The sequence below is a fragment of the Athene noctua genome, chromosome 6 (genome assembly GCF_965140245.1).
Source record: "Athene noctua chromosome 6, bAthNoc1.hap1.1, whole genome shotgun sequence".
NCBI classification, from domain to species: Eukaryota; Metazoa; Chordata; class Aves; order Strigiformes; family Strigidae; genus Athene; species Athene noctua.
The window spans coordinates 53025163-53095659 of NC_134042.1; the positions used below are offsets into that span (position 1 = coordinate 53025163).

Below are 70497 nucleotides of genomic sequence, written 5' to 3' on the forward strand. Positions count from 1 at the left end.
CTTAGAAAAGAATGAATGTCTGAGAGCTGTATAATTACTGTCATTCAGAAGCATGAGCACAGATGCAGCAGTGGATATTGCAACCTGAAATAATTCCAGAGGACTACATGATTTCCAATAGAACTGGAAAAGGGGGTTGCCATGTCGTTAATCAACAGTGAAATGTCTGCATCAAGGCAGATGACAGCAGCGTGTTGACGTCCTCCTCATCTCACTCATTTTTCACTGTCTGGTGGCCAGGGAAGGTCCCTTTTAGGAGCCTGTTGAACAACCCTCATCCAATGGCTTGTGTCAGCACTGAGCCGGCCACCTCACGTCTTGTGTACACAAGATAATTTATGGAAGAAAATTACTGCAAAACATGGTAACTTAAAAGGTGGTCCACAATTCAAAGATCCATTTTTTTTCCCCACTGGCCTCAAAACTCCCCATGTATCTTGGCTGGGAGGGTGCAGCCCCCTACCTCGGTTTGGGCAGGTCCCTTTGCAGCCCCCCCAGACACCCACAGCTGAGAGCTCTTGCCCTGGACCCCAAGGCAGCTCCTCAGGTGTCTGCAGCTTCCTTGCACTGTAGGGAAGGTCAGCGCCACCTCTCCTAAAGAATGTTGTCACGGGCTGAAGAGGATGACCTGACCAGGAAGATTTTCAATCCCCCGAGCCCTCACCTTAGTGCCCCTGGGGGGAGTCTGCCCTTTGCTGGAGCTTCCGTGCACTGTCTGCTGGGCAGCACCATTTGTCACGGGCACGGAGGCACGGGGACAGGTTCTGCTCCGGCAGAGTAACGGGGAGTGAGAACCTCTCGGGTGCTCCTTCTGGCTCTAACTCACCCCCTGACATTTATGGGTACCTGTGAACTGGCAGGAACTGCCTGCAAAAGTGGACACGAGATGGGGACTGTCGGCAGAGTGGAAGAAGAGGGGGCGCACCTCTAAGACGGGGCTCTGGTCAGCACCCACCCTGCGGCATAGGACTGCACAGCGGGGCCTTCTGCTCTGGACCGATGACCAGCGCCTCATCGCCAACGCTTGCCCCCGGTGCCGAACCGGCACACGGGGAGGTCTCGTCTCTGGTGGCAGTGGCTGTGGTTAACTCGCTGACACGTGCCCTGAGCACAGAGCCCGCTGCAGCTCGTCCCTGAGCGCGGAGCCCACTGCAGCTCGTCCCCCAGTGCAGCTCATCCCCCGGTGCAGCGTGGGGCACAGGTGAGGGCTCCACACGGCGCCGTGGCTGTTGGACCAGGGCTGGTGCAGCCCCCGTGGCACTGGGACCCCATGTCCCGCCGAGGCAGAGCACCCCACGCCGCCCGGAGACCCCCACTCAGCCATGGGTGCTCCACTGGGACCCCGGCCTGAGCTGCCAGAGGTGCAAGGAAAGGGGCAGGACTCATTTATGAGCTCTTGTCCCTGTGTCTTCTCACCTTTAACCCAATTCTGGCAATTTCTTTTCTGTTATGTTGGGGGTTTTTTTCACCATAGAACTGCTGAAATACCTCTAAAAAAATGAAAACTGTTCTGACCTCTTGGTTTCAATCTTCATCAGCGCAGGTGAAGGAGTGACTCCTGCCTGGTGTCACTAAGCTATAGCTGTGCTTCTGCTGAAGCAATTTTTGCTCAAAGTGCCACTTGCAATGCGATGGCAGTGTGGGAACGCACCAGTTAGGTCACTGGGAATCATTTCTACGCTCCCAAATTGTGTACCCACTTGGTGAAATAACATTTTTTGATTATTTAGAAACTTGTACTCATCACTAAGGTTAAAAGACAGCTTCCCTTCCCTTCCACTTACCTTGGTCGGGCTCTGGGGACACAGACTGCTGCTCGCTCCCTGCAGGCGAGGCCAAGAGTGATGGGTGCCCATTCCAAGGGAGGTGGCAGCAGGCAGCTGGAATTCCAGTAGAGGGACTCAAGGCAGTTCCTTGCTTCGACCTCCCAGCATACTCAGTCCATTCTTGCTGGGCACAAGCCCACGGCAAAGGCTTCCTAGTGGCAAGCTGGGTGGTGCTGAAGCCTCTCGGTTCCGGGCTGGGGGATCTCAGGATGAGCTGGTCCCACACCAAAGCAGGAGATGCACATGGGCACTGTCACGCACCGTGACACAGAGCGGCTGCAGCTCGGCTGCAAGGCTGCGCCAGGAGCAACCAGCGGCAGATCTTGTAAGATGAACTCTCAGAACTGGAGAGGGCAGGCTCATATTTACCAGCATCGCAGTAATTAGGACTCAGCGGGTTCTTTGGCTATTTGCTTTCCGCACACACGCTAAACAGCCCGCAGCCACTGGCACTGGATGTGTGAACAAAATGGAGAGGGTTTCAGATCTCTGGGAAAACGCCTCTGGAAATCCCACGGCTGGGGCAGCATTCAGGAGGCTGACCTGCAGCTCACACAGCTCCTGCACGGTCCACGTCCCCTCCCTCCCTGGGGAGCTGACTCCTTGCTGCCCCAGGACCTGGCCACCCCAGGGCAGAGGGACAACGTGGAAGTGAAGCCTGGAAACGCTTCTGTAGTCTCATACAGGGGATTAAAAGCAAACAGAAAACCACAAAACCAAACAAAAACCCCCCAAACAAAAAAAGACAGCATAATTTGTTTGCAGTGTTGATTAAACCCAGTGGTGTCTAATCCTAAGGATGCACCTCAGCACCCACAGCCAGTGCCGGGCTCCGTGCCTGCTTCGGCATTAGACTTGTCCCCCGGCACGCGGGTTTGTGAGACGGGCACTGCCAGCAGCGCCGGAGGGAGCGTCACTGCTCGTGGCACCAGAGATCTGGCCCTTGGGGCTGGGGCAACGCCGCTTTGCTGGGACAGTCTGAGCCCGCCTCTACAATGGTTAAAAGACATGGTTAAGCTAGGGTGAAGCCTTGTTCTCCCAGTGCGGTGAGGCCAGGGCCACGCTGGAAGGTTGTTCTGCAGTCAGGGCACAGCCCCTCGCTCCCTCAAGCACAGTGCGAGGGCACCGGGGCCGCGGGATAAGGGAACCCCGGGCACAGCAGCACAAGGCTGCTCGCTGGGTTTCAGGGTCTCAGTGCAGGGCCAATATCAAATAATGTTTGCATTAGACATGGGAAATGGAGATTCAAATCCCCACCGCAAATCTAGTCCCATCTGAGTTTCCTGCTTCCCAGGAACTGATCCTCTACAGGCTGCTTTAGGGTTTAATTTGTCTCTGAACAGAAAATTTTTTCTTCAATTAATTTTTTCCCCACTGGAAAAAAGAACAAGAAAACAAAAGCAAGAAACAACAAAACCAAGAAACAACAAAACCAGAACAAGACCATGACAAATGTGTGTATTTCTGTGAAAACAAGGTTTAATCAGAAGATTCCCGCCAGCTCTCCCTGGTGCCTCCCAGCACTGCAAGAGCCGAGCGCACGCTGCGGCAGTGAGGCCTGGCAGGCTGCAATGCCCGGGACTTTCTCATTGAAGATGCCCTGGAAGAGCAGGAAGATGCAGCCCATCATCACCATCGCTTGGGCTGCGCACAGCCCCTGAGCTCCCCGGGAGGCTGCTGGGCAGCGGGTGTTGCATCCCCACCTGCCTTTCGGGACCACTGAACTGCCAGCAGCTCCTTGGTGCCTGTGGATGTTTTCCTGACCTTTCTCAACCTATTAGGAAAATCACCTTCCAACAGGATCCATTTGTTCACTCTGGTGAGCACCAGTGGCGGTGCTGAGTGGTGACAGGCCCACAGAGTCCCCAACACCCATCAGAGCCTCCACCCAGAGAGGAACGCCCCGCGCCCCGGCTGGGCAGAAGATACTGGTGCACCAAGTGCCAGCTGGTGCAGCACCCACCAGGAGCTCAGAAAATGTTGTTTGTGGGCCTGAATTTCCTTCAGTTTTATCAGCTGAGATGATTTGCACGATTCTTCAGTGAGTGTGCAAGTTCTGGGTCTGTAGATCAGGTTGGTTTTGCTTGTCAATAGATGATACTCTTCGAAACTCTTCATGGATGGAATGCTGCTAAGCTCTCCTAGGTAAAGCAGCCTGTCGCTGGTCCAGCAGGATTATTCATGCCTGTGCACAGCCGCCATGCTCCACTCCACAGACCTCCCAGGGTTTTCTTCCAAAATTTGACTCACAACTTTGGCAAATTTGGCCACAATGAAAGCTGGATTTCTAAGATTGAGCTGACAGGTGGAACTTACCTTGACAATTAATTAAAAGGATATAGAAAGGAATCAGCAAGGGAAAAGCAGCTCTGCTATGTGCATGAAAGCTTGAAATTGGAGCCATTGAATGAGGGTAATAACACGATATTAATGTGAACGAAACCCTGAGAGCTGATACGGTCTGTGCAGCAAGTTTGGAGCGTGTTGGTTTAAAAAGGGTTTCGGCAGCTGCACAGCCTAACGCGGGCGTTGAGTGGAAGCGGCAGCCTCTCGGTTCTTCCCGTAACTCACACTCCGCAGGCACGGATTCACTCTGCCCGGCTGTTTCGCAGACCTGAGTGTCATCTGCTTGCTCTCAGAAAGGTCAGTTGTCCTGTAATTTCACCAGGGAATCACCAGGGTCTGCAATAGAAGAGGCGATGAGGTGGGGACTCAATTTCCACTAAACATTTTATTGAAAAGTAGTTTATCTGGGGCTCATCTTCTTCCAGAATTCAAACCCCAATTACACTATACAGTAAGGAAAGGGAAGAGCAATAAGTGCTGTTATAATCCGCATAAAATCCAGGCTATGCACAGCACCAGAAAGATCCCTGGTCACACTTTGTGAGAATAAAAGCAACAAGTCCAACTCCTGATCAAAAATCAATTATTTTTTTTCCCCTTGGAGTCTCCAGGTGGCACGGCATTCCTGTGCACTGGGTGAACCACAGACCCTTTACCCCCAAGGTCTGTGGGGCCAGACCAGCACTGAGTTTTCTGCACATGCAGAAGCCGTTGGGTGCTGGTCCCCATCGGCGGGGCTGGTGTCCCCATCACCGACACCTTGGGGTGAGCCTGGGCTGCTGCTCCCAGCTCTGCAGCCACCAGAGGAGGAGAGGGAGCCTGAGGGGTGAGGGTCCTGCTGGGGCTCCAGCTCTCCTCCCACGGGCTGCCCTGTCCTGGGGAGATGCTCCTGTCTCTGCTGGTGTGGGCGAACCGTGGGCCAGTTGCCCGGGCCGAGGTCCATCAGGTGCAGAGAGTGGCAGAAGCCACCAGTGGGCCCAGTCCCCAGCGTGGGGCACAGCCGGGCCTGGGCAACTCCAGCTCCCGCCCTTCGCACAGCCAGTCCCGCCGATCACGAATAGTCACTGGCTCTATCTGTTCTTCGGAAGTTATGCTAAGGCTGGTTGAATCGCTGTGGGTTTCGTAGAAGCTATAATTATATCTGTAAGCCATATGGGATTCTTGATGAGGAAGAAAATTAAAAAAACACAAAACCCCTTGGTGTTGCTTGAGACGCGAGGCGTGACGGGAAGAGCTGCCATTGTGCTGGGCTGGCGGCAGGGCCGAGGGGGCTGGTGCGGCCCTGGGGGGTGCAGCCCCAGGCGTGCCCCCGACTGTCCCCCCGGGTGTCCCCCTGGCTGTCCCCCATCCCAAACGGTCCTGTCAGGGCTGACGCTGCACGGGAGCGAGCGGCACGTCAGCGCCCGGTGCTGGGCCCGTCTCACGGCACCACCAGCACAAGGTGCTGCAGGAGCTGGTGGTGCCGTAACCCACCACAGCCCAGTGTCCCCACAGTGGGCAGGAGCAGGCAGGGTGCTCCCTCCCCGCTCAGAACACTCACCCAGCGCCAAGGGGCAGAGCCGGGTGGCTCTCCCACAGTGCCTGTGGGCTGGGCTGAGGCCAGGCACAGCCCAGTGTGCAGGTAACCCCTGCCATCACCCGCCGCGCTGCTGCTGGGCACACGGAGCACGGGTGGCATGGGTGGCATGGGTGGCACGGGGCCCTTCCACCCGGGAAAGCTGCACTACACACCAAGGAGCATGCCTGCTGCCAGGCAAAACCCTCCAGATCAACCAACATGGCCACGCCATCGTAGTAAAACATTTATTTGTTCAGGTGATATAAGCTACCATGTGTACAGTTTGTGAACTCACCACTGGCGACACTTAACATGACTCGGGACTGCAGCTGTTGCCACCAGATTTCTCATCATAATTTTTAGTTTTATAAAAAACCTTGGACACCAGAAAAAGGTATTTAGACTTAACATGGTAGATGGGAGATGGGCAATTTGTGAACGGGAGAAGAAAGTTTATCCGACGCAGCCAACCTCGACGGCCTCTTGGCTGAGGCTGCAGCGTCAAGGAAAGGTTTCGGTGGGGTGAGCATGGTGCAGCACGTCAATCTTCGGAGAGCTGGAATCGTATTGATTTCTGCCGAGTAAGAACATCGGTGGCAACGTTTTCGGGGAGCAGAGGAGGGCAGGCGTCCTGCGGATCAGCCCCGGCTTCTGCGCAAAGAGACAAAACAGAGACAGTGAGGGGACCAGGAGCAGGATCCAGCCCTTCCCCGCGGCCGAAGCTGACCTGCCGCAGGGCAGGAGGCACCGGGACGTGCTCGGCGGGGCCAGCCTGGGCTCGGCACTGCTCCGACAGCCCTGGGACCTGCCGCAAGAGCCGCGCCACAACGGGAGCAGCAGCAGAGCCCGTCAGCCCGGCATCCCTCCGGCCCGGGTGCTGCCAGCACTGCGGGCTGGGGCCCAGGCCAGGGAGGCTGAAGGGTTAACGGCACACAGCGTCGCCAGCTCCGGAGCCAGCAGGGATGCTGCTGCTGAAGGGAAAATCAAACCAATATACAAACCCTCCCCAAAGACCAAAACGGAACCAGTACAGCTCACTGCTGCAGAATCAGAGAATTTTCCAGTCTCTGGATTTGCTTCTGCCCTCGCTGAGGCCAAGTTTGTTGTCACAGCAGGGATTTTAACTCCTTGCATAGTTTCAGGGGTTTGCACAGAACCGAAAACACCAGAACGGAGCAGCAGCAGGGCACGAGTCCAGCACTCGCCTTCATAAGCTTTGCATGCAAGAGAAAACAACGCTGTGGCGAGAACGTGCAGATGTGTAATCGTCCTGCCCCGAGCTCCCGCATGGTTCCCATCCAGCCCTGGCATAACGCCCGCGGGGCAGGTGCTTCTCCCCAGGAGCACTCACCCACTGCCCCGCTGTGCCTGGGCTCTCCCTACCACCCCGCCACAGCTTCACTTACCTTGGGGAACACAGAGCTGCCGCTGCCGTACACCAAAACAAACTAGACACCACCCTTCAAATTCATCCTCGGGCTGCTGCAGGTCACGGCTCCCGCCTGCCTACAGACTGGCCAAGGCTGGGGTCTGGCGGGGGGTCCCTGTGTGCCCCCGCCATGGGCTGTCTGGTGCTGACACTCCCCGAGGGCCTCCCGGTGAAACCAAGGAGGGGCCAGGGCCACAACTCTTACTGGTTTTCCTCATTTCCCTCTGCCAGCGGAAATTTCCCCTGTGGAGACTGCCCAGAGAACACCGCGGGCGTCTCCAGAGGAGCAGCCTGGCACGCAGACAGCGCTGGCAGTCCGGCAGGAGAACCAGCGTGGTGCCAAGCCAGGCACACCGACTTGGTCTCAGCTTCCAGATTTGTGACAGGAACACTCTCTAAAGTGCAGTGCTTGAAACGACCTGAGGGACAAAGCTCGTCCCAGCCTAACAAAAACAGGAGCTTATTTCTGCTCATTTTCATGCGGTGTTTCCGACGCGGGGTCTCTGCAGCCAGCGATGTGCCATGTCTGCTCTTTTCCCTTTTTAGTTTCCTTCCTTCCAAGCTAAGCTTCCTTCTTTCTACAGCAGCAGCCTTCACGCCTGGCTCTTGTGCATAAATCCATTATATTAAAAGTCTACAGTCAGCAAGACCAGTGAAACTTGCCTTTTGTCTCACTCGCGGGTGCAGGTGCTTCAGCCCCACAAACGTGCACACTTTTGTCTTGTGGATGCCTGTACCGCCATGAGAGCAAGGCCACGGCCACATTCAAACCGTAGAAGCCAGCACAGGGTGCGTATATTCTCACTGACAGAGCTGATTTAATTTGGCATTCCACGCCCAACGCCAGGTGCCTGCCTGCAGCCCGCACAAAGGACCAACATCACCGCTGCCCGCGTGGGGCTGGTGCCGGCCAGAGCCCTCGGTGGGCGCCTGACACCTGGAGGGACGATGCAGCCGGGGGGCCGTGGGGCAGCGGGGGGGCAGCAGCATGGGAGGACCTGCCGAGGGAAGCCCCGGCTGGGCAGGGGTGCTGCAGCAGGTTACACACCCACCATGGGCCCCATCCAGGCCCAGACGCCCCAAAACACATTTGGAAAGAGAAAACGAGGGATCCGTGCTTTCCGCAAGCAGGACCCTAATGACTTCGCCACAGTTTGCTTCCTTTAAAGCAGAACTTTGACCAACATAACAGATAGTTCCTGTGTTACCAGGGGAAAGCACTGCGTGATTCCGTGGCTGTTGCTGTTGCTGCTTTAGCAGAGCGACAGCACAGCCCTGGCTGCAGCGGCACCCTGGCCTGGGACAGTGAGTGCTCTGGAGCTCTGGCAATGCCAGCGGACGGTTCCGCTCTGCGAGTGATGCCTCCAGGACTCCAGATCCTCTCCATCAATAGGAGGAGAAGCGATATAAGTGATAGGGGCTGCAACCGCTACTTCCGCTGGCTGAGTCCATTACTAGGGGAAGAACCACGCTCCCTCTGTGCACAGGGCACCGCCGTGGCTCTGGGCACGGCTTCGTGGTGGCACGGGACGGGCCATGCAGCGCCTGGGCAAGGGCTGTTGGCCTGCGGCTTGGCGCGGCTCTGCCAGCTCGGGATGCTCCGCGCCGGGTGTCCACCCGGCTCAGCAACCACACTCGGGTGCCTCAGGCCTTCCTCAGAGAAGCTCCGTGCGGTGCCAGAGCAGCGGCCAGCGGGGCTCTCACACTCCCCGGGAGGCAGGAGCATCCCTGCGCTGTGGGCACCACACACCAGACCCCGGCCGCTTTGCAGCCTGTGGGGACGGGCCAAGCTGGCAGCACCTCGGCAGGACCCCCTGGGGCAGGCAGCGTGTCCCCCCGCAGCAGGACAGGCAGCGGGGCCGCCAGGCCCTTCCCAGCAGCCGCGTCCCCTCTCCCGGGCACAGGGCCCGCGGCCGTGGCTTTGCGGGTCACTCCTCGTCACCGTGGGGTGCGTGGGGCCGGCTGGCAAACGCACGGGAAGGCGCTGGCAGAAATAAAGCCACATTGGCACCCAGAGCGGAGCAGGACCATGTATTCACCGTAAGGAACAGCCCAGAACACAAGCGGAAAGGCAGCACAGGAAACAACCAGCACAACAAACTCTTCACCCACCAAAGCCCTGCTTCTCCATCCAAACATTGCTTGTGGCAGCCCTCTTTAACACGACACGTTTGCTCTGAGAGAAGGATTAGGAAAGGTGTAAGGGGAAGCACGTGCCAGCAGTTTTAATGAGAAAACAAATTTCTGAAGTAGTTTCTCCTCCAGTGCTCGCGCAAAAAGCCGCCACCTCACGGCTAAAGCCCCGCTCGCTGTTTTCGAGGGGCAGTGCCCGTGGGGCAGGCCGGGCCCCCCGGTTCAAGTCTCTGCAAACTCCCATCCGCAGCCTGGGGTGAAGCCCCACGGACAGACCGAACCCCCCAACACCCCCGGGGCTGCCCAGGGGCCGGCACCCACCACCCCCACGGGGGATGCTCCCCTCCGGTGCACTGAACCCCGCTCCCAGGTCCGAACACCGGGAAGTGCTGCAGCTCCGCACTGACCCACCAACGCTGCTCTGGGCAAGGAGCATCTCAGCACTTCTGCCTCAAACTGTTAGCAACCTCTGGCTGTGCAGAACAGAAAGGACAGAGAATTTCCTCCCTCTTAAGAATTCCCACACTTTGACTGAATCAAGCCTGAGTAAAGCGAGATGTCCTGCCGCAGGGTTACTCCAGGGGAAAGGGCAGGTTTCATGCCCGGCGCGTTCCCAAGGGCCACTCCTCTGCCCAGGAGGCAAAGCTGCACCAGAGGACCCGCAGCTGCCCAGCTCCAACCGCTCCTACGCCATTAGCAGAGAATTAAATCAAACGCAGGGACAGATGCTCCTCCTAAGCTGCTTATACAGATGCACTGCGGACTGAACACTCGGCTTCAGAGTTTAGAAAATTACTCCTTTGAGTAAAAATTAAAAAAATATAAAAATAAACGTCCCTAAACCACAAGAAGCTATTCATATTTTAGCACTTTCACAAAACATTAGACACATTTACATCCAATTTTAGACAGCATATAAAGCATTTTCATTTGATGTTTTTAAAATACACAATTAAAACCAACACCTCAGCAGAAAACCTTTAAAGCTCTCTCCACACCCAAGCTGTCTGCAGAGAGCAGCCCCTCGCCGGGGCACGGAGGGACTCCTTATTCCCACGCCTGACCCTGTCAGACTACCAGATCTTGGACACATCCATCACTGCCTCTGACCATGCGCTATTTTAATAGCTACTTTCTGTGTGTACAGCCCCTTGAGAAGATCATGGACTTCCAGAGAAATCTAAGGAGGGATTTTTTTTTTTAACTTTTCCAGCAGGAAGCGGGCATTCTATTTTTGAGGCTTCGTTTCCTTTTTGGTCTCTGCATTTCCCAAGGAAAGTAAAAGGGCTTTCTAAAAAAGAAACAGCCTTTTCTTTTTATGTGCTTTACACCACCCCCACCCGGATTCTGTTCTTCCAGGACAAGCAGTAAAACCGCCGACAGCAGCCCACAAAGACTGAGCAGTGGGGCTCCCCCACGGCCCCCAGCCGCAGGCCCTCGGAGGCAGAGACCCGGGGGCTGCCAGGGGACGCTCCTCTCCACAACCCGCTGCCCTGGCTGGAGCCAGCATGTCCGCAGGCACCGCCTGGATCCCATCACACTCAACAAGCACACAGGGTGTAAAATTTAACTATTCTGTCACTCTGATGGCCACAAAGCCCATCTCAAACCTATTATTTGTCATCTGAGAATGCACTAATGTTGCAGAGTTAAGCTGTCTCTAATTGGAACATGATGACCATGTGAGTTTAATTAATATTAGACTTTTCTTCAGAACGAGCAGAGCAGCAGACACTCGCCTGCCATCCTCACCACACAGGGTTTTCAGCTGCTCTCACCTACTGCCATATGTTTATGTCCTTACGGAGCGGCCTGAAATTATTCTGTCCCCCGGCACTGCAGTCAGTCAGCAGGGTGAGGACAGACCAGCCTCCAGCCCCTGCGTTCTGCACGGGGACAGGAGAGAACTGGCACGAGCCGCAGAGTTCTCAGGAAATACGCCCGAAGGGTCCAGGGAAGAAGGAGATGACCATGGCCATCCCGATCGGCCAGCGGTGAGCAGGGACGGACCCACCCGCACACCGGCTCCCGCCCCGGCGCAGCGGCGCTGAGGGGAAGGGACCCCCAGCGCTGGCTGCCGGGGCGGGGGCAGCTCCGAGGCAGAGCACCCGACCGAGGCTGGCAGGGCTCGGGAGCGACGGGCTCCGCGTCGGTGCCGAGCGGCAACGCTCGTCCAGTGTTGGCACCGGGCACAGCCGACGCTGAGCAGCCCTGGGCTCGCGGCTGGGACGGGGCCGAGGAGGGTGCGTGGCCACCGTGACCCCACGCCGCGGCATGGGGGTGCCGAGGGCCTCCCGGGTGCCGCCCCACCAGCACCCAGCCCCGTGAGCCGGACCCCGGCGGGAGGAGAGGGACCCCTCACCGGCACCTTCCTCCTCCTCCCGGCCCCCGCGGGCACGGCTCCCGGGCGGGCAGTCACCGCGAGGCTGGCTGGTGTACGGAGTGAATATTTTATTTTACACAACATAACAACACAGCGCTGTTATTTCTGTACAGCATCTGCCTAAAAACAAAGGCAACACCATTGTCACGGAAAAGAAATATACAGTCTGACCGTTTTAAAAAATATCATTTTACTGATTGATCCAGAAGTGGTTATTTGTTAGCTTGGAGGAAATTTCATTTCCTTTATAAAAGGCTTTTTCTGTGAAAACTCTCTCTTTTGTTTTCTGCTACTGCAGAACCAGGAAGCCAGTCCTAGAGTAGGGAAGGCACTGGTGCTGTTTCATGCTTTTTTTCACCCCTTAATCTTTTTTTTCCTTTTTTTTTTTTAATCTCTGAATGTTGCCTTCGGTTTTGATATTAACTAAAACCAAATGAAAACTAAACAAAACCCTGTGTGCACTGGGTGGCTTATACAGAACCCCGCATCAACAAGCCATTAATCAGCGAGACAGCAGTGGACTTCCAAATCCAATTCCCCAGGAGAGGGGGGTTGTTTCACACAACGTTTGGTGTTTTGTTTTTCATTAAAATAAAAATTAAAATTAAAAAAAAAGAAAAGAAAAAAAAAGCAGGTCACACAGTGCTTTCCAATATCCACTCAGAACTGGAGAAAGTTGCTTTCCGGCTATCCACACCAGAGCTGTCTGACTGGACCAGCATCCCGTTCATGGAGATGCTCCTTTTGGACCGCAATCCGCCGGTGCCCCGGGCGCTGCCGGGCCCGCGGGGCTCCGTCAGCTCCCCGCCCAGCGAGAGCCGGCGCTTGGCTCGGGATGTGTCAGCTGGCAAAGTGAGGAACTTACTTGGCTTTGATTGTGCTCTTTTGTACGTGGGGGCCCCTTTGACAGAGTCGGGGGGACGGCTAGCTAACTGCAGGGCAGTGGAGTTATTTCTGTTAGTGTTTTGGGACTCAATGCTGCTGACAGCTTCACTCTGCGGCTCGCTGCTTGGCTTTGGCCCCGGCTTTCGCTTCGGCTTCTGCGAGACAGAAGCACTGGAAGTCCAGGCGGGAGGCAAAGCGGAGGTAGTGGTGGCCGAGTCCTGGCTGGAGCCAGTCTCTGGCGACTGCGTCGCACCGTCGCTGGCAGCCTTGCAGCACTGGACGCCCTCTTCGTGCCCGACAGCCTGCTTGGACATCGACTGCGACAGCACCCCGCTGCAGCCCTGGATCTGAGCCCCGTTCGTCTGCGAGTACACGTTGCTGACCTTGGTGGCCTTCTGCTGCCCGTTGTTGTTACACACCTTGTAGCGGATCATGAGGATTATGATGAACACGAGCACGGAGGCCACGATGATCCCACCGATGATGATAATCATGGTCCCGCCCAGGAACTGGGACTGCATGAAGTGGCAGCGCACGTAATCCTGCTCGGTGGTGAACTGCGTGCAGCCCACCACCCTGGTGGCTGTGAGCGAGGTGATCCCATCGTCGTAGATGGCCAGGACGCACAGGTCGTACACAGTCCCAGCCGCCAGGTTGTTGACCAGGAAGGTTTTGCTTGTGGGAGGTATCATTCTAGGGGAGAAGGAAATCAGCGTGAGCCAACCCAGCGGACCCACAGGCACCTCCCCATGCCCGCCGCAGCCCCCCGGCTGTGGCGAGTATCACCGGGGCTCAGGTCCCCTGCTCCTGGTCCCTGTCCCCGCGGCAGCACTGCCCCGCCTTCACTGCAGCACAGCCCCCCAGGACAGCGGCCACGTCAAAACCATAAAAACCCAGCACAGACCGTTCTGGAGGGTGGGACTGTTAGCCCCAGCAGTGCAGAGCCCCTCTGCACCCCGCCAGCACGGACACTGTCACAAAGCGCTGTGAGGAACGCGCTTGCGGGCACCTTCCTCCCTGTGTTTTCACAAAGCTGAGAGCATGAAGAACCGTTTAACTCATCTAACTCTACAGCCTTTCCGCCAATCAGACTCGTTCAGAGAACCAGAGGTCTGTCTGGGCTATCTAGAATTTAACGACATTCAAGGTCATTTCCCTATTTGCAAGAAGGAGAGGGCAGGAGCCCTTCCCCAGGCTCCCACCGTCCGCCGCCACAGGCAGGGCCCCGCCGGGGCTGCCAGAGCCGGAGCAGCACGTCTGTGCCCAGCCCCGGGGCAGGCCCCGCGCAGGTCGGGGAGCTGCCTTACCTGTAAACGAGGGAGTCATCGTAAGTACCGTTGTACTGGATTTGGAACATACGTATCCCGGGTATATTCCTCTGAAAATTGAATTTCAGCAGAGCGGTGGAGGACGTTGCTTCCGCAACGACCACCTTCTTATCCTGGCTGACTTTAGTATCCCCATTGCTGCTGCTGGCGTTAGAGCCCGACTTGGTGGAAGTGGAGATATCTGAGGAGCCAGGGTCGGGCTCATGGATGTGGTTTGTGCTGTTCAGCAAGTGGGGCAGTTTGATTATGTGCAGGTCCACTGTCTGCGTGGCCTCCCCGGCCGGATTGGAAGCAATGCAGGTGAAGGAGCCTGTGTCCTTCACCGTCGTTATAAGGATGTCGAGCGTCCCGTTGTCATACACCACCGATCTCGTGGCATTTGAAATCAGTTTGCCCTCAGGTGAAATCCAGTGAATTGCTGGTTCGGGGTCCCCCCGGGCCTTACACCGCAGTGCTGCCCGCTGCCCCTCCAGCACCCGCAGCTCGTGGGTGTGCCGGGTGATGAGAGGAGGCTCACACAGGAACTCCTCCTCGGGGATCGACCAGAAGTACCGGCCGGACAAGAGTGTGGGAGAAGCGCAGGTCTCCAGGTCATCTTCCCTCGAAAGGCGCCTCAGCCACAACAGCTCACAGTTGCAATGCAAAGGGTTCCCACCGAAGCTCAATGCAAAAGTCGAGGGGCTGATAATTCCTGAGGTTGCCAGTACCTGAGCTCGCTGGAAGAGAGGATCAGGCGGTAGCTTCTGCAGTTTGTTGGACGTGACGTCCAACCTGGTCATCTTGTGGAGGTGGGAGAAGGTCCCCTTAGGAATGTGGTCAATCATGTTGTGGTCTAGACTGAGAGTGTGCAAACTAACCATCTTCTCCACCGCGTCCCAGGGGATGGTTTCCAGATTGTTGTAAGACAAATCCAATTCCTCAAGAGCTAAAACATCATCGAAAGCTGTGGAAGAAATTAAAGTCAGCTGGTTGTTGTTAAGTATCAAGTGATGAAGATTGGAGAGTCCACTGAACATGTCATTAGTGATCTTAGTCAACCGGTTGCTGTTCAAATGCAAAGCCCGCAAATTGCGCAAGTCGGCAAACGCGTGAGGTGTGATAAAACTGATTGTATTCCTGGACAGCGTCAGGTCCACCAGGCTGGTCATATTGGCAAAGTCTTTTCTTTTAATGTTTGTAACAAAGTTGTCTGCCAGCCGTAACTCCACGGTCCTCCTGTCAATGTTGGGAGGAACAAATAAGAGCCCTTTCTTGGCACAAAGGGTGGCAAGGTTCGGAGACAAAATCTGACAGACACAGCGCTTCGGGCAGATCTGAGCTCTCACCGCTACGCCAATGAACAGCAGAAACAAAAGCAGTTTTTCCATTGTAGATCAGATTCAAGAGCCTGTAAGGGAGAGCAAACGTCTGTTAAGTCTCTGCAAGATAAGTCAATGACATAATAAAAAAGCGAAGACAAACTGTCTGTGGTTAAATCATGAAACTGAGGTTCAGGTAACAGTGTGTCACCCTCATTTTGTCACCTGACGTCTCTATCATTCTCCGTATTCTGACACAAGAGCTCCTACGCTACCTTCCAGAAGAGCAACTGAGGGACAGGTACGTTTGCACACAGGCACCCAGATACTTACATACAAATGACACAGCAATCTGGTGGCAGGTGGTGCCACTCGGGCCCCTCCTGCTCTTGCTCATCCCAGCCACACAGCGCACCTCCGCTCCCGGCCCTCAGCTTCCCCACGGGTGCTCCTGACCCCACGCCCTGGAGTCACTTCCCCATAATGCCATTTACGTACCCAAAGTGAGGGATGTTTCATGTGGGCTTTACTTGCTGAGCTAAAACTCTCAGAGGCCTCTAAATCATGGCAATTCAATGGGTTTATAGCCACCTCCACTGAACATTTAAGCTCTTAATGCTATTTTCAGAATAAACTCAGAAGGAGCTAATTTTATGTCATTCAAAACCCAAAAATGCAAATAAAACAAAAAAAAAAAGAATACCCACACCAAGAAAATCCCCCACAACAACAGGGATCTAAATAAAAATGGAACGTGGGCTAATTTTAGCTGATCGCTGTTTTCCCGGCTGCCACAGCCAGCAGCGCCGCACTCTTCTCCCAGCAAGGCTGACAGTTCAATTAGCCTTATCTCTTACAGTGCCAGATCCAGGATCCTCCCGGAGTGTGGAAACAAGGCAGATAACAGCCGTGCCCACACCAGCTAAATGAAATCATCTATCAGTGACTAGTGGAGAGGCTCGGCGGGAGCTGTGGCACCGCACAGCCCTGCGGCAGCGTCCCCTGGCTCAGGCGGGCGGCGGAGGCTGCTCCGCGCAGGCGGCGGGTGCGGGGAGCGTCAGGGAGCCCCGTCCTGTGGAAAAGCACCTACGGGTCCCACACGAGACTTGTGTGGCCACAAGAGACGGCGCCCACATCGGAGGAGCTCCACATCAGAGGTGAAGCGCTTGGCTCCCTCTGCGACTGGTGAAGTTCCACATGTGCGGATCGGGTTACTCACCAGCACCTCAGAAACATACTCATGATGCTCACCTAAAACAAAATAAAGCTTCACTGCTAGCCATAGTCTTGTATTGTCGTGAATATTTAAAGACATTTAACATCGGAATGATCATTACTGCTCCCGTTGTCCAGCCCGTCCCTAACCCATCCCCAGCACCATGCAAACTAAGAGCAGCCAAGTTGCAGAAAGGATGAGTGAAAACACCAGCCTCCAAACCTTGCCCTTCAGCACTCTCAGTTTATTCTTTTCCTGATACTTCTGGGGACTGTAGGTTTTCATGACTACTGGCTCCAACCTTTGAGTTCCCACTGGAGAAAAAAAAACAAACCAAGGATGCAACTGTGGCCTCCAATGGAGCACAGTACTGTGGGCACAGCCTGTGGCTCCACAGCGCTGGGAGCTGGTACTGTCCCCATCCTGCCACCGTGCGCTGCAGAAGGGACCAAACTTCCCACCAGCCTTCAAGTGTTTCCTGGGTTCGGTTTTGCCCGTGCCGCGCCAGCACTGCAGGTCGGGGCAGCCCTGCTGTTGAACGAGAACAGGGATGCTGAGCAGCGGAGGAGGGTGTGCAGCAGAGCAACGCCCAACACCTGGCGTGGCGCCTGCAGGCACGGCCGAGGACTGTCACCTGCCCTCCCCAGGGGCGACTCCTCATCTACACCTGGCACCCACCAGATTCAAACAGACTCAGCGGCCCAGGGCACTGGTGGCACGACCGCCAGGGTCCCCAGTCTTGGCTGGGGGCACCAAGCTCATTTAGATCTGCAAACGTAATGCTGTTAATTTAGATTGTAGCTGTGATTACAGTTAATGTGCTTGGGTTCAGTCAAGTTCATCTGAAGAGCTGTACAAGATTAAAACCGAATCAGCAAGGTGCAGGTACAAATTTGGCAATACTGTTACAAGATGGAAGAGTGACACGAGGAGATGCAGCCTTAACCCATCCCCAGCATGACGAGGTCGTGATGAGGTTACCAGGCGGGCAGGGCGGGCAGGGCGGGCAGGGCGCAGCCTGCCAAGACAGCCCAGGGCCACGGCTCCCCGCAGGACGGACTCTGGACCAACAACCACCACGGGTCACTTCCTATTTTTCAGGACCACAATTGTTACCTGTGCACAACTGTACGTTTGAATGAGCGCCTGGGTTATGGTGACACGAGTCATGCTAGGATTAGGTACGCTGCGTTTAAACCCCCTAAGGAGGACGGGGAATCAAGGCTTTATCGTGAGAGCCTGGTTACTCTATCAACAATGCAGGCCTTGTGATACTATATATACTGTATATATACTGTATGTTCATACTTCAAGCATATACACTGCATATACTAATATATAGTATATATACCATATACACTCTACTATACGCTCATACTTCGTATGAACAATGCAGGCCTTACTATACTATAATATATACATTTTACCCTATATAGTATATGGTACCCTTGAAGAGAAACTAAAGGACTGATTACAAAGGGACCATCCTGCCCAGAAGGCGCTGAAAGTTGAGTAATTCCAAAGAAGCAGAAAGTCAGCAAAAATCTATGGTAAGTCGGGGAAAGGCAAAGGCAGCAGTGGAGGAAGATCACGACCACCAACTCAGTTCAAGGCCAAAAAGACTTGCCCCCCCCCACCTGTAAGGAGCTAAGTTACACAGCGAACAAGGCTAATTTAAATAGAACTAACGGATAGGGGACAAAGAGGCAAGAAATGACCCCATGGTCGCCACAGTCAATGTGTTCTGGTGCAGTCAGAAGTGCATAAACCCCCGGAAGCTCCAAGCTCTGCGGGTCACACAAAGACGTACCGACGTTTGGAGCCAAAGAGCAGAACCAGACGCTTCAGGCAACGGAACGGCCAAGGCCAGGCAGACCTGAGCGGCCAGGCTGGTGCTGAGCCCGCGGGGCCTCCTGGTGCAGAGACAGGGACAGCCCTCCTGCCGCCCAGACGTCGCCCCTGAACCGCTGCAGCCCCTCGCAGGGGGGCTGCTCACGGGGCTGGGGGGCAGTACGCGGCCTCACGGCCACCGCCCCCGCTGAGGAGCTGCGGGAGGGAGCAGGAGCCGCAGGGCGTGGGGGCTCAGAAGAGCCCCGAGGAGACGCGTCCTCAGAGCTCGGCGGGGCCGTGCCCCCCTTCCTTCCCCGGCACCCCGTCCCACCCGCAGCACCCGCACAGCTTACAGCCTAGGGCACAAAACTCCCTTCCGACCAAGCAAGGCCTTACCTGATTCTCATTACTTGCTTAAAAAATATAAAAGCAGAAAGCGCATTATTACCATAAAACAGGGAAATGCTGGTTTCCTAAGAGGGTGCACGTTGCTTTCGTTTACTACTTGGTGTCTGCAGAAAGACAGGGATAGTCACGGTCCTCACGTGACGTTTGTGATTCCTGCAAAGAAAGGCTCTCATACACTAAATTTTAAGTCAATTTTGTTGCTACATTTGATAATTTGTTATTCCATCTGTCTATAAAAGACAGCTATTAGACAAGTGACAGCGGCAAAAATTGTGTCTCTGAAGAGCAAACCACCCCCTCTTGCTTGCCGGGGGGATTTTTGTCCCCGTCTTTGGGGGCAATAGGTTTTATGATACTTCGTGCAGCATCTGCTGAGGCGGCCAGTGCTACACAGGGTCATTTCCATATTGTGAATTACAAAGCACCGGGAAGCAGCGGGATCCAGGAGAAGTCATTCATTAGCCAACTCATTAGCCAACTCATTAGCCAACAGTTTCCACCGCCGGTGCAGAGGGTCGGTGCTACCCAAAGGCAGCGTGCAGGGGAAACCCAGCGCGGCACACCCGACACCCTGCCGGGCTCAGACATCATCTGTCAGCACTAAGGTCATGACAGAAGCCACCGACTGCCTTTCCTACCCCTCCAGGCTTCTGCAGAAGTTGTGATTTTCAAGGTCTTTGCAAATGTAGCCTTGTGGTGGGGAAAAAGAAAAAGTCTGGAAGCTGATGTTATTCGCCTGCTGGGGATGAAGGATGGGGAAATTGCCACCCCCAGTCACCAAAGGCATCCTGCAGCCATGCTGAAACGGGTGCATAGAAATGAAGATGCTGTGATAGATGGCACACCAGCTGCTAAAACTACTTAAGTAGAGAACAAGGAGCTTCAATTTCACAAAGGTCAACGGTTTGTAAACACGCCTGAGTGCTCTGCTGAAGGGAAACAAAGCACCTGAGAAAACAGAAACACTCAGATCAAAGAAGGAACCTCACCCAGGGGTTTCCCTGGAGGCTCTGCTGGCCGCACAGCTGCTGCACGGGCCAGGACCAGGGGCCACAGCCACGGGCCAGAACCACCAGGCAGGACCACGGGCCAGGACCATGGTTCAGGATCACTGGCTGAGACCACAGACCAAGACCACAGGCCAGGACCATGGAACAGGACCATGGGCCACAACCACGGGCCACAACCACAGGCCAGGACCACGGTCTCTCGCCACAGCAGCGTCCACGAAGTGCCCCACCAGCCGCGGAGCCTCGCGCCACTGAGGAGCAGCATCCCTGACGTGGGCAGCAAGCAGCCTTCGGCTGTCCGGCCGCTCGTCCCGAGGCCCGGCCTATCTGCTCTGCGGGAGATGTGCTGGTTTGGCTCTCTGACGCCTGCAGTCCTTGCTGTAGGACTGAACAGGTTAATCACCACGGGCAGCCACGGGAGGGAGGAAATACTGTAGCCCAGCCTTTGTTAAAGGGCTTCAAACGCTGCAACAAATACAGCTGCACCCCCTCTAACCTCTGGGAACTTTAAAAGCTGCCGGACATCAAACTGTGCTTGCTCCAGGGCCTCCTCCTGTGCGCCTGATGCTGGCGCAGAGGCGGTGGGTGCACTCCAGAGGTGATGTCCCCCTGCCAGCCCGGCGCTGGGGGCTGCCTGGCTAATGAGCTGCTTCACGGAGCTGCTCTCATTTTCCTCCAGCCTTAAGCCGCAAAGGATACACATGCAAAGCGACGCATTCTGGGAGGCAATTCTTCTCCCCATAATGAGGTCTGAACTGGCAAGATTAAAGTCAACAATAACAATTATTTTAATTAAAGAGATTTCTAGAGAAAGCAGAACCGGTATCGGTAAGCCCTAGCCCGCGCCGCGCCCGGCTGACAGCCGAGAGCTGTTCTCACAGCTGGCGGCAGGGCAGGCACCGAAAAGAAAGGAGGAGGCTGCCCCTAGCCAAGAGCTCGTCAGGGTCTGCACCCCTTCCTCGGAGCCTGCAGAACGGGGGGACAGCCCCGAGGGCAGCTGGCAGCAGGACCCGGCACGGCTGCAAGAAGAGATGGAGGCTGGGGAGAAAATGCTGCTGCCCTGGGGCGGGCAGGGATGGGGCTCAGCGCTGGGCTGGGAGGTGCTGCTGAGCGAGGACCACGCCAGCACATCCCTCCGACCGGGGCTCTCGTAGTGACCCCCAACAGCCAGCGGCCGAGCTGGAGACGCGGGTCAGACTGACCCCTGATCCGAGCCACAGAGCCCCTCTTCAGTTCCATCTGAGGCAGAACATCAACCCGTTTTCTCCAGGAAGAACTAAGACAACCACAGTGCTGCGGTGTGAAGAGCAGAACCGCAAACTGCATCTTCCCGGGGGGGAGGCTGCTTAAACCGGCAAGCAATGGCAGGGAGGAGGGCAAGGCACGACAGGGAGGGGGTGCGAGGGGGGTGCAGGTGCCCCGCGAGGGCCGGGGCAGGGACACCTCCGCCGTGCGGATCTCCCACCAGCCCACCACAGCCCGCAGCGCCGCACGGGAACCGCGCACGCAGCGAGGTGCCGAGGCAGGGCCGTGCCTGCACCCGAGGCAGGGCCACGGCGGGTGTCCCACGGCTGAGCCTGCTGCGGGCTGCGCTCTCCTGCCCCGGCACCCCCCGGCGAGGCCCTCGGAGCACCGGCACCACGCGGAGCCGGGCAGCCACGGCCGGAGAGCAGCGGCCCGGGCGCCCACCAGCAACCCCCGCGCAAGGAGCTGAAGCAGTTAGCGCCTCAGACATTCATCGACATAGAAAACCTCAAGGACAGGCTGTGACTAGCCCAAGGAACGCTGCCCAAGGGGGCGTGGCGGGATGCACACCCCCACGCCCGCACGGCTGCTCTGCCAAACCCCTTAGATTAAGTCTCACAGGGGGAAACATGGGCTGAGTGACACCGCCTGTTCGGGTTCAAAGACTGGTAAGAGATAAATAGGCAGCACTCGATGGACCTAAACAAAAACCGAGGAAAAAATAAAGGGGGGGTGGGGGGTGAGCATGACCACTGACTCAACTGGACGAGGGGTGGGTGCACCCCTTCCCCCTCAGTGCACACACAGAGCCCCTGCTCCACCTTTTCCTCGTCCCTCACAGAACTGAGTTTGTGGAACACCCGCCTCTCTCTGTCTAGTACGCACATCAGCTGGTAGGAGAAACTTAAAAGGTGACAGAAAACATCGCTGGGTGTGCACCCACCACCCAGCATTACCAGACCTGAGCCAACGCTGGATCCAGGGGTGGCGACCGGATTTCTTTGACTCTCTCTCTCTCCTGTCTTTTTTTTCTTACAGATTTATAGGAGACCATGTCACTTACTTATTACCCTTTTCCAAGTTTAAGTCGTTTCTACTGCAAGTAAAACATTTTAACTGGTCGGCTGGTGCCATTTCACCTGAATTTAACCCGAGGGAATCACAAAACCTTTATGACTCTGGTCTCCCAGTCCGGGTCGGAACATCCCTGCTACAGCCTGGGACCTCGTCAGCCAAGTGGCTGTGATAACGCAACAGCCATGACTTTAGAACAGGACCTAGCGCCCACCCTGTCAGTACAGTGACTTGATTTCTGAGGAAGAGTGCAATATTAACATGCTATAAGAAATACTGGCTGCTGCCTAATCCCAAGGCCCCGTGCTGGCCCGTCATCTGCCTCGGGCAGGGGTGGCCAGACCCCAGCAGGACCCTGTGGTGGGCAGGCAGTGCTCCCCATCCCTGTCCCAGGCTCCCTCCACCCAGACAAAAGGTTTGCACTAAGAAGTGCTGGGCACTACAACAGTAAAAAAAAATTTCATTATCCAGAGCATGGAGAACAGAGAGCAGCATGAAGCTACCACATGCAGCATATGCAGAAACACACGGAACACCAACCACCTCCAAGCCATCAGTGCTTCGCTGCACCAGCAGCCCTTTTTCCCTCTCCTCGTGCACAGCCAGCCCTCCCCTGACAGAAGGAGTCACTGTGTGACTGCCAGTGCTGGGACGGGCAGTAGTGTCCCACCAGTGTCCCAGCACGGAGGGGGGAAGGACACTGGGGGTACCCCAGCGCCTGGGGCTGGCATGCGGGACGACGTGGTGCCACACTGCAAGGTTCAGGCAGAGGGTCCAACCCTTCACTGCGAGGCCAGACCTCTCTGCCAAAGGACCAGCAGGAGGACATGAGCCACGAGCACCCACACAGACTGGGGGCTGACAGGGACACGGGGGGACATGCTGGCTGTGGGGGCTGTGCAGGTTCTCACCCACCCGGGCAGCCGCCCGACAGCCAGGAGCAGCCTCGGGGCTTTGCTGCGGTAGGACAGAGCCTCTGTCGCGGCCTGTATTACAAGGATACTAAACTGATTATTGCTGTTAATTTTACACATTCCTAGATGTCCATCTGCCATGGAGCCAGCCAAGCAGTAGGAGCTGTCACGTGCCAGAAGAGAACCGAGGTGTTGCAGCAGTTTGGCTCTTTACTCCCCACAGCTCATCTGTTCCGTAAGCAACTCTATCGCCTTCATTGATTGTGATCCTCAACATGATTCGCAAGTTGCTACTTGCACTTATTTTGTCTGCTGATTTTATTATAACCCGTAAGATTGGAGTGCTTTGGCATAATACTTTGCCTCAAAATCTCATCAGTGTAAAACAGACCGGTGATGGATCGAGGCCACTGACTTGATGGTAAACTCCTGCTGCCTTGGGGCGGTGCCCTGGCCTGCAGCCCCCTGCGCCTGCAGCTCCCCGGGAAATGGCTGCTCCATGGCCTCCCACCATGGCCCCAGCGCCCAGGGAACCCCTCGGAGCAGTGGGGAAGTGGACATCTGCTCCAGCTTCAGTCCCGCACGTGAGATTCCTGGTCTCGGCACGGGGAGAGGGCACAGCCACGCCACAGTGATTGGCAGCGTTAGAGTTCAACTGCTGCAAGGTCACCCAGTGAGCACCAGCATCGGATCAGCAGGACACGAATGGGATCACCAGGATATGAAAGGGATCAGCAGGGCACGAATGGGATCACCAGGACACGAATGGGATCAGCAGGACCCAACGCTTCAGCCCAAACGCAGTCTGAACACTTGATCTGTACCAGTGAAAATGAGGGTAAGACACGGAAAGGTCCAACGGCCCCACTAACAAGTGCAGTCACAAGGCTCTTCCTCCACACGAGGAGTTCATGAAATCAAAATGTTAGAACTACTCTTGAGAGAACAGACTCTTGACAGAGCCGCAGATCCACTTTGAGGGAGTTTTAATCTCAGATGACAGAATTCCACAGAAAATTTAACCAAACCCCCCCCAAAATAGATGGCGCTGATTTTCTTTTTTCACAAGCATCACCTCTCCCGCTCTCGGCCACCGCCACAGCACGTGCCTGTGGGTGCCTCTGGGTGCCTGTGGGTGGCTTGGCAGCTTGCTGGGAAGCTTCGACCTCGACAGCTTTCAACAGCAAAAAGCATTTCCCAAATTCAGTTTTCCCACAAGGAAAATCTCATTATTTTTACAAAAAAAAAGAACCTATTCGCCATTCAGAGAAACAAAACGAGAAGCCTTGCTCAGGCCTGTTTGGCCACAGACGGGACATCTCCCAGCAGCAGGGAGGCGGGCTGAAGGAGGCGCAGGGCGCACGGCGCTTGGTTTTACATGGGCAGGTGACCCCAAGGGCTTCTCCGTCTGCTCCTCTCCAGCTACTTGTTTTAAAAATTTGGCCAGCATTAACAATGGGTTTTGATTAATCAAAATGCATTCTGCAAGGGCTAAAGCGAAGTGAAACAAACCTCACCACATTCAATGCTGTTCATGCTACGATAGGAGAGCCAAAAAACACCATTTGTGAAGCATTTGGGCACTGCGGCGCCAGGTCTCTTGGAAGGACCCGTGAGCAATCAAGTGCTCGCACCTCGGAGGAGGGTCTGCGCGGGGCAGCAGCCTCACAGCGGGCAGCAAATCCAAATGTTCCGCCCATCCCAACAGCACCAGCTCTCCTGCCTGCATGCCGGCACGTGCCGAAGGAGGGCACCGGGCTGCAGCATGCTGGGGGGAGGCAGCCGGATGCTGACAGGGCCCCATCCCGGCACTGGCCAGCTGCAACCAGGGAGAGCCCATGGTGAGGGCAGGAGTGTGCAGGGGGACACCGAGTTGCTGACTGCAACCCCAGGTCTGGCACAAACTGCCTGCAGGATTGGCTTTGCAAGTGTGACTGGTTAAGGCCAGAGGGAGGGAGACACCCCGGGAGATTTTCCGAACAGCTCGTTGCCTCCGTTTGCACCCATCTGCGTGGTTAAAGGAGAGAGGAGGGCACACACAGGCAGTGAGCCGCCCAGTTCCCCCAGTAAGGGTGAGCAGATGGACCCCAGGACAGACCCCAGGATGGACCCCGGGACAGACAGCCTGCCTGGCAGAGCCTCCACACAACTCCCTGAGCCCCTGAAACAACCCATTCCCGACCATCACCATACAGAACGCCCAACGCTGGCAAATCCTAACTTAATGCTCTGATAAAAATGTAGCGACGTTATTCCTAAGGTTTACCTCTGGCAAACCAGTACCAGGTTGTTCAATGCACCGACACCCGCGTGCCCAAAAAGGGGATGGACACCAAGGGGGACCCAGGTCCGGGGCGCTGCAGCCATCCTGCCCCACCAGACCGAGAGCAGAGGGAAGGGCACGGTCAGAGGGAGATCACCAGCACCACAGAGCACAGTGGGGGTTAATCCTAAACAGATTTCCAAGCCCAGTTTGTGGGTTTCATCAAGCACTGTAAAAATAACTCATTCCTTCCACTGCGCCACTTCTGCACAGTCTACAAAATCAAATGAAAAGTAAACTAACAATGATTTACTCCAGATGGACGTTTATTATCCCAGTAAAATATCCTGCAATCGTTGCAGGATTAACTGAGGCCAATTCTTTTCTTAGTCACAGTTCTCTTACATAAACATATAGTAAATTAAACGATCTAAAACCAGACGGGCATTTATTAGGGTTGCCTCTACACTTGCCTGAACATCACTTGTGGATGTGAGTCATAAAACATAAACTGGATTTTAAGTTCTAAAGTTTAATTTAATGTCAAGTAATACCGGGTACAAACCATAGAACTCTCTCATGGAAGAGTACTATTTAGTATCTGGGTCTGGCCTGTTAACTGGTAAATCAAAATGGATGTGGTCAAATTAGCGACTGAAACAACCTAAGAGGCGCCATGTATACAGCAGCCTTGACACTTCAAAGGCAAAACCAGGGAATCTCAAGGAGATAAAACATTTTCATCACAATAACGAATTATGTGCTCCAGCAGAACACATGTAATAAAAGAAGGACAACAAGAGCTGAAATGGAAATTTGTTTTGCAGAAGCCAAGAATAGTAAATGATTTATATGCACTTATTTTAATTTATTTTCAGGCTGAGTGTAATTTATCTAAAGTCATCAAAAATTAATAGGCCATACAGAAAGGAGTTTTAATAAATTCAAACTTAAGGGGCATACAGCAAGTACACCTCTTTTCAATTGCTGTTAGCACTTAACTATCTAATTAATCCCCCACGTTATCTTGCCTGGAAGCCCAAGTAGCCCCTTCGTGGGGCCGCAGCGGCCCCGGCCCTGCTCCCAGCATGGCCTGGGGAGCTCTGAGGTGACACTGGCCCTGGCAGAGGCTCTGACTGACCCTGGAGCAGATTCCAAGCAGTTCCAGGAGACGGGAAATTCCTGGGATGCAGGAGCACCCCGTGACTCAACACAGCGAACAGCCCCGGCACCACCACCGCGCAGGTTGTGTCCAGCAGCAACGGGCAGTGCCAGGGCGGGGGAGTGCAGGGACAGCCCCAGCCCCCTGGGACGGGTTCCTGGGCACTCGGGATGCAACAGGGACCCTGGGACACGGGGTGAGGCAGGGAGCTTGGAACAGCTGGTGGAAGTGACTGAGTCCCTCTCCCTGCCTCTCCCCAGGCTGATTCAAAGCACCAGAGTCTTGGGACCACGACGCCAGTGGCTGGTACCCAGAGCCCGCGAGGGACGGGGCTCCTGGGCATCCCTCCGGCTGCAGATGGGAACACAGTGACCCTGGAACGGCACTGGAACACCAGCATGGGGGCTGGAACACCAACACGGGGGCTGAAACACCAACACAGCACTGGAACACCAGCACGGGGGCTCCCTGACCACACGCAGCAGCAGCGGGAAACCGATGGTCTCGGTCTGTATTTAGATCCAAAGGAAACCAACAGGCATACTGAAAGGAGTATTTCCCTTTACTTACCAAGGATGACAGCTTCAGTGAAATACTGGGACCCATATTTTTTAAAACTTCAGATACATCTGTCAGGGTTGGGCAATTTTGCCTAAAAGAGAAACTTTCAATGAGCCATAAGGGAGAAACTATTTTTGCAATCTTCCCTTTGGCTCAAAATCTGCTGCTGGGATTTTTGCAGGAGGTAGAGCTCCGCACACTTGAAGAAACTGATGGCTCTAAAATACATATTTATGGTTTCCTGATTTAGGGAAAAACAACAGAAGAAAGCAATGATGAGCCGCACGAAGCACCAGCAGAGCTCTGGAAACAGGACAGACAGCAAATTGGGGAGCAGAGGCAGCATCAGTGGGGAGACAGAAATCAAAGGGTTCATGGGGCAGAGGTGCTGAGCCCCAGGCACTGCCCGGTGCTGTCTGACGGGGGCAGCCAGGCGAGTGCGGGGTGCTCGGGCACAGGGTGCTCGGGCGCAGGCTGTGATGCCCGACAGCCACTGCCAGCAGCCCCGTCCTGGTGGCTCCCAGCAAGTTGCTCCCTGGGGTGACACCAAAGAACTGACGACGCCTCCACCAGATTCAAAAATCTGGGAGTTGACCCCCCAGAAGGAGTGAAGGGTCAGCGCGCAGAGGCCACGGCAGAGGGTCCTGCTGCAGAAGGCCCTGACGCCTCTCGCTGCGGCGCAGCCAGGAACGACGTGCCTGGCCTCTGCTACCAGTTCCTATCGGCTCCTTCCACAACTGCCAGCTGAGTGCATTCGGAGGCCACAGAGTAACGACCCCAAAAACCTGGTATGCTCCCGAGAAATGTGTAAGCAGAGCTGTGCTGGGCAACACAGAGACAGGGAACCTGCAGGGTCTGTGGAAAGACAAGCCTTGCTCTGCAGGGAAGGGCAGGGCAGGCGAGAGCCATGGAACAGCCTCGGGGACACTGGGCCGGGTTAGCGCCTGTGATTGACTGTCCAATGGGTGCCCGGCGGCATGTCCCAGGACACTGGGAGGTGTTTGTCCCAGCAGCGGGACCAGCTCAGGAATTAGGGCCTGGGCCCCGTCACGCGCCTCCGCCGCCATCAGTCAAACAGCGGCCAACCCGCTGAGCTTGGGACTCCCCAAGGGCCACGGCGCAGGGAGATGCTGCAGGGCCACGTTTGGGGGACTGACCGCTGGAATCATCCCCCCACATTTGTCAAGATACAGACAAACCCAGCTGTGCCTGACAAAGACGAGGAACAGCGAGAGATGTGCGGCAGCTCAAGCCTCAAGGCCCGCAGAGCGGGGCCACCCCCCAGGAACACAGACTGCGAGGAGACGGGCTGGGGAGGGGGAGAGGGGACAACAAACCCCCATCCTGACACAGAAAGCGAAGCCGCGAGACTGAAGCCTCGGGGATAACCCCAGCAGGGACGGGCAGCTGGGCTGGGCACGGAGCGGGGTCAGCAGGGGGCACAGCCCGGGCGGCCCCACCGGCTCGAGCGTGCCCGGACGAAAGGAAGAACTGGGGACACCCAGAAATGCCACATCCTGCAGCGAGCCAGGGGTGAGGGCGGGCAGGGACGGGAGAGTGGAGGAGCCTGGGAGGGCAGAGCAGAAGGACAGGGGTGGGAGAGGGGCCGAGCACGGCCGGCCCCAACCCAGCCCCGCACCCCGATGCTGGCTTTCCGGGAGCAGGAAGGGCAGGAGAGGAGCGGGAAAGTCTGTGGGAAGAGCTCGAGGTGGAGATTGTGAGGGCGTGCAAGTGGGAGGAGAGAGAAGGCAGTGGGAGGCTGCAGGGAGAGGAGAGGGATCCGTCCCAGGAGGAGCTGACGGCACAACTCCCCCTGGACCCAATCATATTTAATTTTTCTATCAGTTTTCATTAGCCTTTCTCCATGCCTCTGGTTTGTCCACAGTGTTCCAGGATCTGTTAAAAATAAATCATTACCGTCTCGGGGAGCTCCTTGGCCAATTATTTTAATACTCCTGGGTACCAGTTATCCAGTTCTGCTCCTTTTAAAACATCTTCTTTAAATTGCCACTTTTTAACCTTTTTCTTAGTTCCCGTAGAAGTAGAAAATACCTCACTGTCTCTGTGAGTTTGTATTTCTCTGCTTCTTTGCAAACGGCAAACAGAAAGAATCACTGAAAACTTCTTTCTCTTCTGCATCACTCTCGACAGTATTTCTCTCTTTGCCTGCAGTTAGGTCCAAGCCTCAGAACAGGCTTTTACTTGTATCTAAAATGTAATTCTCCTTCTGCACCTGGTACCTGACCCAGCTTATTTAACATTTTAATTAGAAAACTTCCACTGGCCTTGGAGAACAGACACATGGGCGCAAAAAAAGACCCTCGGTGGGCAGAAATCTGTCTGGGGTGCAGGGCTGAGAATTAAAACCATGGTCTGGCAGAGACATGGCTCAGGAAAGGGCAGCGAGAAGCACGGAGAACCTGCACCCCCCAGCCCCCGCCCCGACGGACGGGGCAGCGGGGTCCCACCTGCACCCCGGCTCCCCGGGAGCACCCCAGAGGCTCCTCAGCTCCCAGACAGCTGCTCCAGGCCCGCGGTTTTAAACAAGTCCTCGCCTAAGCAAGTGCATCATTAATTTATGTGTTAATTGGCCACTTCTCCTTCCTCTGCCGCATCACCTTGCCGGGGCTACCCGGGGCGGTGCTGTCCCAAGTGCTCTCTGGTCATTAAGCGCAGGGCTGGGACTATCAGGTGCAGCCTACGGCTTAACGGAGCCCGTTTCTTTAACTAAACCACAGCTCAGAACTTGCAAAGACACCAGCTTAGTGCTGAACAGCATCACTGAAACGTGGCGAAGCTGTACGGTGATTATTTTTATGACCTTACCCCATCTCCGAGTTACAGTTTTGAACAGTTTCTGAACCTAATTATCACAGATCATTTTAATTAATTGGGGAAGGGCTGACAGAACAGTGCTGTATCTTTTTGTCTTTTTCCAGACGACAAATCAAACATCTTGTAGGACAGAAAAAGTAAAAATACGCAAACAAAGCGGGTTTCCCTTCAGCTGGGCAAGATCAAAAATATTTTACACAGGTTTTTGGAAAAAGAAATCCTTAGTCGCTTTCAGAACTTCTAGCACAGAGCAATTACTCTGAAAGACTTTTCTCCCCCTTTTCTACATTTTAGTGTATAAAGAAGATACCATCGAATCTGCCATGTGAGACCCAGTCAGTTTGCAGGTTTTACAGCTCTCGCTTCTGTGCCAGATAATTTAATGGGTCTCTTGGTCCTAATGTTCTTAACTCAGCAATGTGTCTGAGCATTTTAGATAAGAGACATACTTAAGGCCTTGGCAAAGAAGTTTAGATTTTAATTGCCGCTTCAAAAATTGATCAACCGTGCTGCCGTTGCAAGACTTCTGTTGAACTCCTGAAACAAAACGCTGATAGATGGACACCCCCGCCCTGCCCCACCCCACCTGCACTCCAGCTGAGACCCACCCCGCTGGACACCCCGGCGGCGCCTCGCAAGGCTGCGCGCCTGGACGCGCTGGGTTTACACCATCACCCAGCTGCGGGCCAGCTGTGCGGGAGCCTGGGTGGCCAAGGACAGTGCTGGGCTCTGGCCACCCCGCAGCAGTGCCGAGGGTGTCCCCCGCTCCTGTCCCACCGCCCCTTTCACTGGGCACTGGGAGAAGACAGGGATATGGGCAGATCTGGATGACCTCTGCCCGCACCTTCCCTCCCAGGCCGCGTTTCCCTGCTCGCAGGAGCCCACGCTGCGCTCCGGGGGGTAAAAGGTGACTCTGCCCTTACGCCAGGTGGTAGCAGAGCCGGGGTGCACCCCAGCCCACAGTTGGCCACCTCAGAGCACAAAATCCTTCGCTAACGTGCGGAAGGGAACTCAACAGGTGGAGCGGGTCCCTGGGCGCTGCCCGGGCTCCCCAGCACCTCCCCATTCCCCCGGAGCAGAGTCAGCTGCTCCCTCCACATAGGGCCAGTGGGAGCCCCCGTGGCCGAGCCTTTCGCGGGTGGGGGCCGGCACCGGCAGCCTCCACGCACCCCCCAGCACCTCCTCACAGCCCAGGGGACACGATCCCGGGGGGCACCCAGGGGTCTGCCCACACCCGCTCGGCTGCCCCCACGCAGGGACACCCCCACGGAGAGGGGCAGAGCGTGACCCCCCCACAAGCTCTGCGGCACAGGGACCAGAGATCCTTCAGCCCCGGGGCCACAGCACGGGTCTCTTCCTGCAGACACTTTCCCTCACAGTTTTCCACAAGAAATGGAAGGGAAGCACACGCAGACCCCAAGCGGCTCCGTGACCTGCACCCTTGGCCACGCCGCCGTGTCAGGGAGGAGCAGGACCCCCCCGGCTCCGCTCCGGAGGCCTGGGCTTAGCCGGTGACCAGGCCAGGGATATTCACCTGCAGTCCGGGCATGTCTTAAACTTATTTATTTTCCACTGAATTCGTTTAGGTATAATTCTCTCCTATCTTAATTAATATCACGGAAATTATGCAGTTCCCTTTCCACAAAAGGAGAAAGAGCAGCATTATGCAGGAAAATGCTTGTAGAAACAAGAAACCTCAAACTTTTACCTCAGGTAAATTAGCATGACTTTACCGAAGCTAATTGAGTTATCCTTAAATTATGCACAGAAATCAAAGGAGGTACTTCGCTCTCCCCACAATGTCCTCTTTAAAAATGCATCACTTTTCCTCATTTCCAGGCTCCCAGGCACAGGAATGCATTTTTCCATGATGTGGTTCATGTCACATCCTACTCACCAAGCCCAGCGGGTTCGTCGGGAAGGAGCTTGACAAGAGGGAGGGAGAGGAGGGCGGGGGGGAAGCGGCTGGATGCGGCCCCGGGAGCAGCGCCCGGCCGCCATCCCGCTTCCTCCAGGGCTCCCACACCTCCACCTGCTGCCCAGGTGCCCCTCGGATTTCCAGGGGGAAGTGAGGGAAAAGCAGCAAACCCGGGGGGGCTGCTCCCCTCAGCGCAGCGCCGGCGGCTCCCGCTCGGCAGCGGAGCAGCAACTGCCAAGGGACCAGCGCGGAGGCACCGCTGCCCAGAGGGGATGGAGAGCAGTGAGGGGACAGTCCCTGCCTGCGGATCTGACAGACTTCTCATAGTTTTTCATCCATCTGTGCCAGCTACAGCAAAAAAAGTGAACAGCGTGCCCCCACCTGCAGACCAGAGCTGGTAACAGGGCATCTTGCTAGAGCTGCTCAACTTTTGTTTCACTCTAAACTGAACAAGAACCAATCTTTTTTCTTCAAAATTACTACTAGGGAGCCCGAACGCCCCAGTGTGCCAGGGGCACAGTATCACCAGCAGCCTCCACAGCACCAGTGGCAGCCCTGGGATGGCGCCGCTGCCCTGTGCCCACACACAGGGATGTCTGGCACAGCACCACACACTCTGGGCCCCCGCAACACCCGCACTCCTGGGGCAAGGCTTTCCAAAACATGTCCTAAGTGTGAGGAAAAGTCACCACACTTGAAACATTTTGAGCAAAGCATTTTGTAATCAAAAAAATGGCATTTTCTGGTGCCAGCCACGGCCTCTCCCAGAAGATAACTAACACCCGCCATGACCCTCCCCGGCACACCCGCCGCCTGCCAGCAGGCCGAAGCCCATCGCCACGCTCCCCCGGGCCCAGTGATCTGTGCCCTTCACATGTGCCAGCGGCCACCATTAGTGATTGTGCCAGCAGCTGCAGTCACCCCACAGGTGGAGAAGCGTGGTCAGGATGATCTTGATTAGTGACAAGAAATCCATCAAGGACAGACTTCGATCTCCAAACCCTAGAAAATAGGTAGAACGTCCTGGACCATAAAGAGAATGTCTGGGACAGTCCCTGGCAAAGTGACTGTTCGATTCATTGACTTGGCAACGAAACGGACTTCTGAGTGCCCTGACAGTGAACCACCTTCGTTACGCCCCTGGGAAGCACCCCGCAGTCACAAGGCCCTGCCCGGGCTCAGCCCCTTCCCTGGGCATGTGCAGGAGCAGCAGCATTATGTGAGCCTGGGACCGGGGGTGAGAGTCACCGACCGGCCGGGAGCTCACCGGCCTGTTTGGGAAAGCTCCGACCTCGGGGTCTGTGTGTAACGGGAGCACAAAAACCGGCTGTCGCTGCGCGGGGCGGGTGGAAATGTCCACCCCGGGCCTGGGTAAATACAATCTCTCTCGTGGGTGTGTCAGGATTGGGTTATTGCACGCCGGGCATGAATCCTGTTCTCAGAGGACACCAGGACCACGCTGCGCTCCCCTGGGCACCCAGTGGGTGCCCGGCACCTGTCGGGTGGCTGCCCCCACCGCCAGCAGCTCTCTGCCAGGCTCAGACACCTCTGTGCCATGACCTCTCTGCGCTCAGTCCCCTCGCTGTGCCCTTGCTTGCTGCCACCAGACCCCGACACGCCTCTGCTCCTTCCCGAGGGGGCTGCACACACACCCCCTCCCAGTGTCGACCCTGGGGATGCTGAATCAGCACCTCCCCTCTCCCAGCACCAGCACCCCGCTGCTACCAGGAGCCACCAGCACCTTTCCTCAACCTCCGGCAGCATCTGCTGATTATACGCGTTCCAGAATAAACTTCCTGGTAGTGTTTGAGAAATATTAAAAAAAAAAAAAAAAAAAACCAACAATAATGCTGGTAATAATAACATTATTTTTAAAGGAAGTCACAGTGCTGTGGCAGTAACCTACATCCTCATGTTCCCTACTTTTCACAAGCAGCATGGAGAGATAAAGACATAAAAAAGAAGGGGTAGCTATGTATGGGGAAAAGGAAGCAATAAATAAATGGTCTCTGCAGACAAGAACTGCAGGTGGCCAGAGCCCACGGGCAGAGCCTCCCATTGCTGAGGCCCTGCCAGCCCGGCGAGGGGGCTCTGGTCCAGCGCAGGGACGGGTGCTGAGCCCCCCCGGTCAGATCTGCTGTAAGGATGGAATTGCCCAGGCTGAGCAGCACTGGCTTGGAAACACCACGGGACAGGAGCTGACCCCTGGGTTTGCTTTTGTCTAGTCACTGAAAAACACCATGAAACACCACGGAGGCACAGAAATACCCAGCAGCAGCAGGCCAGCACCTCTCGAGCATCACCGGGAGCAGCCGCAGGCCAGCACCTCTCGAGCATCACCGGGAGCAGCCGCAGAGCTCCCAGGGCCCCGTCAGAAGAAGCAGCACAAGCTCATCAGCTCCTGAGGTGAGCCCCGGACACCACAGCGGCAGGAATGTCCCTGCTCCGGCACCAGGACCTGCTCGGCTCTGACAGCCACGGGCCCAGAACCAACCCCGGAGAGCAGCACCCGCCCAGCGTCACCCCGACAGGGACCAGGGGGAGCGCCCGGGGGCACCAGCGCCCGGTCCATCGCAGCCCGAACCCCAGCGGTGCCACCCCGGAGCTGCTGGGAGAGGAGCAGCCCCCAAGTGTGCGATGAGGGGAGAGCTGCCAGGAGGTGCCCAGGGAAGGGGAACCCTCCGGTCCTGCTGCCAGGTGAGCCGGCACCAGGCAGCACAAGCGCGTCTCATCTGCCGGGCCCCTGGCGAGGACCCGGGGGGACTGGGGGTTCTCACTCCGCAGAGCACCAGCGTGAGACAGCTCACCCCATCAGAAAGGAACAGGGCAAGGCTTCCCTCTGCTTTACCCATTTAAATTAGGGGAATGTGCTACTCCGCTATTGGCAATCAGTTAAACTCTCATTTACATACGCACACGGGAAAACAAACAAACAAATCCCCAAAGCAGGAAGCACCACCTCCCGGTGATGCCCTGGCAGCCTTCCCTTCACACACTCTCTGAACCGGCTCCCCCGGCCCTCACTGCACCTCCTGGGCGTACAGAGCCGTCTGGGTGTGCAACTTCCCTCCGACATACCGACGCCCAGCCCATGCACCCACCGCGGCGCGCCTGGAAGTACACTGGAGAAGACTTCTTGCAGAGCAAAGGGATTCCGTTTGGAAGGCTGGTGCCCCTCAGGAACCACGTCTAAGGATACCGCAGAGCGGCCCCCGCCCGGCAGGGATGGATTCAGCCATCAGCTCCGTCCTCTGTGGTCACCCGCGGGAACACGCTGGTCTGAAACGGGCACTGCGTGAGACATGAGTTCATCACCCCCGCACAGGTGACGAGACCTGCGGGCTGACACACGGGAGGTTCCTGCAGAGGGATACACCTGGCTGCAGGGGGGGGACACGGGACAGAGACATGGGACAGGGACACAGGAACAGGACAGGGACATGGACTAGGGACACAGGAGCAAGGCCGGGACATGGCAACAGGACAGGGACATGGAAGCAGGACAGGAACACGGGAGCAGGATGGGGACATGGGAGCACATCGCCCCAACAGGCACTGCCACACTCCAGGGCGCTCCCACCACACTCCTCCTCCTCCCCCCCATCAGCCAGGTTTAGAAGGAAGCCCACCAAGACCGGACACGAAAGGGCCACGCAACAACTCCTCCTCCCTCTTGCCCCAGAGCCTGTGCCAACCACCAGCATGTGCTCAGACTTCCCTGGAAACCCGCTGAGTAAAGCCAGTCCGACACCGCGGGAAGAGTTTCTGTGAGCCCTCCAGGGCCCCGCGGAGCGGGACAGCCCCGCTGTGCTCAGGGCCATGGTGGAAGCCCCACCGGTGCAAGTGCAGCCCAAGCCTCGGCCACCCGCGGCCACCCAGCTGGGATCTCACTCGCCCTCCCCTCACCCAAAGCCTCGGCTGTGTTTGGGACTGGGTGCTGCTGGCCAAAGGCCAAGCTGCCTGGGGGCCTGCCCCACCCCAGGAATTGGCCCTGGTTTTGGGGTCCCCGAGGGTGACGGGCACAGCCCGGGAGCACAGCTCTCGCCCCAGAGGATGACGCTCCCTGGCAGACCCCGGGCACAGGAGCTGGCTGGAGGCAGCCAGAGCCAGGGTCAGCTCAGCAGCCCAAAATGCCTGGACACACAGAAGCCCCCCAGGCCCCAAGGCCGGGTGCAGCACAGCGGGCACGGGGAGCAAGGGGCTGGGGACAGGGACCGACGGCTGCACACAGCAGGGACCGCTGCTCTGAGAAGCCGAGACGAAGCCATTTACAAGGCTGGTAACACCAACTTTACATCACCAGGGACTTCAGCAGGTTGCCGTTCCCATTCCCGTCTTCATTCGCTGGGGAACTGACTTCCCACCATTGGCTTTTTCCCCTTTGTTAAGCAGTACCAGGCCTCCCCCCCTTCAGCCCCTCCAACTACCCTTAACTCAGTCACACACCGTTATCTTGGCCGCATGCAGAGACTGTCCTTCCCCGACACCCAGGGGTGGTGTATTTGCAGTTAATTTCATGATGAAACACCACTCATGCATCAACACAAAGTGACATTTAGAAGTATTTTGAGCCTGTCCCACTGCAACACAATCATACCATATTAGCGTACAAACTTCTTTACGGGAAGGAAGGCCATGTCAAAGTTACAGCCTTAACCCATGGCACATTTTAGAAGCAGCAGCAGGGCACAGGTAAACAGAAGATAAGACACTGCATCACACAAGGACAGGAAAAGGAAAAATGTGCGGAGAGCTGATCACTGCCAGCACAGGGAGACTCATGGCAAACGCCACCCGGGAGCCACGAGGCTGCGACCAGCCACAGCGATCCCAAGCTGGTGCTTGGGCCCTCCACAGAAACAGGCTCAGATCCCGTAATTTTGGGAAGGATTTGAAGCAGCTGCTTGAGCTTCACAGGGTGCAGCAGCACCTGGGAGGTTTAAAGTGTTACAGATGTAGGGGAAGGCGGCAGTCCCGGGTGCTGAGAGGGGCAAGCGCTGCGGACAGAGGTGCTGCCTGCGCCTGCATGCCCCGGGAGCAGGACAGCCCCGAACCCACCCTCCCGGGGAAGGCATTTAAAGGACGTCTCCTCTGCGGATGCCAAAGTTAGGAAACCTGTATTTTAACCCCTTGTCTTTGAAGCCTGGTTGCCATGGTTACCACAGAAGGGCCTCACAGCAACTGGGAAATCAGCATTAATTTCCCCCTGTGCCCAAAAAAGTCCCGGCTCTGCTCCCGCGCTGGGCCATTACAAGGGGAGTCGGGCCCTTACGCCCCAACACCTCACAGCTGCTGGGCTGGCAGCCGAGGCTTTGCTCCCCCGGCCGAGGGCAGTAGGGGGAGGGCAGGGGGAGGGCAGCACCCCCAGTCACTCTGCCTGCTCCCCTCCCACCTGCCCAGGGCCGCCCTCCCACCCTCCGCTGCCTTTTACTTCTTTTGGCAGAGGGAGCCATTCCCCGCCGGGCTCTTATTTATTTTACCTTCTGCGCCTGGTTTCCCGGGAAGACAGCTGCCAGACTACTGGCAGTTTGGGGTTTTCCTTCTGACGAACAGTAACTGGCAGACGAGCAAACTCCCTGCAAAGTGCAACCGAGAAAGTAAGTGCTACAAAATAAGAGCAATTTATTCCAGGGTTTACAAATCAGTCTTCGGTCCTCAGAGATAATTCCCATCCACCATCGGGTGTTTACATCACTCCGGCACTGTCAGGTTACGTGAGCTGCTTTTCTCTCGGTATTTGCACACTCATGTGCAGACAACCCCCTTTCCTCATGCTGTATTTACATTCAGCACGTAAGGACAGAGGCGTTGCCTGACCTGTGCCCGACCTATGCAAACGAAGCCTAATTTTGTCACAGGATTGCACGGAAAACCAGAGCACGCTTCTGACCAGTATTCATGATTTTGGACAGCAAAACCTACTGGTCTTTCTGGAAAGTTCTGGTAGTCTGGAAATGCCTTGTGCACCCACCCGGCCCCAACCACACACTGGAGTTGTGCTGGCCAAGTTCCACGGCATGGGAGCAAACCACCTCTCAGTGAGATTTAAACTCTAATGTCCAGACACACTGAACTAGCTTTGTTCTACTCCTGAGTTACTCCTGTACAGTCTTACCGATGTCAAGGAGTTTTTTACATTCCCATTCCTCCCTGCTGGGTGCTGGTGGGGCTGTGCCCAGCCTGGGCGCTGCCGATGCCACCACGAGTCCAGACACCTCGGGGCTCCCCCTCCCAGCCCGGGGCCGTGCAGCTGTGGGGGGAATTGCCCAAATCCTCCCTGGCCCTGGACGTGTCAGCTGGGATGCAACCGCACGGCCCAGAGCCAAAGGACTTCCCCGTGTGCTGGACCCAGAGCATCTGGGAACCCACCAAAGGCAACGGATGTTTCAGCCCCCACGCACACGCCAGGCACACGGCAGCACTCGAGCAGCGGCTCCCGAGCCCAGGCCGCGGGGAAGGGCCCAGCACCTCCACCAGGGAGGGCGGCACCCCGGGGGTACTGGCCATGCCCCCAGATAGACCCCGGTTTGGACGCCATTTGCTGACGCGGTGCTTTCTGAGCCAGGCTGACCATTAAATACCCAGCCTAGCTTGGAACCCCTTCACAAAGGCTCACAGCAGTAACAAGCTCTCCTGTTTTCACCTGCGCGCATGGTAACCAGTGCACTGTCCCAGCGACGGCTGGGTACCGGCCGGGTACCCGCAGGGCACCGACATCCACTCCGACAGCCCGGGTGAGGCAGGTCCTGCCCCACTGCCGCTCCACGCACCCACAGCCCCTGCCCTGAGCAGCCCCATCTGCACCCCCCAGCCCCGCACCCAGGGCCTCAGAGGAGGCAGCGAGCAAGCGCGGGGCAGGGGAATGATGCACAGGGTCAGACCAGTGCTGGGACATTTGTCCCGGTTTTGGCTGGGAGAGAGTTAATTTTTCTTCTTAGTAGCTAGAATAGCGCTGCATTTTGGATTCAGTTGGGATCTGGGATGAGCAGAATCTGATAACACACTGATCTTTACGGTTGTGACCAAGAGATCAAGGTCTCTCCAGCCCCCCATGTCCTGCCCATGTGCAGGTGCACAAGCAGCTGGGAGGGGGCCCGGCCAGAGCCCCGGACCCAAACTGTCCGATGGAACATTCCAGATCATGTAACGTCATGCTCAGTATATAAAGGAGGGGTGACCAGGAAGGGGGGGGGGGCTCTCTATCGCTTCTGAGATCGCAATGGCAGGATCTTGGATTTTTGGGATCACTGGCCAGGAGCGGGCTGGGGATCAGCGGGTGGGTGGTGAGCAATCGCATTGTGCATTGCCTGTTTGTTCTCTCTGTTATGGTTTTATTTTATTACAAATACTAAACTGGTTTTTATCTCAACCTAGAAGTCTCCCTTTACCCCTCAATGGCCCCACCCGTCCCCTGGGCAGGGAGAGGACGAGCGAGCGGCTGGGTTGTGTTGGGCTGCTGGCCGAGTTCAAACCACAACAACATCTCTCAGCGTTCCCCCTGGCCTGGCATCCCCCCGACTCTGCGCAAGGCAGGGAGGGCTCCCCAAGGGCGGCTGCTCCCCTCAGCTGCCACCGTCCTGGCTTGGGGGGCACCCACGAGTGGCCGCCACGCTGGGAAGTCGAGCTCAAGACTCTGACCTGGCTGGCATCCACATCTTGACATCAGCAGGTCAGCCTGTCACTAATTGAATTATACCTGCATTACTTAATAAACAAAGAATACTCTCCACATTATAACGATGTAATCCTTTAATTGGTTTATGAGCACAGAGTCCCAAGGGGAGTGTCACAAATCCATCACGATGCCCTGAGCGCTGCATTTCTGAGCTGCAGAGATAAGGAGTGTCGTACGCTGGCGCCTGGCTTGGGGCTGAGCCAGCGAGGGAGCCCCACCAGCCCCGCTCTGCCACCCGCCACCAGCACCCAGCCGCCACGGGAGAGGGCTACCTGCCCATCCCGGCACACGGGGGTGACCCCAGAGCCGGCCCCTGCCAGGCAAGACGCGGGGACAGGGCAGGGCCGCGACCCCCCTGCTCCCCTCGTCCGTGTCCGCTCCATCAGAGCTCACCAAGACAAGTCCCACCTAACTCCCAGCACACGTGGTGGGGACACCAGGTGTCACCACCCACCGTCTCACCCTAAAAATCCTCTTCTGGGGCTCCGCACCACTGGCTAACACGGATGTGAGCCCAGACTGTGCCCGTGGCGCTCACGGAACAGGCAGCGGAATCTTGGCAGAGGGAGATCAGCTTAACCCAGACACCGTCACGCACGGGCAGATGTCAGCTGGGATCAAGCCTCTTGTGGGAAAACTCCGGATTTGCACCTGCACACTCCTCACTGCTTCTGACGTTGGCACTGCTGGCCACACCGGAGGCCGAGGAGGGACAGGGCGCTGCCCAGCACCATGCTGAGCCGTGCCGGGCCATGCCGAGCCATGCCAGGCTGTGCCAAGCCATGCCGGGCCGCCCAGGGTGCCGGTCGCTCACAGCAGGATGCGTATGCTGCTCCACAGAGGGGTTTGGTTTGGATCTGCCGTGTCCAGCACTACAAGAGACACACGCTGTGCCCTCGGAGTACGAGCGATTCTACCGATTCATGCAGTAACTGTAATGCCGCGGCCCTTCACTATCCTCTCATTATCCCTCACCACTCTTCACATCCTCAGAACCAATCAAGGCACCATTACTGACCATCGGGGAACCATTTGGGTGTCTGATTTCATATATGGCCTGAACTTCAGCTGGCCAAGAGCATGTCCAGCCTCTCCACCACACTCCAAGTCTCAAATCCTGCTGCCACAATTTCACCCCTCATTACTGCCATTTATTTATTGTTATTATTTTAACTTTCCAGATGCAATTTAAATATAAATTCACAGGGTCTGTATATAGGCTTATTTAATGTTTCTTAGAAGAAATTAAGCTTATTCAGTTCAGCTCTTTGTACCCTTCAGTGAAACCACAGAAGACAATAACAGAGCCCGTACGCGAGCAGCAAGGGTCTGCGACGCTCGAACGGAGCCGCTGCTGGTCCCGTGGCTGAGCAGTGCAAGCAATCAAAGGGCATTTACCTGTGCAGTTCATCTTTTAGTCATTTTTATATACCGCACAATGCTACACTAGTAAAGCTAATTTTAAAACTATTTCCCTAATTTGTTTCCTCAGAAATTAATACAATCTTCATTTGGAACTAGCAGGCAGCTGTAACCATCCATCCTGACCTACTGTGCCTTTCTCCACGGTATTTATCATTTATCTATGAACAGGGAAGGACACGGGGATTGCCTCAGTCCACAGAAGGTGTTTGCTCGCAGAATGCTTCTTAAATAAAATGAGTTAGAAACAGAGCGTCTGACCCAGGGCAGTAACAGGCAATAACGAATCCAACAGATTCCCCGCGCCGCAGCGCCCGCGGGCCCGGCTGCCAGACGCGGGGTGCTCTGCCCGTCCCCAGCCAGGCAGCGAGCGAGGACACGCACCCGCTGGACCGGGGCTGTCAGCCGGGGCAAACCCATCCCCGGGAGGCTCCCTGGGGCCCAGCACATCGCTGGGGTCAGAGGGGACACCCCAAGACCCCGTGCCCGCAGCAAGGCCGGGGGTCAGCCCTGGCGGCCACCTCAGCTCCAGGCTGGGGGTGCTCTGGGAGGGGGGAAGCGGGAGCCAGGCAGCGGCCAGCCCCGCTCTCAGGTCCCCTCCAACACCTGCACCCCAGGCCCCCCTCTGCACCCCCAGTGGCGGGGCGAGGGCAGCCCCCGGGCTGAGCAGGGCAGCCGCCCCAGCCCGTCCCCGCGCCTGCTGCGCAGGCCCTGCCAGGCCACACCACGGCCCAGCTCCTCACCCCTCCGCGCTGACGGCCACCACACAGGGAAATGCAAACCTCCGCCCAAGCTGGGACCTCTACAGAGACAGATTTTACTGTAAACCTCCCACCCCATCCAGAAAACTGCTAGGCACTGTGATTTTTTTATGGCTTTCTGTTAAATTTTTTAAATCTACAGCATGCACAACTCCTCTACTACTTCCAGGAGCTTCTCCACACCGAGGGGTGCCAGCGAACGCCCTGTGCCTCCCGCCCCGCCTCAGCAGGGACACAGCTACGCAGGCTTTGCTAAGCGTGACGCTAAGCTGACGTTAGGCGTGATCCCACCTGGCCGCAGTATCGAGGGCAGTGGCACAGCCAATCTGGGAGGGCCCAGAGCCACGAACGCCCCGAGACACATGGGACAGTCCTACTGACTGCCGGAGGGCGATTCACCTACAGAGCTAAACCCACAGGGGTACGTTAAGCACGGGCCTGGAAGCGGGACTACACCGCCCTTACACCACCGGGCGCTGATCGCAGCGAGACAAGCAGCCGCTCTGGGCTCCCGCGCCAGCTCCGAGATGGCTCCAGCGGAAGCACTGCGCCCGAACGGCGCTGAGGTGCAGGAATTACACCCCGGGGCACTGAAGTTTCCTGAAGAAACTGTTCAAAAAACTGTTTGAAAGACTGCATTATACCACCAGGGTAAGACAAGAGTGTTGCTCTGCAACTTTTAATTGCAAAAACAGTTGTGAAGGCAACATTGCACTGAGCTGCTCATTGCGGGAGCGCAGCGCTCACGCAGCACCACACACATATGTGGCCACGCACGTGCTTCTGTTCACCAACACGTGAGCTGGAATACCTTTTGTCTGCCTGCCACGGAGCCAACCGCACCTCGGACAACCAAAGAGATGTCGCAGAGCACTAACCATGGCTCCGTGGGCATTTCCAACATGCTTTAGACCCCGGCTGGGCGCTCCTCGCTGCCCCAGGGATGCAGGGAAGGGAGGCCTAAGTGGGGCATCATGGTGCATGCCCACGTTGAGGGGGGCTCTGTGTAAGAGTACCGGAAAGGAGACTGCCCCCTCCGAACAGGACACTGAGTGAAATCCCCACTGGGTGCTTGGGGACAAGGACACATCTGTTTGGAGGCTGAACACGTCAAGACACCTGGCTGCTGCGTGCTGGCGAACACCACTGGGGCCTGAACCAGGGCTCGTACTGTTCTCATCCCGGTTCTTTACACCACAGCGGTGGAAGATGCTCACTTTCTGTCTCAGCTTGCCCAGGCCAGTCGTGGCACTCGGGGTCCCGCCGCTCACCTGACCAGGGCGCCATTGGTCCGCAGAGTGCTTCCCGCATGCCTGCAAACAGCCGGCCATCCCCAAGAGCGGCCACGGCGGTGGCCAAGGCGCAAGGCAGGGGGAGAGCAGCAGTCAGGAGCCTGGTCCCGACCCATGAGAGCAGCATTGCCGCAGCCAGGCTCCAGTGGAGAGGAGATGCAACGCTGACGTGTCAGGAAGAGCCCCAAGCACAGCAAATCTGCCCACAGCACGGCAAAAACAGCTTTGTGCAGCGCAGCAGAGCTGAATCACGGTCCCGAATAGAAGAAGGCTCTCTTGTGAAACACCACGTACCCGGCAGAACCACTGAGTCACAGCTGACAAGGCGACAAATCCTGCTCGCCTTACTCAGACCTGCTCCCACGGAGCCGTATTGGGGGGTCTTTACTTAAAGTATTTTAGAAGTGCGTTGGTGAAAACACAAACAACGCAGCTACCAGAGCGCCAGCAGCGCTGCCAGCTCTACGTGCCTTTCTTTGCTGGGGCAGAGATCTCACATAACAGGTAAACTCTTAACTCTGGCTAAAACCCAGCGGAGTTTAACCCACACCTCACCCACGTGCAGCAGAACATCTCTGCATCACTTCTCAGTGTTGTTAAAGAAATCCCATCCCAAACCCTGGGACCAGCAGCACCATTACCACGGTACTGAGAACAGATTTCGGGGCTTCCTCTCAGTGTGACTTTTTCTACCACGCTTTTTCTTCTTGCAAGTGTTTTCCTTGTACATCTGCTGTATTACAGCCGGTGGCCAGGCAGCTGTCACAGCTCGCTGCTGTGGACTCCTGTGTCAAGCTCAGGCCTCCCGCTTCTCTGTCCCCCCTGGCCGAGTGCAAAGGCTAGGCAGTGCCAAGAATTAGGAATAAATACCCAGGGAATATCAGATATCTGGCAATGTAACAATGCTGAGGCAATGAAAACTAAAGAGTTTTATCTGTCTCCAACCCAAAAGAAGTCCAACAAGATCTTGACAAAGAAGCCTAAAAAAAAACTTCAAGAAAACAAAAAGATATTCCACTTCAAAGCTAGATAATCATGTGCTTTCATGGAAATGTTCTGCTAAGGGAGGGTTCCTGGTGAGAAACTTCATCTAGGAGAGCAATCTCAAAGGCCAGGCGTTGGACCCGGGTTTCGCAGCATCAGGAACCACCTTCCAACACTCACAGCTACCGCGGGCCCCACACTAGGCAGTTAGAGAGCCCATGATCCCTGAATTAGCCATTCAACAGATCATCTTTTGCATTATTAAACCTGCTCAGCGCAAATATTATTTGCAGAGCTATTTACTCCACGGCAACACAAGCGCTGAGGGCAGGGACGCATGGGCCGGGAGCCCTTCGGACACCACAGGCTCCCTGACACCCCTCTAAATAACAGACAGGTCGGGAGCGAAGGCAGCTGCCAGGTCAATCTGCGCCGGGCCATGGCAGGCCACGGCTCTGGCACCGCATGGCTTCACCGCGCGGCCAGCCTGTGGCCAGCGGAGCCCAGACCGAGGGGCCAGCACCTGCCCTCGGGCTACCCCAGGCACACAGCAACTGGGGCTGTGGGCCAGGAGCTCCGCCCAGAGCCCACCTTCACCCTCTCCCTCCCTCTGGGGCCTCTCTTAGTTCTCCAAGAACCATCAGGGAGAGCTGCCACAGAAAACAAAACGATGGTCATTACTATTTCATGACGGGCTGCAGGCCAGTCAGACAGACACGGCTCTCACCCACAGGACCCACAGAGCGATCCCGTCCATTACTCGGGAGAACATCAGAGGCCTCCACCCCTCCTGGGGAGCCCGCAGGACCTCCACTGGCTCCAGAGAAAGGCATACGGGGACACAGCCTCACCTCTGCACAGGGCGTGGGGGAACCCCTGCGACGGCCTGGAACCAGGGCACCCCCCACCGCTGGGCCTGTGACACCCAAACACGACCCCGAGAGCCGCCACTCCCCGCTCCTGCCGCGAGGCCACCGCTCGCAGCCCCCCAGGTGGCTGCCACCGCAGCTCCCGCGGACACACCGGGAGGTTCAGCTGTGAAGGAGGATCCCACTGCCTCTCCCTGGTGCCATGCCATGGCGGGTCAAACCCCAGAGCCCCCACGGGACTGGGCCGCCTGGCCCGAGCACCAGCAGCACCCGCCGCTCCCCGGCCTGCCACACCCCCCAGCAAACGAGAAGTTACTTCTCCGAGATTTGTCACTCTGTTTTCAAAACGATGTCTCAAACTTCGGGGTACCAGAAGGTATATCTGACTAATTAGAAGCAAATGTTTCTATTTCACTGCAGAGTACGTGATTATTTGATATATATTTCTAGACAGAACGGCTCACTCTCAAGCAACAAACCTTACACCACTTCGGATGTGGCTTTCCAGGCTTAGGCACATCTCCAGTATTGCTTCTGTTCAACCATGTTTCTTTCTGCTGTCCATCCACATGGACAACATGCTTTGGTTTCTAAAACATCTTGGGTAACTACCTCGAGAGTAGCTTTTATTTAAAACACACTGATGCACGCACACACCCCCCTCTCTTAGCACAAAACTCATCAGATAGTGTCAGCAAGCACATTTTAATAGCATGATACTGAAAAGTAATTTTACTACTAGCTAGAAAAGTCTGAAGACTGCAGAGGATATATTTAGATGCATATAAATAGACAACACTCAGTGATGTCTGGTCAAAGGAGTACAAATCTTCCCTAATGCATGGAATATGCCTGGCCCAGAACGCTTCAATAGCACTTAGACAAGCCTTTTCTATTTGGCTCAGGCTCTGCAGGCCTGTTAATAGCAAAGCTATTAGAACGATTTTCAGGACTGGTTGCTTGCTCAGAGAATATTCAAAAGATTGCTCTATAAAACTGAACCTGTTACCACATCTGAAAGCACAAGGCAATATTGATCAGCCATGGAAAGCCATTAGCTCTCCAGCATCTGAAACATCTCCACGTGCCCCTGCAGGTGGCCGAGCCCTCCAGGCACCTCGGGGCGCTCCCCCTTCCCACCTGCAGGCACCCTCCGGCCAAGCCCGTCCCTCCCCGCGCACCCGCCTCGGCCCCTCCTCGCTCCCAGCCGCGGCGGCACACGCGAGGTCTGACGGGGGAAGATCTGGTTCCTTCTGCCACGCGGCTCTGCCACATCTCCAGTTCCCCATTCTGTCGCGCCCACCCAGCCACCCCTCACCCTTTCTCCTCCGAACGCGGCCTGTCACCCCTCATGCCTTCAGTGGCAAACAGGAACCTCTCCAGACAAGAGCTGCACAAAAACTCCAAACTGAGCCCTAGGAAACCCTCCTGAGCGGGGCTGCGCCACAGAGCCCAGCCCTGCTCCTGGTGCAAACGGGACAGGAGGGCTCAGCTGGATGGGGCGGGCTGGAGCTGCTCCGGCCGCTGCACGTGCTTTGGTGAACAGGTCAACTAGCCCAGCCCTGGGCTTGTACTGGGCCGCTGAGATAGCCAGGGCTTGCGGCCGCTGCCTGCACGGCCACGGTGAGACCAGCAAGTGCTCTTTCTGGAAGCAGAAAGGCGAGCTCATATGCCAGGAGAAGCTTCTTAGCAAGGCTTGTGACTCGAGGCCTAACTGGCAAGCCCTGGCAGGGGTTTTGATAGAGTCTTACGCATTTAAATGCATTTATTATGCATTTAAACAAATGCATAATCCCTCGAGTACAGAATATATTTAGAAACGTGGATTGGGAAGGTGTTTGGGCACTGAGAGCGCTCGGGCTCTTCGGGCAGAGCTGGACCCGACGCGCGGATCAGCAGCGAAATGGCCGGGCCTTGCCCCGGCCCCGCCCGCACACCTGCCCCGCCAGGACAGGCCGGGCACCGCGGGCGATGTCTGCCAGCCGCCGGGGAGCCCAGCCAGAGCCCCGGGGCCGCCCCGAGCGCCCGGGGCCGGGGCAGAACCTGTCGCAGCATCCCCGCACCACCCGCCCGGACACGTCCAGGGCCGGGGCGGAGGCGGGCAGGGCCCCTCCGCGCCCGCAGCCACCCACGGACGCACAGCGGGGACCAGACGGGCTCTGAGCAGCCGCCGCGGACCCCCCCGCGTCTCACCGTTTGCCGACCCCGCGCTGAGCGGAGGCTGCTCCGAAGGGACACACCGTCGCCGCCCGGGCAGCCCGACGGCCAAGGCGCGGGCGCGGTGGCCATCGCGACGCGGCCGGGCCCGCCGCGGGGGGCTGTGGAGGCCGCGCTCGGCCGGGGACATCCAGCCCCAGCCCCGGGGCCTCGCCCGCCCCCCGGCGGCGCCCCCCGCGAGCTCCCGGGACACTCGGCCCACGGGGAGGCCCCTGCCCCGGGGAAGCCGGGGGTGCGGAGGGCGGCGCTGGCCTTACCCCGGCCGAGCTCTGCTCAAGGGGCTTTGCCGGCGCCTCCGGCCCAGCCGCGCCCGCTGCCCGCTGCCGGGAGCCGCGATGCCCGGGCGGCCGCTCCCGACACCAACATGGCTGCGAGGTTCCCGCCGGCTCCTCCGCAGCCGCTCTGCCGACTCCCCTAACGGGAACCTTCCAGCAGGAAAAAAAAAAAAAAAGGGTTTATCTTGTCCTACATTCGCTCTCCTGCGGCTCAGAGGTGTTCGCTACGCGGCGGGCGGAGAGGGGGGGGGCGCGGGGCGGGCGCGTCCCGGGATGCCGCGGACCAGCCCCGTGGAACCGGGACGGGGCGACCGTCGGGAGAGCCGGGGCTACTGAGCGGAGGCAGGCGAGGAGCCGCGGATTTCCCGTTGCCTCCGCCGGAGCTCCGCGCCCCCCCCCGCCGGCGGAGCGGAGCCGCCCCAGGTTGGGTCCGCGGCGCCTCCGCCCCTCTCCGCGCCGGCGGAGATCGCGCGCCCGCGGAGGGGCCCCGGCGGTGCCGGCGCTCCCCGGTCGGCGGCAGCACCGCGCTAAGGCGCGGAAGGGGGCGGCGGCCTCCGCGGCACACGCGGCCCTGCAGCACCGGCCGCCGGCGCCGTCCCGCGGGCAGCGGAGGCAGCGCGGCCCTTCCGCGGGGCACCCGCCCCTCCGCGCCTCCTCCGCGCCCTCCCGGGAGGGGCGGCGCGGGGCTCGCCCTGCCCGGGCCGGCTCGGGGGGACACCCCCCCCCCCCTTACCCCCCCCACCCCTTCCCCGTGGATAAGTACCGCGGGCTGCCGCGCAGCCAGAGCCGGGCTCCGCCGCCCCCCGCGATTACCTGGCGCCTCCCGGGGCAGGACGGCGTCCGGGGCGCTTCCCCCGCGGGTGCGGCCGCGGCCGGGCTCCGGCGGGCTCCGCGGTCTGGCGGCGGGCAGCCTGCCCGCCCCTCACCACCCGCATCCTACAGCGGCTCCGCGGCGGCGGATGGTGCCCGCGGCCGGGGCGGCCCGGGCGGGCGGCCCCATGGCTCCGGCGGCGGCGGGGGGCGGCGGGGGGGGCGGCGGCGGCGGGGGGCAGCGCACATGCACAGACGCACCGGCGGCGGGCGGGAGGCGGGGGGAGGGCGCGGGGTACGCAGCCGCGCAGCCCGCCGGCATCGCCGCCCCGCTCCGCGCCCGCCGGGCGGTGACCTTGCCGTGTACCTGCGCCAGGGTTTAGTCCTCGCAAAACGCTCCCGCTTCCGCGCTGCGTAATCCCGGCGCGCCCGGGGAGGGGGGGGGGGGGGGGGGGGGTCTGCCGCTGGACGGACAGACGGACGGGGCGAGGAGCCGCGGTCAGCCCCGCCGCCGGGCCGGCGCCTCCCGGGGTGGCGGGGGGAGGAGGAGGAGGAGGAGGAGGAGGAGGATGGAGGAAGGGCGGGGGGGGGCGGGGGGGGTGCGCAGCTAGAGCGGAGCGGCCGCGCAGCGCTCAGCGGCGGCCGGCGGCAGGGCCATGCGGCTCCGCGCCGCTCCGCGCTCAGGCGGAGCAGCTGCTGCGGCGGGGCAGGGCGGGGAGCTCGGCGGAGGCTGCGCGCATCCTCCGCGGCCCCGGCCCCGGCCCCGGGCAGCCGCGCCGGTCGCTGCAGCTCGGAGCAGCCGCCGCCGCCTCCCCCGCGCCGGGGCGGGACGGAGCTGCCGGGCGCCTCCCCCCCCCCCCAACCCCCAACCCCCCCGCACGGCTGAGCCGCCCCCCCGCCGCACCGAGCACCGGCACGGACACGGACACGGCTCGGCTCGCCCCGCCGCGGCCGTGGGTGGCCCCCGCCGGGAGCCCCGGGGTGGGGGGGGGGGGTTGGGGGTGCTGCTGCAGCCCCCCCCGGGGCGCGCTCGGGCTTTGACCTGGTTGTTTCTCCGGCAAAGGCACCCGCAGGATTCGCCCGGAGCCGAGACGCGAGGAGGGTAAGGGACGGCGGCGGCAGCTCGGCTCTGACCTGCATGGTGGATCGGCTTCTGCGCACCCTCCGGGGGCAGGCAGCCTGCCCGCGCCCTGCCCGCGCCCTGCCCGCACCCTGCCCGCACCCCGGCCCCGCGGAGCGCCCGGCCGGAGCCGCAGCACCTGCCTGGCCGGAGGGGACGGTCCCGGCGGGAGGAGGCGAGGCCGGGCTCTCTCCGGGGCCGGTCAGTGGGGGCTCTCGGGGACGCAGCGGGCGCGGCTGTCCCCGGGGATCCCTCACGGGGGGGACCTGAGCCCGCTCCGACCTGCGGAGCCACCGGCCCCGCTCCAGCGGCCCGTGCCGAGGAACGCGGGGGTGCGGCGGGACCCGCGGCGGAGCAGCCGGGAACCGGGCAGCGGCGGGGGCCCCGCGCCCCCGGGCCCGGCGCCTCGGGCACCCTCCGGCGGGCACGGCCGGCGCCCGCCTGCGCCCGGGGGCTGCCCCCGCCGCGGGCGGCAGCGGGGCCGTGGCCGGGTGCGGAGGAGCCCCCCCGCCCGCGCTCGGGCCGAGCGAGCCGCGGTGCTGGGGCGCAGCCCGCGGGGCCGTCCCGGAGGAGGGGGGATGCGGGGACGGGCCCCGCGCCTCCGGGAGGTTTGTGCCCGGGGATCTACCTCGGGAACGCCGCCGTTATCCCGGGCTCGGGGCTGCCCCTGGCACCTCACAAGGTCGCTCTCCTTTGCCCGCTCTGAAGTGGAGTTTGTTTCTGTGGCCGCCCCGGCCGCGTGTGACCCCGCTCGCGGGAGGAACGGGCCGCCCGGGGCCCGGAGCGCAGCCGGGGCTCCCGAGGCCCGGTTCATCTCCAGGGCCCAGCGGCTGTTCCGTGGGGCTGGTTCAGGTTGTTACAGGGGCAGAGAGGCTCCAGTGCTGGCGGAATGACTCTAAATCCGCTCCCTTGAGGGCAGACTCCTGTCAGGGAGCTGACTTTGCGAGGCCTGGCTCTGCCGGTGCCCTCCCTGACGCTCGGTCCCTGTGCTCTGGTGCCCGGCCCCGATTCCGCTTTCAGCGTGCTCCCTCTGGAGAGAGCAGAGACACGAGAAGATGCTCCGTGGTGGTGGAATGTCTGTCCCCTCGGCCATGGATCAGCCCTGGGCCCCGTGCCCAAGCGCTGGCGGCTCCAGGGGCTCTCTGCTGCCCCAGGAGCGGGGTGGCTGGTGTGTCGGCCCTGCCAGCCCCGCGCCCGGCCGGCGGAAGGGAAAGCAAGCGAGTGTCCGGCTCCCCTGGCGAAAGGGGGATGGAAAAGCCCCGTGGGAACCCAGCGGAAACTTGTGCTCAGGGCCTCGCGTATGCAGCACAAGCACCCCAGTCCAGGACCAGTCTGAACTGGGACCACAGCAGTGCAGCCTGGAAACGCCCCATCACAGGAGCTCCTGCCCTCCCCGCCTCAGCGACCTGAGCTCTGCCCCAGCCTGAACCCCGTGCTGGACCTGGGACTGGAGCGGCACCGCAGCCTTGTCACCACACCTGGCGGAGAAACGGCTCCTGGAGCCCCGGGGAGCTGGGGGGTGCGGGGCAGGTTTGCTCCCCAATGGGTGAGATGGACGGCCCGGTCGCTGCCTGGGCAATGGCTCGGGCCCCATGTGCTCACGACATGCCTCTTCCAGCCGCCCCCCGCTCCTCGTCCTCCGGCGGCCTCGTGGGTGCCGGCCTGCGGGGGAACTGGGGTCTCAGCGTGAACGCGGGACGGTCCCCGAGGCGCTGGGCTGCTCCTGGCTGATGTCTGCCCGCGGAGAGCAGGCGCTGCGCTGCGGGAGACAGCGGCCTGTCCCTTCCCGGGGACACGGTGACGGGCGTGGAGGGCCAGGGGCTTTTCGGTGAGTCGCCTTCAGCTCCGTCCCAGTGGCCGAGGCTCTGCCCCGCTGACCTGTCCCAGATGCTCTTGGTGTGGTGTGGCCGGGCCCCTGCCCGCCGCCACGCAGAGCTCCGGGGCCGCTCAGAGCCAGCCCCAGCGCCCTGCGAGCAGCAGCGCTCAGCACCGTGTTTGCTTCCATATCTGAACGTGGAAATCAAAGCGAATCCTGGACCCTGGCCCAAGTGACACCGCGGGGCTGTCGCTGCAGGACCTACCCTGAGCCGTTCCCCTGCCTCTCATTCACACACACACCCCCCCCAGCTGGGGTCTCTCCCTGGGGTGCTCCGGGGTGACACCGCGGGGGGTCTGTGCCTGAGCGCTCCCTGCAATGCCCAGGGGTGGGCTGCTTTGGGAAAGGCCTCGGTGCCCAGGGAAGGGGCAGGTCTGTGTCCTGGGGGCATATCCCCACAGGTGGTGGCAGCTGCAGGGCCCCCGGGGCTCAACCACCTCACCCCTGACCTCTCCTGACAAGCACTTGCTGTGGGTTTTGTCCTACTCTAGCCTCCAGGCATAGTGCTAATCCCTTTTTCCTGGGAGAGCCAGTAACTTCTTAACCTAAAATCTTTCCCCCTTCCTAGGTATTGTTTTAAAATTATTTCGTCATACTCTTTTTGGCTGAAATAAGGGGAGCTTCTTGAAGAATGTGCCTTGTACAATAACACATAGAGCTGCTTTTACACACTCTTTCTAACCCTTTACTCACCTCACGATGGGGCCTCGGGCCTGAGCACGAGTCACCTCACCGAGCTCTCTGTCAGGTTACGGGGTGCTGTGCTCGCCGAGCTGTCAGGTTACGGGGTGCTGTGCTCTCCGCGCTGACTCCCCACACCCTCCAAGCCCCCATGTCCGCCCTCCATGGTGGTCAGCAGGGCCTGCCTGACCCTCATCACTTCAGGCCTCCTCCCCAGCCCCCCTCCTAAACCAGAGCCCTCCTCCCAGCCGTGGCTGAAGCAGGTAACACGCTGGGAGGTCACTGCCAGACTGCTGGGCAGGCAAGGCTGAGCACTGCCACGAGAAAGGAGAAATGGCACCTCTTCTCAGCTGTGCAGAGGTCTGCGGGAGGGGCCGTTGGGGTGAACATCACCCAGCAAAGTGCCTTGTATCGGCACAAGCGGCCCTTTCCCTTCAGACGCCTGCGAGTACACCCTAAAGGAGACGGGCAGCAGCCTAGGTACCGCGTGCTGCGTGTACACCCTAAAGGAGACCGGCAGCAGTGCAGCGGGGTCTGACGCATCCATGGGCTGGAGTGCCCGGGCCACAGCACCAAGGCAAGAGGCAGGAAAGGTTCCTCATTCAGCCAGGCTGCTGTACCACATCAAAAAGTATTTGAAAACGGCAGCATTTACTTATCCTGGCAAGAAGAAAACTCAGTGCCTTCATCACTGAAATGTCGAGTGCTGCGCAGCATGGAGTGGGTCCCTCTCTGCCAGAGCACCTGGGAGACAAGCGCTGTGCCGGGAGCACAGTCCAGCCTCGCCCTCCAGAAGCAGCAGGGAAGCGTATTGAGCTACCCTGGTGCTCTTTTCCCGCTTTGGGGCTTGGGTTTGTTTTTTTTTTTTCATTTTAAGTTCTTTAGTCCGTAAGATGGGGGAGCTGTTGCATTGTGCAAAAAAAGCAGAGCCTGTTCCTGCTATTTCCCAGGCATTAGTCTCCTTGTAGCCAGCAGGCAGGAGGTGAGAGGCCTCCCCCGCTGCCAGGCGAGGCTGCCCCATGCCGGCGCTCTGGGGAGCCCCAGTGCCCCCCGTTACCGCCCTCACCTGCCGGGGGGCACGGGACGAGCGGCTTCTGGAGAGGCCCCTTCCTCATCGATACTTCTCGGTTTATTTCAGAGGCGTCGCGGCGTTGCTCTCCGGGGTGTGCCAGCGAGTGTCACACACCAGCAGGGGTTGGTTCCCGGCTCTTGGGGCGTCTCCCGGCAGCCCCGCTCTGGATCGGGCCCTGTGCTGGGAACCCTCGCGGGGGGCGGGCGCCGGGGCTGTCCCGGACGACTCCGTTCATCCACCGAAAACAGACCAAGCAGAGAGATATAAAACACCTGGAGCACATCCTTTTTTACATTTTTTAATCTTTAAAAAAAAACCAGTTTAACTTAGATTTAAATTAATGATCATAGTAATTGCACTGTTTGCTTGATCTTTTAACAGATTTGCTCCTTGAGGAATAAAATAACGTGCTGATATTCTTTGGATTTTTTTGAAATCTCCTGCATGATTATATGAAGATGCCTACCAGTGAGTATCTGGCTTTCAAAAAAGTGGCTTATATCTTTCAGTACTTTTTAATCGTTAGCCATAAGGTGGAGGACTAACACAAATAGTGCTGGATGCCCAGTACTCATCTAGCACATGCGTGGATTCTGCATTGCACGAGCACCTTTTTGTCTGGGGAAGACCTTGAGGCACAGCTGAGAAGATTTTGCTGTCTAAAGAGCTCCAGGCCTCGCGGGCAGGGCTCTGCCGACCTCTGCACTAGCGCAGGAGCTCAGGGCATGGGGACAGCCTCCGGCATCTGTCTCGGAAGAGCGCTGGGCTCCACGAGGTGGCTTTGCTTGCCCCGGGGCTCTCTGGGCACCTCCAGCCTGGCGGCCAAGGGGCTGCTCCGCGGCGGGGACCCGAGCTCGTCCGCAGCACAGCTCCAGTGTGTAGGGATCCAGGCGTGGGAGCAGGCACGGCAGATAGAGACCCTGCACCTGAAACGGGAGGGAAGAGATTTATTGCACGGTTGTAAATCAAAAACAGAGAATAAGCCCAGTCACAACAGCTGCCTACCCCAAAAAAACCTGCTACTCACAAGAGGCTGTTTCCTTCTGCCGCATTTCACTGTCACCTCCAGACCATGGGACAAGCATTCCGGGGACAGGCCGGGTGGCCGAGCCGCAGGGAAGCAGCTGGAGGGCAGCCGCCCTGCCTCCCTAAGGCCCACGCTCCCTCCAGTTGGGTCTTTTGAAATCCTTTCTTATTCACATTTCTTTCTTATGCAATCTATTCCTTCTTTGTTGAGGTGACTTCTCAGGAGAAAATAGCAAAATCAACATCACCAGCCCACTTGAATTCCCTCGGTGTGTGGCAGGTCTCTGAGAGCCATGTGGAGAGCTCGTTTCCATAATAGACTGGAAAATTGTTTGCTCTTCTACCAGTTGCTGACTTAAGTGTTTTCCTTAAGCCAAATCCTGCATGGAAAAGAGTATCCGATCACTCAAGCCGTTTGCACTGTCTTCTTTCTGCATGTCTCATCTCCTCTCTTATATCCAAGCAACAGGCTGAGGGCTCATGTTCAGCTGCCTGGGATGGGAGAATGAAGAACTACCAGAGACCTCATTTATGCACACAAAAGGAAAAAAAAAATCTTTTGCTTACAGTCTTTACAGTCTTTAATTTACAGTCTTTACAGCCACAGTTTAAAGCCTACAGAAGCTCACCACTGCCATAACCACATTGAAGCGAAAAAGCTACACCAAAAATGAGTCAATTGTCACTGCAAAATTTTACTCCTGAATGCAGGCTTGTGCTTTGCTCCCCAGACAAGGAATGTGCTATTCCATCGGAACAGGAAGAGCAGATTTAATGGTTATTAGGCATAAGCATCCCAAACAAGCATAACTGGAAAATAATAGGTAACTAATATTTTGGGGAAGTTGCTAATTGGAAAAAAAATACAGAGACACACAGGCAAAAGAAGTCGAGTAATAACTCTTCAAAAGAGAGCGAGCTGGAGTCTGGCATGGATCCCCACAGCTTCTGAGCTTGTTCAATTAAAATCAACACTGAATGGGTTTTCTTTCTCTTCCATTACTCAAGCTGCATTCTTCAAAGGGATAGCAAATGAGTGATATGCATATGAAAGAACCATGGAGTATGAAATTGCAAAATGATACAGGGTTTGGATATTTGCACTTTGAGATATTAAATCTTCTGAAGGAAAATATTTGAGCAAATTCTGAATAAAGAACCCTACAGAGGAGGAAGGAAGAGCCAGGAGATAAATCTAATAAGGAAGAGACTAAGCAATTTCCAAGCGTTATTGAGTTGCTTGATTTAACCACGACGCAGTATTTCCAGTGTGGGGTTTACTTGTCCATCTGGTCAGGGCAGTGAACACGCTGTCATGGCCTTTCTGACCCACCTTTCCGTGCGTGGCTGCCATGGGGCGGCCCCTGGGGAGCACACAGGTCCCCCCATGTGCCATGGCAGCAGGGGGTCCACTGGCAGCGGGGCCTCGGGGACGCGGTTTGGGGACGACAGGGCCTCAGGGTGAATGTTTGGGGTCATTTGTGGCCTCGGTCCCCACCACCCCCTTCCCTGGTGGCTGCCCTGGGGCAGCCGCGTGGCCCTTGCCCATGCAGGCAGCAATGCCGAGGGGCCACACACGAGCCCACAGGTGGGTCGCAGCAGCTGACGTTCACTACTGGGTCTCGTGATGATTGTAACACAAACTGGGTTCAAGGTCCTGAGTCAGACTTGGGTGCAACCCTTTCCAGAGATTTAGAGGTGCTAAAAATCACTTCCTTGCCCCTGGTGCCCACCCCCTATTCTCTCTGCAGGCTCGGCACTGGGGCAGCACCCTCCGGGCAGCTCAGCTCCTCGTGGTCCTTGGCTCGCAGCGAGAGGCAGAAGGCGGAGGCAGCAGCATCAGCAGAGCAGTCCCTCCCCTGCTGCGGGCACCGCTGCCCTGCCCAGCACACACTTTATTACAGCTGGCAGCTGGTAAGGGCACCTAACAGAGGGGTGTCACCAGTCATTTGGATCTCTCAACTTTACAGGACAAAGTACTCTAAATTAAGCTTTGTTTTATGAGCTCACTAAGAAATACGACAAACAAAGGCTCCATCCCCTTTGCCCAGACTAGTCTTTCACGCAAATTCTCTTACTGACCCCCCAAGTCATGAGGTGTCATAACTTAAAACCCGTCACTCTGAACTCACGCACCGGTGAGTAAGTCTTCCCTAGCTGAGGGTGGGTGCTCATCGCTCCCCCCTGGCGCTGTGCGGGCGTCCCCTGCGCCACCCTGGGAAGCACGAAAGCCCCAGAAGCCCGGCTCTGTGGCTGCGCCTCCATAGCGCCGCGGGTAAGCGGCTGTTTCACACCTCCCAGCCAGAGGGTCGGCCCTCCCCGTTCCCAGGAGTCGGCAGATTCTGACGGAGCTGCCTGGCGCTCGCTCTGCCAAGGTGCTGGCTGCAGGGCACAGCCAGCTGCAGGGCACCGCCGCTGCGTCCTGGCACTGTGCCTCCTTCTGGCCACCCCTCCTGGCTACCCAGTGCTTGCTTTGGGCCACTGGCGCTGCTCCCAGCCCACACCAGGCCTTGGCATGAGCCACATGAGCCGGAATCCGAGCAGGAGGCACAAGGGGCCAGGTATTCCCATCGTTTCTTTATTTTGGAAGGGGTGCAAGGGCAGGGCTAGGGCTACCTGCTGCATAGCTGTGCCCATTCTTGGTCTCAGTCTGCCAGCCTGCTTTATTTTTAATATTATGTACAGTTTAAAGGGCATTAAAAGTCACCTGCTTGGCACTGAATCTTGTATTTTCAGGAACATGCTGCATGGAAAACACTTAGACAGTTGCCTTAGAAGACTTCCAGCCCTGACAGTCTCTCTAATCGCACAAGACTTCCATGCTGTGTTTAAAAATCTCAGAATGCCATGACTTGATGGTAATTAGTGATAATTGTTTCACACACAAGCACTGTATTTGACTAATAACTGCCTTTACAAGAGTCAGGGAGATCAGGGACGCCTGGGTCAAGAACCGTCGCTGTTAATTACCCTTTTACTCCTCCCGTTGCTAACACAAGCTTGTCCGCAGCTTCTGCTGGTGTTGACCTTTCAAGGACGGGATGCTCAGCCCTGCGAGGTCTCGAGCACCACAGCACTGTGCTCAGACAGCGGAAGCAGGTTCAAGTGCTGCATCCCAGGTCCCCTTCAAAGGCGGCAAACACAGATCATCATTTCTGAAGGAAAAGAGGCAGGTGTGCCAGCCCGGCCTGACCTGCCGCAGAGCGCGGGCCAGCAGCCACACGCTCGTGGGTTTTGCTGCTGTTTGAAGTTCTTCTGGAGACAAACCCAGGCTGGCTTAGAGAAAAACAACTTCAATAGACAGAATTCGAACAGCCCCTTGGGTAAGTTGCTCCAGTGACTTACTATTCTTATTGTTAAAAATGTGCATCTTCTACTTTTAAGCTTCCTAATGTAGCTTCCAGACATGGATTTTTTTTCTTTTTTTAATGGATAACCCCTAAAGAGAAATATTTCTCAGGCAGTGGGTAATGTGTGCTGTGAATGGCCATGGGCTAACAGGAAGGGGTCAGGAGATATTAAGGACTGTACTGCCACCTCCAGCCATAACCCCCCCCTTCCCGTCCTGCCCTGCAGGTCACACGCCTGCGCGTGGGGAAAGTCACACTCGGGAAGTTGGAGAACGAGGGCGGTGCAGATCCTGCCACACAGGCTTGAGCAAATGTGGCTGCAAAACAGGGGCTGATCATTGGAAAAGGTTGAGAAACTCTGCAAATCACAGGAAATTGTTTATCGGATGGTTTTCCCCTTGTGTCAGTACTGCCAGGCTGCGCTGGGGTCACACCCTCACGCCCTGGGGCAGTGGGTGTCCTCTGTCGGGCCAGACCCCACTCTGGGCACTTGCCGGCTCCAAAAGGTACAGTTTCTGCTGTGGGGGGTCACCCCGTCCCTCCCGAGGGCTGACAAGGGCAATGAAGGGACCCCACAGGGCACGGCAGGCGCCCGGCACGGCCGCCGAGCTGCCTCCCCACGCCTGGCCCCCCCCCAGCCCCTGGCCTGGCTGCTTCCCGGGAAGGTCGGGGACAGAGAGCCCCAGAGCCAAGCACCCCCTGCACCCCGGGGGGGGGGGGGTCAGCCCCTTCCCCCTGCTCGGGGTCTGGTCCCCACAGCCGGGTGCCCGCACCAGCCTGAGCCCCGTGCCCAGTGGGGTCCGGAGCTGCCACCACACGCCTCACTCCTGACCATCACCCTCCTCAGCTATGATCCTGCCTGCCCGGCAAAGCTGCTGCCTCGCCCAGCTCTGCTCTGCTCTCCAGAAGGAGGGGTGTGACTATCAAACAGTTAATCAGATTCTCTGACTTCTGAAAAAATAAACCAACCTCCACCACTGTTATTTTACAGACTCGGAAGCAAGACTGTGAAGATGCAGTGCCCTTATGAAGCCAGTGAGCAGCATGAATACACAACATGAACGTGCATTCAGTGTGTGCAGGAACATGAAATCATACAGGGAACGTGAGCAGTGCTTCCAGAAAATGTCCCTTGCGAGGCAATGACCAAGCACTTCAGATGGCTGCATGGCACAGCAGTTGTCTCTACACACCGACTAAAAGGCAGCTCTGGAAGCGCTCCCCTCTGCGTTAGAGATAATACCCTTCAGAAATGCCTCTCCCGTTACCAAGAGACCGCCCTGCCACAGCCAAACCTCCCTGTCTCTGTCTCCCCGCTCGCAGAGATCTGGACGTGTTTCCGCAGCTCGGTGTCAGTTCTGCATTGCCAATGGCAGACATCTTAATGAAAAGCATCTTCCCGTCAGCAGCGGCTCAGCCAGCTCCCAGCAGTGCTCCTGATTAGCCTGCGCAGGAGCTGGCGCTCAGCGCTGACCTGAAAATCTGCTTACCTGATTTCCGAGTGGGAGGGAGCTCAGGGCTGCTGGCGGCTGAAACGGGGACACTCAGCATAGAAACCTCTGCTCAGCTTAACTAATGCCTTGCTGGCCTTCCGCGGCCCTGGCCACCAAGGCATGGGGCTGGGGGCATTCTGGCTTCTTCTGCTTTGAGAAGACACATCCTCGGATTTCCCCTGGATTTCTCAGTGAAGCCCCAAAGGCGCCGCCTGTGCCCGGGTTTCCGGGTACGGCAGCGAGCTGGCACAGGACAGCTGAGGCAGGCTGGCTTTTCCTGTCACAGCACTTTTCTATATGTCCCCACCAAGAGACTCCGCTGGTGCTCACTCAGCGATGTGACCTGCAGGTGCTTTTCTCCCTGTCAGCGTTACTGAGGGGGTTGCAGTGGGATGCGGAGGTGCCATGGAGCCCCCATGCCCGAGTGCTGGGCGGGCACGACGCAGAACCGAGCTCACCCAGTTTGACTCCCAGCCCACCAGTCAGGCTGCCAGGGAGCAGAGCACCGAGGCTGGGAGCTGCGTTTGCAGCAAGAACCACGGCTGCTCAGGCTATTATTCCCCAGTTGAAATAGAGACCATTTTTCCATGTGGCGACCTTTGTCTCTGTTGAATCACGGAATAATTCTGGTTGGAAAAGACCTTGAAGATCATTTAGCCCAACCGTTGCTGAGAGCCGCTCCCCACCGCTGTCTCTCCCGTGCATGTGCCGCTCTGTGCAGCAGCTTCTCCCGCGGGAGGAGCACGGTGGCCCTGCGGCCGCTGCTGAGCAGCTCCCCGCTGCAGCCGTGCCCCCGCCGGCCACTCCTCCTCGCCTGCCCAGCGGCTACCAGAGGTGTCGCCATCCTGCCAAGATTAAATGACACTTTCTCTCCTGGAGGCTGTGCGCGTCGGGTCCGTGCGTTCCGAGGTCCGTGATGACCCTGCCCGGGGAGTCGGTCATTAAGGAAATGTTACTGGCTGGGGAGCTCAGCTGCAATCCGCTCTCTGGAACCTGGCTTGTTCGAGTCCCAAAAGACCCATATCCACTTGTCTTTACCTGCTATATCTTCTCAATTTCTCCTACAACTTTGCACGCTGCTGAGGACTAGCCTAAAGATTCCTGTTTTCTCACCTCACTTCAGCCCCTTTCTTAAAATACAGGAAGAAGTGAAACCTCCCCCCCACCCCCAACACCATTCCAATTTGGCAGTTATTAAAATCCTGACTTCTGGTCTGTCACAGCAGCACCCTGAATGAGGACCTGCCTTCCTCGTGTAGGAAACGTAGTGGTCTGAGCTGCTCCTCACCCTCATCCATTTCCCCAGTCTCTGTCTCGGTGAACTCGTTTCCTTGCCCCGTCGCCTGCCTGCATCAGTGTTCCGCAGCCTCGCCACCCCCTGGGGTGAACTGGCCGCTCGGTGTGAGTGCCGTACCTTCAGGCCTCTCCCCAAGCATGACCCAGAGCAGCCACTTTACTCTCCTCTGGGGTGCTGATCCACCTTTTGCCTGGTATTCTACCTGCTTTCCAAAGGCCTCTTTTTGCCTTTGTTCTGGAAATCTTGGCTTTCTCCAAGATTTTCACTGTCTCCAAGATGTAGTTGCCTTTGGTAGATAATCTTTTTTCCCCCACTCTTTGCAAGTTTTCTTACTCCTTATGTTCTCTTTAAAACATTTGGGGCAACTTCGCTCAAATTCTCCCCTTTGTGGAGGAACCTAAATAGAGCAGTGCACAGCTAATGTTTCCAGAAGGCATTTTTTGATATTCAAGTGGGGGTTTTATCTTTATTCTTTCCAATGGAAAGATCTCATATACAATGAAGAAATGAAGAAATAAGTACTATTGTCTCCATTTAGCTTTCTCTCTCATCACTCCCCTCTTCGATTTCAAACTACACAGCAAAAGGACGTGCTGCCAGAAAAGCTTTTTACCTTCTGGAAAACTACAGATGCTCATGGATAAGATGTTCTCAATCAGCAGAACCAAAAATCTGCTCCACGTATGGCCACCAAATATCTCTCAGTTTCTGAGACCAGCATGTTGAACCTGTGGCTCAGTCCAGGACGGGATTGTATTGCTGGTCACATCTGAGAACTGCATTTCAAGAGCTCTGACTCTGAAACAACAGCAGTGAATTCATTTTCTTTCTCAAAAAACAGAAGAAGAAAAAAAGAAATCGTTTTTTACCTTGCTCATGTGACTGGAAAAGCATTTCTAGAGATTTTATTAACTCTATCTGATTTTAGATTAGTTTTTTAAAGTGTATTTACCATGGCAGTTCACCAAACCTAAGTACATTTCCAGCAGAAAGCCAGAGGAGAGTTTTGTCAATTCTGTTTTTATCTCCAAGCATGAGAAACACCAAAATGTGCAAAAGAGCTCACACATGAAATACCAGCCCTCCTTTCCAATTAAAGCGAAAGCTGCGCAGGCAGGCAAAGCAAGGTCAGGAACTGACTCCCCGCTGCCCATCACAGGCGGGTGCTCAGCCGTCCCCAGGGCAGCGGGGATCCATCAGGTGTGACGGTGACTTGGGCAGACAAACACCGTCACTCCCAACGTCCCCCCCCTTCCTCCTCCCTGCCCCGTGTTATTGCTGAGCACGACGTCCTACGGTCTGGGACGCCCCTGGGGTCAGTTGGGGTCGGTGTCCCGGCTGTGCCCCCTCCCCGCCCCTCGTGCCCCCCGGCCCTCGCTGTCGGGGCAGGGTGAGGGGCAGAGCAGCCCCTGGTGCTCAGCAGTGACTCGCACAGCCCTGGGACACCGACAGTGTTTCAGCACTGACCCCGAGCACAGCCCCACCCAGGCTCCTGTCAAGAGACTGAACTCTGTCCCAGTCAAAACCAGTGCAATGGCCAACTCCGACACTGCTACTCCATAATCTTCAACATTGCTTCCATGCAATTAGTAAAAAACATCAGTCATTCTTGGATTAATTTTGAAGTCAAACTCCCACTAAGGACAGAAAATGGTACCAAGAAATGCTTCCTGGTGTCTCCTTCAGCCCTTTGTACTGAAGAAATGCAGCACACCCAGAAGGGGGAGCACGATGAGGAAGAGGAGGGTGAGCAAGATTTCCCCCTTCAGTGGCAACCAGCTGATGGATCCACTTAGTCTTGGCTTGTAATTTCATCTGCAAACACTCTGTGAGGATGCTGAGCCACTCACTTTACCAGCCCTGGATTTATTTCAAGCCTGCTTTCTGTCAAAAGCCAGGAATTAGATGCATTGTTTAAATTGTTAAAGTGTTTGTATAGTAAGCAATTACCAAATTCTACATTACAATTCTACAATTAGTAGTTCTACATTGTTAATAATGAATTTAAGCCTTGTGTAACAACTCTCAAGGGCTTCCATTCCTCCTGGAAGTATCCCTCTTGCATTATAAAAATGAGTTTATCCACTGGCCAGCTGATGTTGTGTTGGTCTGGAAGGGGTTGGCACTTCAATAGTAAAATCAAACTCAAGGACCAGCCTGTTTTCATTAGTAGGGAATTAGCGGTTCAGACCCTCGGCTGATGGCGAGGGCTCATCGGAAGGGGGTGATGAGGCAGTAGCACTCAGTGACACCCGGCAGGACAGGGGGACCCGGGGAGGAAGGCCTCGGTGGGAAGACTCTCATGGCAAACAAATCTTTGTGGTTTCCTCCCTCCCTCCCTTCCAGGTACCCCCAGTGAAAGGGCTGTGTCTCCTCCCGGTTCCTCCTGGCGCCCCTGGCCAGACACTGCTCCTTACCGAGCGCCACGCCCGGTGAAGAGGGCTCTGGGGGGGACGGGTGCTGAGGGTGCCCACAGGCATTTGTGGGTTTGGTTTTTTTTCCAGGACAGTTCTGCAAAATCTCCAAGGATGGACACATGTCTGAGAGAAGCCTGTGGAAACAAATAAGGCAACATTCCTGAAGCAAACGGTACTCGAAACACTGGTACAGTCTGGCCTTATATTTTTCTTAAGCAACCTCTTGGAACCACCAGATTTCCTATTAGCTCTGCAAAGCAGATTTTGTGGGCATTTGGTGGTTTACTTAAATAACCCTCCAGCATTGTTACAGTTCTTTGAATGAGAAGGTTGACATTGAATAAAACTTAAATTAAGGTGTTTTTCTGATTCCACTTTCCTAAAACCCATCACTAACACATAAAAGAAATCCAGCCATGAAGCTGTACTTCTCTCTTCTCTACTTTTTGCTTTCTCCCTTTGTTGTATCACACACTGGACGTTCACTTCTCCCCTAACAAATGCTCATTGCCACTGCTCAGTAGCCAGTCTGGGAGCACAGGAGACACCATCAAATTCATCAGCACCAGAACAGGGGTAGTGAAAGGATCGAACCCAAGAGCTGGATGGACTGTGAGTCGCAAAAGCAAAGCAAACCGAGGCGGTTTGTCCATCCCAGACAGACTGCCAGGGGAAGGGGGGGATGTTGTGGGTTGGGGCGTATCCCTGTGACACAGCTCTGCCGTGGCAGTCCCAGCCGCTATTGGTGCAGCGAGTTTGTCAGGCCTCAGCACCGCGGCCCGGCACGCCTGCACTGCCCGGACTCGCCGCCCCCTCTGCCCGCCCGGGCTGTGGCACCATGTGTGTGTAACAATGACCCGCTGCTTCTGCAGCAACTGGAGCTGGACCAGTGGGTGTCGGCAGCACTCCCGCAGCAACGCCTCGGCTTCACCTGTGCAGGAGCTGTGTCCGCAGAAACACTCTGACCGTATCGGCCTCCAGCACCGCCGTGGCCCCCGGAGGCCCCAAAGGAGGGCTCTGCCCCCAGTGGGGTGTAAGCACCAGGCCACCAGCTACAATCGATTGTGGGCCAATACCATACCTGAATCCCACACAACTCACAGGTGCAAATCACTTTATCCTGGTGGTTCATTAATATTAATCAGCGTAACTAACAATTCTGTTCCTAACGCAGTGAGCCACCTGGAATGATCCTACTCCCATTCCAAGGGACGGTCTGTCTGTTCCAGTGATCACAGCTAATGTCTCTGTTCCCACTGTGCCTTAACTTTGACAGTGCACAGAGATACTACTTTTCTTGTAAGACTAACAGAAGACAGGTTGCCAGTAATTTCTGGCTGATGATTTGTCTGCCTGTACCGTCTTCACGACAGCTCCAGGAAAGCTCTCTGACAGCGGGAGCCGCCAGCGGGGCATTGCCACGGCAATGTGGGGCCATGCTCATGGTACGTTGCAGCAGTCTGTGTAGGGGAAGGAAACACCTCGTTTCGCTTTCATTCAGAGTGGTTATGCAGTAAAATTGACACTAGTCCTGTCTTTGGGTCAGTCCCTAACTTCCATCCCACAAGGACTAGAAATGTTGAAAATGGAAGAGTGATGGCACTCCCTGAGGCAAAAGTAAACCTGTTCTTCCTGGGCTCGGCTTTGCTCCCCACTTCTCTCCCTCTTCCCCACAGCAGCACAGGGAACAAGGAATGGGGGCTGCTGTCAGTTCATCACCCTTTGTTCCTCCTCCTCGGGGGAGGACTCCTCACACCCCTCCCCTGCCCCAGCGTGGGTCCCTCCCGCAGCCGACAGTCCTCCATCGACTTCTCCCACGTGAGTCCTTCCCACGGGCTGCAGCTCTTCCCAAACTGCTCCAGCGTGGGCTTCCCACAGGTCACAGCCCCCTTGGGCATCCCCCTGCTCTGGCGTGGGGCCCTCCCCAAGTGCCGGTGGATTCTGCTCCCCAGTGACCTCCCTGGGCACGGGGCACAGCTGCGTCCCCACGGGCTGCCCCAGGGCTGCCGGGGAACCTCTGCTCCGGGCCTGGAGCACCTCCCGCCCTCCTTCACCGACCCGGGTGTCCGCAGGGCCGTGTCTCTCACACTCTCACTCCTCTCTCCCGGTGAAGTTGCCATTGCACGGGAACTTTTCCCCTTCTTCAATACCGTACCCCAGAGGTGCTGCCGCCACCACCGATGGGCTCAGCCTGGGCCGTGGTGGGTCCATCTTGGAGCCGCTGGCGTTGGCTCCATCGGACATGGGGGAAGCTTCTGGCAGCTTCTCACAGAAGCCATCCCTGCAGCCCCCCCTCTACCAAAACCTGGCCATGCAAACCCAATACAATTTGCCCTCTATTTGTGTGTTTATTTTGCAGAATTATGTATTTATCTTGCAGAAAAATAGGGTGTATTTCTGAGCAGACGTGGTGGCTTATGACTTATGTTCAAGGCAAACGCAAGACAAACGAGGAACCTCCAGACAGCTGAATACCAGCCAAGCAGGGTTCACTGCCATGTGGTCTGGTGATAAATAATCACTGCTATTCAGTACAGGCTGAATAAATACATAAAAATCAGGAAAAATAAATAAATCATGAAGGGGACACCTGAACAGGCAAAACTGCACAGCACTGCAGCTCATAAACTGGACTGAGAGGTTTAGCAAAATGCGGAGGACAAGTCTGCAATAAGCAATAGTTTCTCCAATGTGTGTAATATATCAGATCTTGTTTGATGTATCATATGATACAAGGTATGCTTTGTATTCCATTAATTATGTCAGAAATTGAAAGCTTAAAATAACATTTGTATGATGAAAAATGCTGGTTTCTGGGAGGCAAGGCTCCCGGCAAGGGCTGCACATGGTTCACCTTCCCCAGCGCCCGGGCAGCCCGGCGGGACGAGCACCCGTACCCGTCGCCAGTACCGCTGAGGTCACAGCACGGGCCCGTTCTCGTGGATTTATCTCCTGCAGAGCCACGGCAGCCCTGCCCCATGCCCGCAGGGACCACTGCCTGTGCCGGGCTGGGGCGGTGCACCACGGGGACCTGCCACGGGGATGTGCCATGGGGATGTCCAACCGGGATGTGCCATGGGAAAGCTCCACGGGAACATCCCACAGGGATGCACTACAGGGACACGGCATAAGGACGTTCCACAGGGATGTGCCACGTGCCACGGGTGCTGCTCCAGCCTTCTCTCCCTGCGAGGGACCGCCCAGGCAGGCGCCCACCCAGGATGTCCCAAAGGCTTCCCCCTCCCGCCTGCAGACCCCAGCAGACCTGAGCTGCTGGTTTCACGTTTTCCACACCTGGCTGTGGAAGTGCCGCCCTGCGGGTCGGAACTGATGAATCGAAGCTGATACGTTGGAGCACCAACCCCGCACCCTCCTGCAGATTTCTAGGCACGGTGGCACCCGTGACTTCTGCAGCCGATGCTGCCGAGCCAGAGCAGAGCCTTCTCCCGGGAGCAGCCCCTTGGCGAGGGGTAGGGCACGGCTCCAGGAGCTGCAAGAGCTGCTGGGGCCTCCTCGGGGCAGTTCTGCAGAGCTACGTGGGCAATACAACAAACCCTCCATATTCGGCACAGCCTGTGTCAGAGCAAAATAAAACGTTTCTTCAGCAAATGTTAAGAAACCCCCTGAAACATTTTATGTTTATGGTATTTCAACTTTTATCCTTCTTTGCAATTAAAAAGAGCTTGAGGCATAAAGTTAGCCTGAGTAATCCTTAATACGTGTGAGGCTTACATGCGTTATCAACTGCTCAGCGCAGCACCAAATGTGAAAGGGGCTTCTTCCTGCGTGTGCTGGTATGTGGAAAGGAAGGGAATACAGACATTTCTGTCTTATAGGGGATTTTTTATCAAATTACCATTTACATAAGCAGCTTCATAAGACTATTTTTAAAACCATTGATTGGGATTCCAAACGTGCCACGTTTTTCCTCAGAGGACTGAAATGACGTCGCATGTCTCACGTGGTGCAGCAGGAGGGCTGCTGCAGCCACAACGCTCTAAGGATACAAGCAAGCGAGATTTATAGCAGAGACAGGATCTTTTATCTTACCATCTGATATAGCTGGAAGAAAACAGGCAATATTTCAGAAACAAAAGCTCTTCCGATCTGAAATTTCACCTACCATACCAGTGGTTCTATTAAAAAATATAACTTCTATCTACAGATTTTACCTTACTTATATATTTAGATTATCATGGCTATATGTTTATTATTTCTGCAACATGGGAAGATAATAACATTTTCCACTGTCAGAGATAGGGCAGAAGACACAAACAGCTTCTGGATCCAACCAGAAGTCTGTATAACCATTTATCCAGCATGAGCTGTGTCAGACAGCAATGTACTTCCAAATCCCAGATCCTAAAGGTCTGTGCAAATCAGTGTACTAGATCATGAAAAGAACTAAAGCCTAATGCTGGCAGCAACAGAACATAGGTCTGGAGATGAAATCCTTAAGACAGAAAATCTGGCAGTCTGGTTTATAGATGCAGAAAATGCACGAAAATTAATGCAAAACAAGGAGAATGCAGAAATTAAAAAGACCTTAAAGCAAAGATGACAGACTTGCACACTGGCTGACAGCACTTAACCGGAAAATAGATTAAAGCGTGCAATCCTAGAATATTCTTCCAGCTTCCAGGGATTTGTGGCTCAAATGGGTTTGTTTTAAAAAAATCGAGGATCGTTTTTTCTATGATAAATTTACTCATTCAAGTGAATCTTTCGCATGGACAACCACAGCACCTAATTCTCAAGCTCATGCTGAAACGCGACCAAAGGCTGTGTCCCAAAGGCTGTGTCACCCCAACCCTCTGGCAGCCACACACAGCCCAGCACCTCCAGGGCCCACTGGCTCAGGGACTTTTCTTCTCTTGTCAGATTTTTCTGCAAGTCTCTAAAAAGCTGCCCTCGGGGGAGCCACAATCAGTTGTTTGCTCCAAGCGAGACCCTGGGCGGGAGGCCGGGGATCCCCGCTGCCCTGCCAGGTCAGGGGCTGCGTCCCCGCGCCCCCCCCCCACTCTGCCGCTCCTGCTGAGACCTGGGAAACTCAGTGCAGAGCTCACAGCTGGCCACTGGCCATGGCAATGCGCTGCTGCTGGGCTACGCAGCTCCGAGGTATGTCAGTAATGACATTGCTATGGGATTTCCTTCATCACCTTGTTCTTTAGTTACTTGGGTTTTCAAGATCTTTCTTCAGGTCTTTCTAGTCAGCTTCAGATTTAAATAACTAGGCAGTAAATGAACTGGTTGAGTTTGATCCTGCTGGAAGGCGAGGCAGAGGGATGAAAGGTTCACTGTGCGTGGCCAGGAATTGCCTATTTCTGCCTAGGAGTAAAGGGAAATGTAGTCACTGGGAATGTTCAGCTCAGTTCAGCTCTTGGGGACAGCAAAAGGCAAAGAGTCTGTTCAAACTAGGACAGAAGCCAAAGCAGACAGCGTTATTTGTTGCTCTCCGTGTTACCCACGGTGGGCTCTGTGCAGCTGTGCCCCCCCCTGGGGGATGTCTGAGAGCCAGGGGATGTGCAGAGCAGGACACCAGCAGCGGGCACAGGCTTCATGTGAGATGTAACCACAGGTACTGAAACCGCAGCGTGAGAGAGAGCTGTCTGCATGAGATGTGATGGTACCCAGCAACAGGGTGAAGAAGGTGCATGAGGAATTGTTATCTACTGCTTCTCACAACACACGAACTAGGCAGCACACCAAAACCAATCACACCACAGATTTAAAGGGCAGAAAAGCCTCGCCCCACAAAGCAGCCTCTCGCCATGGCTGTGCTGGTAGACAAGTGTGTGCAGCGAGGAGGCAGATATCTGCCTGCTTTTTTTTCCTGTGGAATCACATTGCATGATTTGATTTTGAATGATTTCTGTCTCTGTCAAGTTTGTCACTTGGCTGGGTTGCCAGAGGTGATTTACAGGTCAGGCAGGGCAGCTGCGCCTTCGCCCAGTTCCCGGGTCAGTCACCGCCCCTGTCCTCGGGCTCGGAGCAGGGAGCAGCAGCAAGGCGGGATGAACCACGGATGCCTGTGTTCCCACACGCGCTGGGTGAGAACACGTGTCAGGAGAGACTCCGCTTTCCCTCAGCTGGCTGCTAAAGCAGACTCAGCATAACTGTGCTGGGAGGGAAGGGACACCCTGGCCTGCGGGGCTCCATGAGGGCAGATGCACAGCACAGAGCCTTTGCCAGAGCCAGGCCCTCGGGGCATCATGGCCCCAAGCACAGAGCCTGTCTGGAGCCCCCCAAAAGCGGAGGGGGGGACCATCACCCTGGGGAGGTGGGTTGGCCTCGGGATAGGTGGGGGTGACCAACCCTTAAAGGTGGGACACAGCCGATGGCGGCGTCACTCCCAATTTCTTCTGCCCCCAGTGCTCACCCGGACACTCCACGGCCGGGGCGCAGGGGACGGGGTTCCTCTCTCCTCCTTCTGGGCTCCTCCCAGCCATGACCCGCTGGGCCCCGGCGAGGGACCGGGCTGAGGGACCCGTCTGCTGGGGGCTGAACCTGCCCACGGCAGTTTGCCACCCATGATGGCGCAAGTGAACCCGGGGTAAACACCCAGCGCTGACACGGAATGTCGTGGCGCTCGCCACCCCGATCTGGGTATCTAGTTGGCATCTAAGGCCACGGGCTTCCCAGAACAACTTTCTTCAGGCAGTGAAAGGTGGACAGGACCAGGAAAATTGCACATACGTTCTTGAGACAAACCTTCAGTAGCACAGGATCAGTCCCATGAGACGGAGACTGTGCCCGCACACGGCTCCGGCCAGAACCAGCGTGTGTGTGTGATCCCTGCCCAGAGACGGCGCGGGCCGGGCAGCCCTGGAGCTTTCGGGCACACTGCCAGACTCATCTTCCCACCACTCGCACGGGGTGTGCTGGACGCTGGCACACAGCCACGCTCGGAGCTTCTGACATTTTTAAAGCCTTCTGATGAGCTGATGCCTTTAATATTTACACATATAAATCACATAGTTATAGAGATATAATCTCCCAACTGAATTCCTTTGCATGCAGGAGGAATCTGTAGAATTATTTCAGCTGGAGTTAACAGTTACATCTTAAACACATTTTTTTTAAAGTGATAAACTTAATTTACCACAGCTTGCTATCAGCAGGGGACTCAATACTCTCATGAGCAAATGGGAAATTGAGGAGGTAAAAATGAGGGCAGGATTTGATGTTATAAAATTAAGCAAGAAGTTTACAGTAAGTTTTGGGAAAGCTCGATATTTTGCAAAATATTTAAGATTGTCACTGGTGAAGTGACTTAGCTGTTCTAGATAACCTGTAAGGGCAAGGCTGTAAATTACTGACAGCTCCATATTTTCAGCAAAGCTCAGAGAAACCTTGTATTTGCCCAGTGGCTAAAGTTTTCAGCCAGCTTTATTATCTCAAGGAAATGTCGTAGATATCAGGAAGGACATTTTATATGTAATAGGGTTTGCAGTTCTCCACATCAGTGTGGAATTATTTAAAAATGAAGATGAGGCGGGTTCATTATGGAAATTCATTAAATTAAATCTGCTGAAAAAGAATGAGAAAGGCAATTTTTTCCTCCTATCCCAAGCCAAAATGAGCTGCTATTTTTAAATCCTGAACATTTTTTACCAGATAGTTTTCTTTACCTTTCCCCTCATTCATCTAAAATTTTATCCTAATTCTTAAAAAAATTAAAAAAAAAAAAAATTAGCATGTTGGGTGGCTCCATTGTTCAGGGAATTGGGGGCATTTTCTTCACATGGACACACCAGCAAACTCTGTGTCACGTTGCAGGTGCGTGGGTCGGTGAGCTGAGCGCGCGAGCTGTCGGTGCAGGGGCTGCAGACAGCCCATCGACAGGCCTGGCCTCCACACCTCCATCCCGCCAAAGGACTCCCAGTAGTCACTGTGATGGGTACTTTGGTTTACTTCTCGTCATTCTTAACGTTTTAGGTTCCTTGCCAGAACGTCACCAAGCCCGAGGAGTGAATTTCAGTCCGTTCCTGGGCATTGCGGAGCTCTAAGCCCCTGGGCTCTGCTGTTCACACTGATGCCCAACACAGAGGGTCTCCCACCCCCAAAACGTCTTTTTCAGACTGGTTCAGGGCTGAGGCTGGTTCTTGGAAACTGTTCCTGTAAAACCCTGAAAATCATGAGACATATGAAATTGCTTCCCTCGATAAATGGTCCCAAAGGAGAGCTGCAGGTCCTGTGCCTGGGCCTTGTGCTCCCCTTCGGTGCTGGTGCTCGCGC

At 56.6% G+C, this 70497-nt stretch overlaps 1 protein-coding gene across 3 annotated transcripts; it reads right to left on the reverse strand.

Annotated features, from left to right (window-relative positions):
- Nucleotides 1-5607: 5607 nt before the first annotated feature.
- Nucleotides 5608-48699, reverse strand: LRFN5 (leucine rich repeat and fibronectin type III domain containing 5). 3 transcript variants are annotated; one of them, XM_074909065.1, is made up of 4 exons: nucleotides 47931-48699; nucleotides 13868-15275; nucleotides 12541-13253; nucleotides 5608-6381 (listed from the first exon to the last, which is right to left on the reverse strand). In XM_074909065.1, the coding sequence occupies exons 2-4, from the start codon at nucleotides 15253-15255 to the stop codon at nucleotides 6272-6274; spliced, it is 2211 nt and encodes a 736-aa protein (XP_074765166.1). In that variant the 5' UTR covers nucleotides 15256-15275; nucleotides 47931-48699; the 3' UTR covers nucleotides 5608-6271. The 3 variants fall into 3 exon arrangements, with proteins under 3 accessions (XP_074765166.1, XP_074765163.1, XP_074765165.1); XM_074909062.1 differs by lacking the exon at nucleotides 5608-6381 and having other exon boundaries at nucleotides 12043-13253; XM_074909064.1 differs by lacking the exon at nucleotides 5608-6381 and having other exon boundaries at nucleotides 12043-13253; nucleotides 48295-48369.
- Between the last annotated feature and the right edge of the window lie 21798 nt (nucleotides 48700-70497).

Excerpts from the sequence above, each read along its gene's own strand:
- LRFN5 (XM_074909062.1), bottom strand. The coding sequence starts at position 15,255 with ATGGAAAAACTGCTTTTGTTTCTGCTGTTCATTGGCGTAGCGGTGAGA. Across the intron at positions 13,254-13,867 it reads GATGACTCCCTCGTTTACAG|AATGATACCTCCCACAAGCA; the intron begins GTAAGGCAGCTC and ends CTTCTCCCCTAG.